The 71,791-nt window shown below is 43.9% G+C and overlaps 2 protein-coding genes across 4 annotated transcripts in view; one reads left to right on the forward strand and one right to left on the reverse strand.

The window, feature by feature from the left end:
* The window catches only part of SLC47A2 (solute carrier family 47 member 2), a 31,279-nt gene extending 27,268 nt beyond the window's left edge, over positions 1-4,011 (forward strand). Inside the window, exons 14-17 of the mRNA XM_043962900.1 lie at positions 1,233-1,365; positions 1,450-1,544; positions 2,021-2,105; positions 3,794-4,011. Coding sequence (XP_043818835.1) covers positions 1,233-1,365; positions 1,450-1,544; positions 2,021-2,105; positions 3,794-4,011 — 531 coding nt within the window. The remainder of the gene's footprint in view (positions 1-1,232; positions 1,366-1,449; positions 1,545-2,020; positions 2,106-3,793) is intronic.
* A 2,252-nt stretch (positions 4,012-6,263) lies between these two features.
* On the reverse strand, positions 6,264-60,164 carry ALDH3A2 (aldehyde dehydrogenase 3 family member A2). Of its 3 annotated transcripts, none has more exons than XM_044001908.1 (12): positions 60,049-60,164; positions 56,745-57,151; positions 55,363-55,594; positions 53,935-54,020; positions 49,976-50,184; positions 35,110-35,227; positions 31,013-31,154; positions 27,541-27,707; positions 16,330-16,429; positions 11,860-12,095; positions 10,013-10,136; positions 6,264-8,182 (listed from the first exon to the last, which is right to left on the reverse strand). In XM_044001908.1, exons 2-11 carry the CDS (start codon positions 56,895-56,897, stop codon positions 10,056-10,058), a joined length of 1,524 nt encoding a protein of 507 aa, XP_043857843.1. In that variant the 5' UTR covers positions 56,898-57,151; positions 60,049-60,164; the 3' UTR covers positions 6,264-8,182; positions 10,013-10,055. The 3 variants fall into 3 exon arrangements, with proteins under 3 accessions (XP_043857843.1, XP_043857844.1, XP_043857845.1); XM_044001909.1 differs by having other exon boundaries at positions 56,745-56,919; positions 60,049-60,135; XM_044001910.1 differs by lacking the exon at positions 10,013-10,136 and having other exon boundaries at positions 60,049-60,162.
* Between the last annotated feature and the right edge of the window lie 11,627 nt (positions 60,165-71,791).

Here is a 71,791-nt window from a genome sequence, read left to right on the forward strand (position 1 = left end):
CCTTGCTGAGGACCAATAACTCAAAACCAGGGCCAGCCCTCTGGTCAATGGCTGAGGGAAGAATCAACCCATTCTAAGAGAGGCATGATATCATCAGGGACCCTAGAGCTTACCTACTCTATTCCTGTCACGATGAGGACAGATCAGGAAACACTTGACGCATATTATTTTACTGGATCCTCACAACAAGCCTGTGATAATAACAGCTAACACTGATAGTGCTTTAAGCTTTGCCAAGCATTTTATATAAACTCTCTCATTTGATCCACCTGTGAGGAAAGTGCTATTTAATGCCCCCATTTTGCAGATGAGGGAACTGAGACAGTGACATGAAGTGACTGGGCCCAGGGCCCCAGAGCGAGTGTCTAAGGTAGGATTTGAACTCAGATCTGCCCGATTCTAAGTCCCAAGTCCAATCCACTATGCTCCCTAGCTACCTAATATCAGCTAATCAGAATCGGAATTTGAAGTCAGGTCTTCTGGCTCCAGAGCTAGTCAATGTGCTCTCTTCTACCTTATCACAGTGGAGGAGGAGACTTGGATGACAGAGGAGTCTGACCCTAGGTCTGAGTTCAGGTCCTGCAGCTGACTCCAAGTTCAGCCCTCGAAGTTTGGCATTCTTTGCTTTATATCATGTCCCCTCTCTGCCAGGGACCACAGATTATGGGGTATGCTCAGAGCCAGGGGGGGGAAGCTGTGTGACACAGCCGCCTGAAGGTAGGCTTGTCTCAAGGTCAGGAAGACCTGTGCCCAAAGCCCAGCTCTGACACTAGGCAAAGTGAATATTCTCAGACTGTGGGCACAATCTACCCCTAGCCTCTACCTTAGAGGTTGGGCGTGAGATTCAAAGCCTTACGATGCCTGCCTAATATTGTCCTCCTCACGGGCTGTCTCCTCATTATTATAATGACTTCCCTGGGGCCTCTAAGGCTTCCTGTGTCCTTTTCTGGGGCACTATAGAGCAGACTGGATTTAGAAACAAGACTGCTGTCCAAATTCCAGCTGTTACCTAATACTTGTGTGGCCTTGGGCTTGACCTCACTGGGCCTCAATGACCTCGTCCGTGAGATGATGGGGACGGCTTAGATGGTCTCCGAGCTCCATTCTACCATTTGAGGATCCAAAGACCCCCAAACCTCACCGGGCCTCAGTTTCCCTATCTGTAAAGTGAGGGTTGGATGGCCCCTCTAGGTTGCTAATCCCACAATCCCTTCCTTTTGTTTCCCCAATAGTGTGTCTGTGGAGCTGTGCTGAGGGGAACTGGCAAGCTCGTCTTCGGGGCCACCGTGAATGCCATAGGCTATTACTGCATTGGTCTCCCGATCGGGGCAGTGTTGGTATTTGTGATGAGAATTGGAGTTATCGGTATGAGACGCGTCTGGGGAAGCACATGGGCGGAGGGGTCGGGGCACCCCTGAGGGCCACTGCCCATGACTTTTTCCCTTGCAGGCCTCTGGCTGGGGATGCTGGTCTGTGTTATCCTGGCAACCATTACGTTTATCGTCTACATGGCCAGGATTAACTGGAAGCTGGCTTCAGAGGAGGTAATGGGGAGGGCGCTTCAATGGCACGAATCGTGCCTCCCACTCACTGTGGCATCCTTGAGCTAAAGCTGGAAGGGGCCTCTGAGAGCACTCAGATGAGGAAACTGAGGCCCAGAAAGGTTGAGTCACTCACCCAAGGTCTCCCAGAGCTGGGCTTATTGAGCCTACGAGCTCTGGTGAAGGGGTAGCGGAGGGGACGTGGCCACACAGTTCCAGCCCAACTCCTCTCTCCAAATGCTAAGCCCCGCCTCACTTCCCCGTCGCGTCCCATTCCCCTAAATAAGCTCACCCCACCCCTTCTGGGCCCATTTGTATCTGCCGTATTAACAGCTATGTGATCACAGACCAGTAACCTGATCTGAGCCTCCATCTCCTCGACACCTACCCACACAGACATACTCTTGCGGCTCTTATGGGATGGAACTGGGGCAGCCAGAGGCTCCAGATGACTAACCCTGGTGCAATTAAATCCCTAGGCTCAGAAACGTGCCGGGCTTCACCAACAAAGGCTGCAGAGCACAGGCCCCAGCCAGGGGCCAGGGAACGTGACCTTTTCCTCAGGTAATGCTGTCCCAGCTGCTTTTGCTCAAATAGAACAGAATGTCAGCGTCTTCAATTCTTGCATGCCAAGCCAATTGAGTGGCCACTAACCCTTGACAGTGTGCATGCATGTGTGTTTGTGTGTGTGCGTGTGTATACACCCATGCATACATTTGGGATGGTCAGTATTTAAAACCTTTGCCACTCCCCAAAGGTATTTCTCACAGACTGAATCAAGTCTACGAACCATCCCTTCCTATCATGCTGTCAGGGTCAGGTCTCCCTTATCCCTTGCCCTGGACCTTACTGGTACAGTGGCATCCCTCAACAGTAGGTATCAGTGAGTGTGTCAGAGTGTTTGGGTCCAGGGCAACAGACAGTAAATTGGCAGAAGATCTCACTGGGTGTGGCAGCGTGTTGTCCCAATAAACCATAGGTCAACATCTCAGGTTACGACAGGATTCAGCTGTGTTCCACTTGGGCAGCAGTTCTGGAAGTTCTCAAGAGAGCTTGGATAGCACCAACCATAGCAACACAGACTGGTAGGAAAATTACTAAGTTTCCATGGCAACATGTATAAAGTTAAAAGTGCACATACAGAGGGGTACCATGGTTTAGTGGATACAAGTGTGCGATGTAGAGCCAGGAAATCCTGGGTTCAAATCCTGATCTCTTAGACCTTTGGTAAATCTTTTTTTTTGGGGGGGGGCAGGGGCAATGAGGGTTAAGTGACTTGCCCAGGGTCACACAGCTAGTAAGTGTCTAGTGTCTGAGGCCAGATTTGAACTTAGGTCCTCTTGAATCCGGGGCTGGTGCTTTATCCAGTGTGCCACCTAGATGCCCTGGTAAATCTTTTAAACTCTGTGTTCTCAAATAGTTCCCTAGAATTTATCTACCAATTCGAACTTGGACTGAGATGGTGGAGGGAGTTCAGTGATGAAACCAAGGACCCGTTACCTCTTCAGGTGTATTCACGCCAATCCCATTTCAGGGCCGCATTCAGACACAACAACACATACTCTCTGTAACTTTGGGCAGGTCAGCTTACCTAACTGGGCCTCAGTTTTCTCAACTGTAAAGCGAGTGGGCTGGACCAGGAGCCTCCATCATCCTTTTTGGCACTAAAAGTCTGAAACTCGGAGCCTTTCCATTTGCAGACTGCTTTGCCTTTCAAAGCAATCCTGGATGGCCACCTGAAGTGCCCATCTTCCAGGGCAGTCCTCCTTCCATGGCTCATGGGCATAGAGAGCTGGCTCTGAGCTCTTGACAACTATGTCAACTAAATGCAAGTTCCCATGGGTCCTAGCCAGGCTGGAAAGCTTTGGGGCATGGATGACTGTATCTGTCTCCCAATGACCAATGTAGCTGAGCGCATAGAAGCTCGGGATAGAGACGCTGGCTATCAAGGTCAGACCTTTTTCAGTTATAATAACTAACCATCAAAGCATAGAAGGAACCAGGATCTTCAGTGGTTAGAAAAAAAGTGAAGCCGCCACACTGGTAAAGCCATGGATTCTTGTACTTATCATTTCCTCTACCTTTTAGGCGAGGAGGCTGAGGCCCAGAGGTGAATTCACTTGCCCAAGGTCACACAGCTCTTAGACAGAAGAGCTAGGATTCAAACCCAGGTGTTCCAACTCTAGGTTCTAGGCCTTTTCCATTTTACCTTGTTACTAATGACCCTCTCTTTGGGTTCTTGACTTCCCCAGTGGCTACAGGCAACAGCCCTGGAATTACTTTGATGAGGTACTCAAAAACGGAGAGCCAGGCAGACCTCTTACCACCTCTGGAAGCAACGTCCACCCTCTCTGCAGCCAATGTGCTGTCCTGGAAGCAACTGATTGTCCGCCGGGGGATCTCTCTTCTGGTGGCTCTCATGGTGCTGATTCTAGGGGTCATGGTCAAGATCATGACTACCAAACACTAGCAGGAAGGTCTACCCTTACTGGACATCCTGGGAGCATGGCCCTGGGACAGCACCAACATGGGCCCATTCTACGGGATACGGGTGGTGTCCCAAGTTCCTGGAAACCACTTCTTCACAAACACTGACATCCGTTAGTGCCTCACGGGACCCCAACACAACTTCACCTCTGCCTTGCAGGAGGCTGGACTTCCAGTAGGTATGAGGGAAGATCAAGGCCCCTCAAACTTGCACTGCTCATTTGAAACACTTGACAAACTTATGATCTGAGTACGCTGGAGCATAAATTACTGGAGCTCCTTAGCACAGACTCAAGACAATACAAAAGTTCCAGGAAGCTCCTGGGACCCACCTGAAGATTGGGAGACTGTGCTGTAGGGAACTCCTAACACCTGGGACAAAGGATCAGAGTTTGTACTGTTGTAGAAGCCAGGGTTAGTCCTTTGGGGTTTCCAGAGATGAACTACAACTCCAGATGTTGAGAGATAGCAAGTCTAAAGTTGACGTATTAACCATTAAGTGTAGCTATGGGGACCTCTGAACGTGCTAATTCTGATCCCCCTACTCTTGTGTATGCAATTAGTTTTAAACCTCACAATGAGTTAACTTCAGGAACAGTTATTCTCTAAAGGGAAATGTGAATTATAGCAGAATGAAGCACAATATTTTAATGTAGTTCATATCTAAGATTAGCCTTAAAAAAACCCCAGCAACTAGGGAGTGTAATGGATGGAGTGTCAGGCCTGGAGTCCAGAAGACCCAAATTTAAATCCAGCCTTAGAAACTTACTAGCTGTGTGACCCTGGATAAGTCCCTTTCCCTCTTTGCCACAGTTTTCTCCTATCTTGCAAGGCTTATGTGAGGATCAAATGAGATAATATTTGTAAAAACTTAGCACAGGGCTTGGCATATAGCACTATGCAGACATTAGCTATCACTGTTATTATGAACAGTTTCTGCTGTTTAATTTGGGATTATAGTCCTCTTCTATTTATATGCACATCTAGCCAAGAAATTTAAAAAAATACTTCCTGAACTTGAACTGAAATGCTGAGGGCTGCCAAGGCTATTTCTTTCTTTCTTTCTTTTTTTTTGGCGGGGCAATGAGGGTTAAGTAACTTGCCCAGGGACACACAGCTAGTAAGTGCCAAGTGTCTGAGGCCACATTTGAACTCAGGTCCTCCTGAAATGAGGGCCAATGCTTTCTCCACTGCGCCGCCTAGCTGCCCCCTGCCAAGCCTATTTCCAAGTATGAATGGGTTCAATTTGTACCAGATCACACTAGCCACCACAGCTCTGCTGCCTGGCTTCATCCTCAGCCTTCTGCAGGCTGTTTGCATGCATCTGGGCCACACTTTCCAGGGCAGGAAGGCGGATGCTCATGAGCCTTTGTTCCATACAACCACTCTCTTGGGGGGACGGACAGGTGTTGGGAAAGCTCTCTTTGGAAATCCCATTCGGAAGTATTCTAATCATATGGTCCATCAGAAATTCCCCCAAGCCTTTGCCACCATCTTTTTCTCCTCGTAGCAATTATGCACCCAAGGGCAGCAAGGACATGTCAGTCCCCTGCTCTCAGCCCCAAGAGTCCTGCTTCAGGGCTGGCTTAAATTCACATTGCTGGTGTGCTTAAGGCCCTGGGTTTATTCAGTGTCTTGGAACACAAAGGACACAATGAAAGATAGACACTGTCTTTCAGTGGTATCTAGAGAAGAATTTAGGGCAGCTTGGAGAACTCAAGGCCCCCGTGCCCCTCTCCCCCAAAAAGCTCCTGATGAGGCCCAGAGAAGTGCTGTTATATGTCCAAGGTTAAGGAGAAAGCCGCCCAGCTTTAAGTCAGAGCTGCTGCAGGATTTCTCCCCAGGCTTCAGCTAGAAGCACGTCCAAACAAGCAGAATAAATGAAAAGGGCCTTGGTGCAGCTTTAAGCTTTAACAGCAGAGACTCCTGGGACACGTCGTAGAGTATATAACTTATGAGAAAATTTTTTTTGTCACAAGTTAAACAATGTCCCCCGTGTCCACGGCCTTACCGAGTCTTAAAAGATACTGCTTCTCCTTGCCCTCTGACAGAAATGGTACGGTCATGTCCTACCTTACAACGGCCAGTAACTGCTGAAAACAGAAATACTCAGGTTAGGGGTGTCAAATAAAGGAACCTGCATCCAGGGGATGTCTGTGACCAAATTCTCATCATATTCTCATGGCTCCCAAGGTTCCCAGCTAAGAGAGGAAAACAAAGATCTCGAGTACTAGGTAAAACTCATCTCAATTTTATTAATCATCATAATAAAGATTTTTCATAATAACGATTTTTGGCTAGTAGCCAGGCAGCTGTGTAGTTTTTACCAAAAAGGCAAATGCGATACAGGATTCTGATATGCTAAGTCAAAGCAGGTTTAAAGTCCAGGTCTAACATTGTAAGGTCACCATTGAGTTCACCAGTTCCATTCCCTAGAGCAAGCTAATGATTACTTGTAGTATGTGAAGCTTTACCAGCAGATTATAACTGTGCCTCAATAGATCCAATCCAGCAAAGCTGTCAATGAAGTAAGCCTCCAAGGGAAATTTCATTCCTCTCCTGAGACCACCATTGATTTCATAAATTTGAAGACGTATTTGGATGGAGAGAAACTTTTCCATAAATTCAGTTGAAATTTTTTAAGCATGCAAGGGCTAACATGGGTGACCGGGGTTGCCAGATCCCACCTACAGAATCTGGTATGCCGGCAGTCTTGGTGCCACTGCATACCCACACAGCCTGGTACATCAGGAGATGGTGAGGTGTCTGGTGGTTCCCTTCTCCTTCTTGCTCCTTTTGTTGACCCCTGGCTCTCCTTTCATCTCTTGACCACACCTACACAGAACCACCCATACCCACCTACACCGCCCCCCCCCCCCCAACCTGGGCCTACACTTTCACCTGGGGATTCAGCCTTTCTGCTCCTGGCTTCTGGAATTCTTTCCTCCTCATTGATCGGGCTGGTTATTGATGGTGTCTGGCAAAGCCGGGACAATATTACACTAAACACATCTCTGACTTGGGCTGTCATCCACCACGTGATGGTCTCCAGCCTGCACATTCCTTCCTCTTAAGGCATCGGTTTCAGTAAGATGATTTGATGCCCTACTTTATTCAAATTCCAAATTCTACATTTTGAGTTTATTTAGAAAGAGGGACATTTGGCTTTAAAATGTATCAGAAAGCACAAGCTGCTTACACTTTGGAGCACATCATTTGAAAATGGAGATTTGTCCTGGTGCCAAACAAACTTCTGTTCACAAATACCAGGTTGGGGGGGTCTGAAGCTGAGGGAAGGAGGGCTTTTAATAGCATAAGAAGCGGCTCGGCTGAGGACTCCACAATGGCAGGATCAATATGTAAAAGCTGCCCTTGGCCGGCAGTGGTGGTGCCTCCTACGCAGCTGGCAGCCCCGGCAAAGGCACATGAATTAACTCGGGCTGCCAAAAGCTCCCCAGTAAAACACAAAACATGACAGGAGACAAATTACGGACACCTGTCCTCTGTGAAGCCCTTAATTGGGAAATAAACTTAGTTGTTTGCTTTGAAAAGGATCCCTGTATTCACAAACAGGACAGTGACTGAGTTCTTGGTAAGGGCCAAGTTTAACAGCTACCTGCATCCCACTGGGCCTCTCTGAGTGCTGCCATTCTAATTCCCTCCAAACTGCAGTGTGGCCAATGGAAAGACTGGGTGTCCCTCCTCCGGCCTGGCATTACAAGGCACTGATTTACTACTGCTTATCCAGTCTCTGTGCCCACCCTAAAGGCCTCTGGGCTGTGAGGGGCTCTAAGAAACCGAGGAAACCTTTCCAAAGCTCTGCCCACACCCTGCCCCCTCTCATGTTCTGAGGGTTGAAGGGAACCAGAGTCCCACCTAAAGCATCCCTCTCTCCTCCATCCTTTAACAATCTCCATCTATAACAAACTCAATCAGAAACATTCGCCCCGTTGCTAGAAGAGTTTGGAGATGGGAGTGAAATGGCAGGTTTTTAGAAGAGGAAATAGCAGTCTGCTTTGAGGTTAATCTTTGCACTTTTATATTAATATTGTTAACAGGAATCAATTTGCTCACGAATCAGGTAACAAAAGAAGAGATCCAGCAAAGACAACTTGCAAGTGGAACCTGAGCCATCTTTTTTAGTAGGATCGAAACTGTAGGGAGAAAAGAGAGATGGGGGTTAATCCGTGGTTTTGAATATGGGAATCAACTACTTCATTAGTAATCTCCAAACAAGGGTTTCTCAACAACATTCCGTCCTCATAAGAGAATCTCAAAATATTTTTCAAATAAGGCCAAAATGTCTCTAGAAAATGTGTTGGTTTTATGTTTTCAAGTGAAGCCCAAAGCTAAGCTTCCTGCCAGCCATCAGTGGGGAAGTAGCCCCAGGGTCTTGGCCTCCCTGAACTAGTCCATCCCAATAACTGAAAAACTGCCCTTGCCCTCCCAAGTAAAACATTTCAAAAGGAGCAATTTTTGTTTTTAAAATTCAAAACATGGGCCTGGGACTAACTCAACCTAATTCGTGCCTCTGAGGTCCAAAGCAAAGCATTTTTACAATAAAAAAACCCCTCAAATATATCTGTTCTTCAAAGGCTCTCCAGCTTCAGTAGGTTGTATGTTTCTTGTTCAGAGCACCCAAACTTAGTCCATCAATAGGAAGGGAGGGTCTAAAGTTACACAGCAAAGTGTGGGCCTAAATGGGTGAAAATGATGAACTCCAGATAAATAACTATGGAAAAATAAGAAATCACCATAAATGCCACCCTGCAGAAGAGGAAATAAAGTAGATACAATGATTTTGTTCAAAGTGAGTGATGGGAAGAAAAAGATGAAAGTGAAAGAGCCACGGAGAGAAAAAGGCTGGGGCAGCTAGGTGGCGCAGTGGATAGAGCACCGGCCCTGGAGTCAGGAGGACCTGAGTTCAAATCTGGCCTCAGATACTTAACACTTACTAGCTGTGTGACCCTCACCAAAAAAAAAAAAAAAAAAAAGAGAAAAAAGCTGTGAGAAAGCCCAACTCATCAACCAGCTTCCAGACTAGCCCTTAGCAAGCCGTTGGACGGGAGATCAGGTGATTTTAATGTGGGAAGAGACTGCGGAGGGAATCATCCAGGGTCTCACCCATAGTCACAAACCAGGGCAGGAGCTGAGCCAGAATCAGCGTTCAGATTGCCTGCTTCCAGTCTACGGCTTTCCCCACTAAACAGCTCTGCATCTCTTGTGTGAGGAAGAAATGGTTTGGCCAAACCCAGGCCAGGTCTTCTGGCGTCCAACTAGACCAGTGCCAACAATACAGTTGTACTGGATGCAGGCCACTTTGAAGGCAACAGGAATGTGGGAACCCTTATGGCTCCTTTCCTTTGGCCTTCCAGTGGCCGACAAGCTACACATGAGACTGAGAAATGGAGTCTGGAAGAGTAAGACTCAGAAATGGCCCGAAGCCCAAGGGGACAGGACAACAGTCATTCCTACGGGTGCCAAACTCACCCCGGGGCCTTCATATATTTGGCGCCATGTCCCAAATGAACACGCTACTTGGAGATCTTAAGGGATCAGTCCCAAATGCAGTCAGGATCACAGCACAATTCAAAAGGGGACGCGAGATGGAGTTTCAGTGAAAAACAAACAGTAAGCAGGAATGGACATACTGGTGGAAAGGCCAATGGAAGGGCAGCTGAATGCCACTCCAGGGCCAGGGCCAGAGCCTCCCTCCAGGCTGCTGTCCCAGAGCCCTTCTGGCCCCCCGCATTGGGGGGCAGAGTTTCTCCTTCTTTAGCCAATGGTATACCTGCGCACACGTTCTACATTACCCTTACAAATCTAATTTTTGTTTTCTATGCTGTTTAAAAACAAACCAAAAACCAGCCTATATTCAAGTTGAAAATCTAACTAAGGGGCCAAGATCCAATGCAATGAGCCTAGAGCTAAGTTGGAAGCCCCTCCCTGCCCATGATGGGGGAAAAGGAACAAGGGATTCCTACCTCGCCTTCACCGATAGTGCTGCCTGGGGCAATCCGCTGCTCCTCACTGTTTATTGGACCAGTGAAGTCTGTGAATTACCAGAAAAATCAACAGGGCCTTTCTCCTCAGCACAGCTTGGTATTTCTGAGAAGACCCAAAGGATTCAAAATGCATCTTGCACCCCTCACTCCCAAAAAGGTATGATGGGGCGAGGGGAGTCAAAACCCTTTCAGAATTAAAGAAAAAATAAATAACACGCACAGAAATCGCAATCTATCAGACATCTGAGTCATCACTGAAATGGCCGTCTTCATTCTCTCCAGCTTTGTCCTCCACCAGTCGGGTGACAGACATGCTTCTCCCTGCACTCACTGGGCTGAGAACTGTACCCTAGCACAGCACAGGGTCTGCTTCCCTCCAACCACCCTTCCCCGCTAAACCCTCGTGTTCATAGAGTAACATGGATCAGCTGTCCAGGGAGCCTTCTGGCATCCACCACTACAGGCACAAAGAGCAGGATCCAAATCGAGCTTTACTGGGGGAGACGAAGACAGACAGACAAGATAGAGAGACAGAGACAGACAAAGAGAGACAGACAGACAGAGAGGATGTAAATCCAATCAAGTCCCAAGCTTGAGAAGATTAGCTATCTTTCATCAAAGCCACTTGCCAAGCCATTATATCCTCTTTCCCATGAACTCCTGTGCTAATTCTGCCCAGCTGAAAATATACTTCTCTACTTCAAGTGCCGAAATGAAAACTGCCAATGATAGGAGACTCACTACTTACACGGCCAATTCAGATGCACCTCCCCCACCCCACTCAGCTCAGGACTTCACCACATTATTTACCATGGGCTCTCTACTCTCCCTCCCATTGTCTCCCATCCTTCATTCCCATGTGTGATGATGAGGTGGCTCTTCCTGCCAAAGCCAGCCCTTCCCATCAGCAGACTAACCCCAATGGAACCACTCCTTTCTTTCCAGTCTTTTCTTAGTCTCTCCTGGTTCCCCTCCCCCCCCAAACCCTGCCTACAAACCTTCCGGGCCCCTCCCATCCTTACCCCTCACTACAAGTCTCCAGCTCCTGCTGTCACCCAGTGGATTTCCTTCCCTTCTCAGCCAAACTCTGAAATCAGCTGTCCACAATCAGTGACTTGGCTTCCTCTCTTCTGCAGTCTGGCTTCCAACCTCGTCACTCACCAGGAACTGCTCCCTCCAAAGTGACCACCTTGCCAACATGTCACTCCTCTGACACGGCCACTACCTTGGTATAGGCCCTCCTCCCCCACACCCGGGCTTCTTACCGGTCTCCCTACCTTAAGTCGCTCCCTGGTCCTAACCATGTTCTCCCCAACTTTCCCCTAGTTGGGGGGGGCAGAGCAGGTCTGACCACGTCATTGTCCCCCTCCCTCCCACTCATACTCCAGTTGTTCTATTACCTCTAGGAGCAAATAGAAATGTCTCAATCTGGCATTTCTAGCTCGTCACAACCTGGCCCTTTGCTATCTTCCTAGTGTCCTCAGTCCTTCAAGACTCAGCTCAAGTGCTTCTATAGATCTACTCCATCTATCCTGTATAGAATAATAAGCACCTAACAAATGTCTGTTAATTAACTAATGCAGTTTATTCTTTGAGCCTCAACTTGACTCAGATTTCAATCTGTGTAAGAGCAAAATGCTCAGAATTTCAACCTCTGCCCAGTTTTTTTTAAAAAGCTCTCCAAGTTGAATAAGCTTACAAAAAGAAATCATGAGAAAAGAGCAAAAAACCACCCTGAAATAGCAGAAAAAGGAGAGATTCACCAGTCATTTTAAGGACAGAATGAGACTTCCACCATGCTCCTGTAACAAGGGGAGAATACTCACTTTTACAGTTATGGCTACTAGGATACCCAGAAAAGCCAGGAAGAAGAGACCAATTCTGCCTTTGTTGAAGTGTTTCAAGAGGAAGAAGTTTGCCCAGTCTACCTTGGACTGGCTATTTGGTGGGTATCTGAGCTTGTTGGCACTTTCCATCTTTAAACTCTTTATTAGGCATGATCGGCGATGGGAGAAGGTGTCAAAACTGTGTTTTCCATGATATGCACCCATGCCACTGTTACCTAGAACCCAAGGAAAAAACAACCATGAGCTAACAAGCATTTCTCAAGCATCCACTGTGAGTGAAATTCAGTCCTGAGCACAATACATAAGAAAGGGATGTGATCCCTGCCTTCAAGGACCTTAGATTATTATTTTTTCCTTCCCTAATTTATTTAAGTAATAAACATTTTTATTTATAGTTTTGAGTTCCAATTTTTATCCCTCCTTCCCTCTCTCCCCTCCTCAGGTAGTAAGCATATATGGGTTATACATGTGCAATTATGTAAAACATTACTTTATTAGTCATTTTGTACAAGAAAACTTGAATAAAAGAAAAAAATCAAAGAAAGTGAAAAATAGCATGCTTCAGTCTCTGTTCAATCAATATCAGTTCTTTCTTTGGAGGGGGATAGTATATTTCATCAATAGAAGGACCTTAGACTATGACTGGATTGAGTTACAGTGAGGCAACTTGTAGAGAAATCATATGCAAAAGCTTCATATTTTCTTATCTTTAAAATGGGGATAAACCTGAATCTCTTCTACCTACTTCACAAGACACACACACACACACACACACACACACACACACACACACACACACACACACACACACACACACACACACTCACACTCACTCTCTCTCACTCTCTCTTTTTTTCTGGGGCAATGTGGGTTAAGTGACTTGACCAGATCACACAGCTAGTAAGTGTCAAGTGTCTGAGGCCACATTTGAACTCAGGTCCTCCTGAATTCAGGGCCAGTGCTTTATCCACTGCCCCACCTAGCAGCCCCCACAAGACTATATTAAGGACTGAGATAGTCTATGAGATAGCTCTGAAATCTGAAAACAAATGGTAAGTAGAATGATCATTATTCTACAGAAGGGCCCAGAGGAAACTATACTAAAGGAGAAAGTTCATAGCTCTCAGACAATTTGGCTCAGAAGCTGTTTTTCTGTAGATCCATGTGATTCCAATGGGAGCTCATGTTTCAAATGTGATGAAATTCCCAGGAGGTGGCTGGAAACCGGAGTGGCGGAGCCTAAGAGCTGATTGATGACACTGAGAAGATGGACACTATTCAATTTAAAAACACTATTAAGTCCTTGTTGGGTGAAAGGCACTATGCCAGCATGTGGAGATTACATAATGAAAAACAAATCTGTGCTTTCATCTTCACTGCTCTGATTCATTCAAAGCCCCAACCCCATCCCAGATCAAGGCAGATGTGTCATGTGATTGACCCATCCTTTTCTGCCGTGAGGTTGGCAGAAGTACTCAAGTGAGGCTGACTTTGCCAACAGTTATGTTTTATCTGCTCTCCAGGATCAGATGAATTTTTGTTGATATCCTTTGTTTTTCTATCACCTAGGCAGCTAGGGTGGCACAGTGCCTAGTGTGCTGTGTCAGGAAGATCTGAGTTCAAATTCGGCCTCTGACACTTCCTAGCTATGTGACTAGCAAGTCACTTAGCCTTTGCCTCAGTTGAGATAATAACTATAAAGGGTCAAGTACAGTGTGCCTGGCACGTTGTAGACACTACACAACTTTTTTATTTCTTCTCACAGAGGAGGTGAGCTTAGTAAGGCATGACATTGCCTACATTTGCAGACACAGTTACTCTACTGGGCATTTTCATCTAGCTGGGGTTTTTTGTTGTTGTTACAAGGTAGGGCTCAATTTCAGATTGTATGTTGAGGGGCAGCTAGGTGGTGCAGTGGATAAAGCACAGGCCCTGGATTCAGGAGTTCCTGAGTTCAAATCCGGCCTCAGACACTTGACACTTACTGGCTGTGTGACCCTGGGCAAGTCACTTAACCCCATTGCCCCATTAAAAAAAAAAAAAACAGATTGTATGTTGAGGTATTTACAGACATTACTTGGGTACGAAAATGGAAATCAATAAAATTTATTTATTTATTTGTTGTTTTTTGATGAAGGCTATTGGGGTTAAGTGACTTTCCCAGGGTCACACAGCTAGTAGATGTTAAGTGTCTGAAGCTGGATTTGAACTCAGGTCCTCCTGAATCCAGGGCTGATGCAGTGCACCACCTAGCTGCCCCTAAAATTTATTTTAAAAATAAATTAAACAATAAGCAGAAGATAAGCATGAGATTAGTAACAAGGAGCAAAAAGTCCAATCTGTGCTCAGTCTCTCTTGCATGCTCAAATACACCCGTCACCCACAGTGAATAAGGCTGATGAAGGCCTGGGGGGGGGGTGCGCAAAAGGGAGGCAATAAAGAGGGGCTGGGGGAGCAGTCCACTGTTCCTGGGCATAAATTCTCAGATAATCTTCTGGGGTGAAGAGAAGGAACACGAGTTCTTGGCTCTGCCACTTACTAGCTGCCCTATGAGGCTAGGCCAGTCATTTAAAACTAAAACAATGTTTTCGCATCTGTAAAATCAGAGTTAATAATTAAATAAAGCATACACGGCCTACCTTGCCAGGCTGTTACAAGAAAAGCTCTGTAATGGGAAAACCAGGGCTATTTGTATAAAGGAAGTGGGCAGTCTGAGTCTCTCTCATGGATACTCTGTTCCAACCTGGCTCCCCATCCTACCTCTGTGACTGTGACCCAGTCACCTCCCCTCTCTGGGTCTCAGGGGCTTGGGCTGCCCATGAGCATGTTCCAGGACCTACATAGCAGTAAGCAGAGTGAGAAACAAGCCAACAGTGGAGGCAGACTGGACTGCAAGCCTGTTTGATTGCTTGCTTTAGGGTGGAAGGGGAATGGTGGTGGAAATCAGAGGAATAACATACATACACACACACAGACAGACATACAGACACAGAGGTATATATGTCACATCTGGTAGCTAGGCAGGTCTTCCAAGGCTCGTCTTTTCTTCTCACACTTTCCCAATGGCTGATCTCAACAGCTCCCACAGATTAATTGCCATCTCTCTGGCAGAGGATTGCCAGACTCTATGTCTAGCCCTGGTCTCTTTCTTGCGACATGACCAGCTGCCTTTTGGACACCTCTAACTGGATGTCCTGGGGGCACTTCAAACTCAGCATGTCTAGAACCAGGCTCCTTATCTTTCTCCCTAAACTTTGTCCTCTTCCCAACTCTGCTCTTACTGCTGAAGGCGCCACCATGTTCCCAGTCTCCCAAGGCTCAGGGTCACCCTTAACTCTTCACATTCATTCCCTCCACGTGGCATCTCTGTTTTTCTTGACTTGGCCCATCAGGATTATTTCTGCTGTTTCCTTTTTTTTCTTTGCAGGGCAGTGAGGGTTAAGTAACTTGCCCAGGGTCACACAGCTAGTAAGTGTCAAGTATCTGAGGCCAGATTTGAACTCAGGTCCTTCTGAATCTGGGGCTGGTGCTTTATCCACTGCCCCACCCAGCTGCCCCCAGTGCTATGTTTTCTAGATCTCTGTGGAGGAGTTTGGGAGTGGGGTTCATTGCACGTCTTCCTGTTACTCCCCCATTTGACTCCCTTCTCCACTGTAAGCTCTTAATAAATGCCTGATGATTGAACGACTGTAACATACCCATTCACTCTTACAGCCTTGGCAAAAGGAACAGATAAAGTCAGAGTATCAGAGAAATCAGGGAGATAGAGAGGGAGAAGAAGTGACTAATGAGAAAAACGATGAGGAAGACAAGTCATTGTGATGTGAAGCTCGGTTTTAGAGCCAGATCTGCCCCATAATGGTCAGGTGAGGTTGGATGTGCTGGCCCTTCTTGGGGCCTCACTTCCGCCATCTGTCGAAGGAGAAGGCTGGACGACCTATTCATATCCTGGATGGGGAGCTGGAAGGGGCCACCCCCCCCCCTTTTACAGAGGAGAAAATGGAGTCTATGAGTAAGTGAACTGGGGAGCGGATAGACTGAACGACAACAAATGTGAGGCATCCTGCACTGTGGCGGGGCCGGTGGCTGCCAGCGCTCCACCAAGGTCAGGACTCCAGTTTTGACAGCTGGCACCAAGGGATCCTATTTGTGTGTGTGTGTGTGTGGGGGCAATTGGGGTTAAGTGACTTGTCCAGGGTCACACAGCTAATAATTGTTAAGTGTCTGAGGCCGGATTTGAACTCAGGTCCTCCTGACTCCAGGGCCGGTGCTCTAACCACTGTGTCACCTAGCTGCCCTGGGACCCCATTTTAGAAACCCCATATGCAGATGTCCTCTGCATCACTGAGCTTTAGGGGATAAAAACGTTGGAGAATCAAAAACTAGCATGAACCACCTCTGGTGCTTTTAGGATAAATAAGGACACTGTGTAACTGGATTAATACTCACCAACTCCTCCAAAGGGCAGAGAACTGAGAGTGAAATGCATGATGACATCATTGCCAGTGACCCCACCACTGGAGGTTTCCTCTATCATCCTTTTAATCAGCTAGAAGACAAAATAGGACATTCCGGTCTCACTGGCCCTGCCAATCCTCAGACCCCTCCTAGAGGGTAGCGCCCTACCACCTCTGACCAGTTGACATATTGAGGCAGGACAACTCCACAGAAGTCTGTGTGTTTGGCCTTAAGAAAACCTGCTCCCGAAAGCTGGGAAACAATTTTTGAGGCCAGTACTTCTGATAAAGGCCTCATCTCTAAAATATATAGGGAACTAAATCAAATTTATAAGAACCCAAGTCATTCCCCAATTGAGAAATGGTCAAAGGATATGAACAGGCAATTTTCTGATGAAGAAACCAAAGCTATCTGTTCCCATATGAAAAAATGCTCTAAATCACTATTGATTAGAGAGATGCAAATTAAAACAACTCTGAGGTACCACCTGACACCTATCAGATTGGCTAAAATGACAAAAAAGGAAAATAATAAATGTTGGAGAAGCTGTGGGAAAATTGGAACACTAATGCATTGTTGGTGGAGCTGTGAACTGATCCAACCATTCTGGAGAGCAATTTGGAATTATGCCCAAAGGGCTATAAAGCTGTGCATACCCTTTGACCCAGCAATACCACTTTTGGGTCTTTTTCCCAAAGAAATCATGGAAAGGGGAAAGGGACCCACATGTACAAAAATATTTATAGCTGCTCTTTACGTGGTGGCAAGGAATTGGAAGTTGAGGGGGTGCCCATCAATTGGGGAATGGCTGGACAAGTTGTGGTATATGAATACAATAGAATACTATTGTGCTGTAAGAAATGATGAGCAGGAGGAGTTCAGAGAAACCTGGAGGGTCTTGCGTGAGCTGGTGATGAGTGAGATGAGCAGAACCAGAAGAACATTGTACACAGTATCATCAACATTGAGTGTTGATCTACTGTGATGGACTATATTCTTCTCACCAATGCAATGGTACAGAAGAGTTCCAGGGAACTTGTGATGGAAGAGGATCTCCAAATCCAAGAAAAAAAAAAAAAAGAACTGTGGAGTATAGATGCTGATTGAACCATACTATTTCTTTTGTTTTTGATGCTGTTTTTTTCTATTTTGAGGTTTTTCATCATTGCTCTGATTTTTTCTCTTATAACATGACTAATACAGAAATATGTTTAATGTTATTATGTGTATATATATATATATATAAAACCTATATCAGATTACCTGCTGTCTAGGGGAGGGGGGAGGGAGGGAGAAAAATCTGAAATTGTAAAGCTTGTATAAACAAAAGTTGAGAACTGTCTTTACATGTAACGGAAAAAAATAAAATACTTTATTAATTAAAAAAAAAAAAAGAAAACCTGCTCCCTAATGAACCAAGCGAGTGAACTGTTTGCAGGATTCTTCGCCGCACCCTTGTTTTTCCCACTGCAGGGGTTTCTTTAGTAGTGCATTACACCCACGGTAAATTTAAAACAGTCTGGTTTGACACGACCTGGATCTGATATAAAACTTTTCAGAAACATCTATTATCGAAAGTGAAACACGTTTGCTTTAACCAACAGTGGTTTTTGCTCGGTGATTGCCAGCTGGTGGCCCTGCATCTAGTAAGGAATGAATGAAAAGCATGCAGTACGTGCCAAGCACCGTGCTAAGAGCTAGGGATACAAATACGAAATGGAGACATCTCTGCCCTCAGTGAGCTTATACCCTAAGGGGCAGGCAACATATGTAGGGAAGGGAATTACAATCTGCAAAGTCACAAAGATGTTAAATCAAGTGAGAAAATGGTCCACTAACACATGCTTCCCTGAAACAACATTCCTGGAGCATGACGAGGTGGGGGTGGGTGTGGGTGAAAAAGGGGCTGGCAGGGCAGAAGATGGCCAGGGTAAAAACAAGGACACAAGGTTCCAGGAAATACAGAGTTGAGCGGCATAGCTCTGCCCAGGCACGGCCTCCAGTGATCTGGTGATCCAGCGTGGAAGGTGGAGGTGGAGCAGCAGCAGCAGCAGCAGCAGATGGGCAGAACGTTTAGGCCTGGGGTTTTGTTGTTGTTTGTGTTTGCCTGATTGTTTCAGAACCATTTGTCCGCAACTTGTCTGCCAAGTACCACAGCACACATTTAACCAGGGCATATGCTGTGTAAACATGAAGAAACAACCAAAGCAAATGGCTCCCTCAGCTACCACCTCCATAACTTGTGCTTCTGACCTAGGCCACATGTGAAATGAGCATCAGGAGCTCTAAGAAAAGATACAGTGACCAGCACCAGGAATCCCCCCGCCCCAGCTCCCACCATGGGACTTCAGCTGAGCCAGAAATCTCCCTCAACATCCAAGGGAAAATTGAGAGAAATGATTATTAAATAGGCCAATACTGGAGAGAGCCAGGATTTTTCCCTTCCTCATTTGGAGATTAGGTCAAAGCTTAGTTCTTTGAAGGGTGGGGCAGATGATGAGATGAAATCTTGGAATTGTTACCCCACCCAACTAGGGAACCTTTAGAAAGAATTTAATCTAGAGTAAATTCCAGCCCATTGGGTTCCACTCAGGCAGGCTAGGAGTGGTTCAGAAGTGAGTTATCAGCCATGTCCCCCCAGGCCCTCTCATTATAAATATTCATTCTTTCATTCCTTGTTAACCAGAGTTAACAACCCACTCTTCCAAGGGCATATGTGTTAAGTGGGTCCCATGAGGGATCTTTGGCATTCCAGAGTGCCACTGACCCCTTTTATTATACACTAGCATGATTAATAAAATGATTGATTACCTAGAAACTGCATCTCAAAATTTTTATATGTCATAAAAATATAATACATGAAGGTCAAGACTTGATGCGTGTAATTAAATCTGAGATAAAACAAAACAGAACTGTCAGAACTCATCAAATGAACTAGTAACACATATCAACCTCTACTCCCAAACAAAGCCTTTTGTCTTTAAGGAAACATCCAGGTGATTGTCCTGGGGACTGTTGGAAGCCACTCTGCTGCCTGTATAGAGAACTGGTACACAAACACTTTGTAGTGGCTAGCAGATTACCTATATGCATATAGTCTGGTTTCCACCATTTTCCTCTTTTCAATACATTTTTTAAAAATTTCAAGGACTGTCTCCACACAGGTTCATTTCAGCCAAACATCATCCTTCCTGGCTAAACTACCACAGACCTCCTAGGCACAACAGCCTATCTCAATGACTATGAGAGAAAGTTCGGTGATAGCTCTCACAGAATATTGCCCAGGATTCCTGGCCTCCTTCACCCAATGCCAGTCTTGTAACCCTTTTCATTGTACAATTGAGGACCAAGGGGCATTTCTCCTGTCCTGCTGCTAGGGTGGCAAATTCCAGCCTCCTGCTCTCCTAATGCCTATGGCCCCAGACTGGCTGTATTCTGAAGCAGAAAAAATAAAAATCCTTTCTCCTGCTACCACGAGCCATCTTCTTCATCACTATTCAGCTCAAAGAGCCCCCCCCTCTTCCTGCTTCCCCCCTCCCCAGGTCCCTGGAAACTCCACCATCTCCTTAACAAATGCCCCATCATCCATCCAGAGAGCTCTTGCTCTCTTCCTGTGCTTGTGGAAACCCGATTTCCTTGGGATGACCCATCGTCCCTGACCCAACCAGAATGGCACTGGATTCTCCTTCTTTCATGGACCCCAACTCCCAGGGAAGAAGCCTGCCTCCTCTCAGCTCCTCCCTGTCCTTTTCCAGACCTTCATCCCACTGTCACCCATTAGTGACCCTTCTTCCTGACTCCCACAATCTCTATCACCCAGTTCATACCACACTCATTTACTGGTCACTCTCCTTTTCTTTTCTTTTTTTTGGGTGAGGCAATTGGGGTTAAGTGACTTACCCAGGGTCACACAGCCAGTAAGTGTTAAGTGTCTGAGGCCGTCTTTGAACTCAGGTCCACCTGGACTCCAGGGCTGGTGCTCTATCCACTGCGCCACCTAGTTGCCCCTTACTCTCCTTTTCTAAAGGGTTTGGTCTTCTCCTCTACCTCACCCCACCCTGGCAACCTCACCCTGGAGGACATCAATATCCATTATGTTTCTGGGAACACTGTTGACTCTCAGTCCATTAACCTCCTTAACTCCCAAGGCTACTATCGCTCTTCTAACTCTACCACCAACAAGGCTGGTTACATCAGAGACCTTTACCATCATTCAAAATCATGCCACCTTCATGATAAAGAATTTTGAAATTCCCTTCTCTGATCATAACCTTTTCCTTTGTCTCATTCCTCTGAAATCCATCTTTTTCAGGTTTAAATTTTTTGGTTTGCATGTTTTAAAAATTATGCATTATATGCCCTTTGACCCAATAATACCACTACTGGGTCTGTATCCCAAAGAGATCATAAACAAGGGGAAAGGACCCACATGTCCAAAAATATTTCTAGCAGCTCTCTTTGTGGTGGCAAAGAGTTGGGAATTGAGGGAATGCCCATCATTTGGGGAATGGCTAAACAAGTTGTGGTTTATGAATGTAATGGAATACTATTGTGCTGTAAGAAATGATGAGCAAGCAGATTTTGGAAAATCCTGGAAAAACTTAAGTGGATTGATGTTGAGTGAAGTAAGCAGAACCAGGAGAACACTATACACAATAACAGCAACATTTTGTGATGATCAGCTGTGATAGACTTGGCTCTTCTCAGCAGTGCAACAATCCAAGACATTCCAAAGAACTCATGATGGAGAATGCTCTCTACATCCAATAAAAGAACTCTGAAGGCAGAATGCAGATCGAAGCAGACTAGTTTCACTTTTGTTGTTGTATTTTATATCTTCTTTCTCGTGGTTTTCCCCTTTTGTTCTGATTCTTCTCTCACAACATGACTAATATGGAAATATGTTTAATATGATTGTAATGTATAACATATCAGATTGATCGCTGGCTTGGGGAGGTGGGAGGGAGAAACATTTGGAACTCAAAATCTTACAAAAATAAATGTTGAAAACTATCTTCACATGTCATTGGAAAAAAAATACTATTAAAAACAAAAATTATGCATTATAATAATGAAGATCCTTTCAACAACCACCAAAAAGGGTCACTTGAATCCCCTGCATTTTGCAGCTGGCCAGGACTTGGGCAAATTTTTGCCTTTTACTTTGCTCCCTATTTCTGCCCAGGTCTAACCTGAGTGCTTCTTTCACAGAGATAAAAGCCAAGGTGACCCCCATTAGGCAGGCAGGCAGGCAGAGGGAAAGCGATGTAAAACCAGTCGTTCTACTTTCTTTTGATGTTGAAAGGGGAGAACACAGTTATTTAAACTTGATCCAACTCTTTATACCTTACAAGGCTGAAGGCGGTGCTTATGGAATGTACCACGTTGGCACCCTGGAAGGGCAGAACTCATCACCATTCACTGCCTGCTTCTCCTGTCCAGTGGATTTTTATCTCATGTTTCCATCTTCTTCACTTTAGACTTACTGAATTTCTGAGGCTCAGCCATGTCTGGCTTGTCAGATACTCCAGGAAGTCAGACTCCCAGGTGGCTGCTTGGGTCTGTTTTAGAGCTCTCTTCATCTTCATAAAAACCTCTGGGCTCCCTGTCCTGCCCTGCTCTCCCAGTCTACCATCCCATGGCCTGCCTCCCTCTGCTCCCCTCCCACTCCTAGTTAACCAAGTCCACTCCGTACTATTCTCTGCTCTTCAGTCTCTTGCCTTCTTGTCCTTCTGCTGTTCACAGCCCTGGATCACACCCACCACCTGCCCTCAGCTGCTGTATGTTATGGGAGGAAGTCACATAACTGTATTGACCAGGCCCACTAATGAATTCATATTCTCTAATATCACCTGGACCCTCACTGTTGCACTCTCTAGCCCTCCATCTCAGCTGCTATTCATTTAGGAAGCACTGATTAAGCATCTACAACATACTACGTACTCATTGTACCTAGCACTGGAAATTTAATTCCATTCATTGAATTCTACTACTGAAGACCTGGGAAATAAAGTTCTTACCACCAAGTCTTTGGCACCAATATTAGAAATGGATGTGGGGCAGCTAGGTGGCGCAGTGGATAAGCACTGGCCCTGGATTCAGGAGGACCTGAGTTCAAATCCGGCCTCAGACACTTGACACTTACTAGCTATGTGACCCTGGGCAAGTCACTTAACCCCCATTGCCCTGCCAAAAAACCACCAAAAAAAAAAAAAAAAGAAATGAATGTGATTATCAGCAGAAATAACTGATGGATCTGGGCTTCCTTGGTGTCGCCACCATTCTTCCATGTCCCTGTACCAAGCATTTCCCCCTCCCCTGCCCTTTCAGCTTTCTTTTGTGTGTCTTTCTCCATTTAACTGTGAGCTTTGAAGGCAAAGACTGCCCTTTTTTTCCCCTGTCTTCTCAGTGATCAGCTCAGTTCCTGGCCCCTGGGAGGCATTTTATGAATGCTTATTGACTGACTGACCATCTGACTCACAACTGAATCCTCTATGTGTTTTCTCTCCCACTGGAGCAAGAACTTGCTGAGCAGAGGAAGTCCTGACCCTCCTTTTGCATCCTTGGCACTTAGCATGGTGCTTTCTACAGTGTGTTTTCATTCATTCTATTGGAGGAAAATACTAAATCCAGCAGTTTCTGGGGAGACGGGAGGAATCAGGGCAGGCTTGTCGAAGAGGAAGGAAGGGAACCCTGGGGGAGGCGAGGTCATCCACAAGGCCAAGGGAAGGAGGGAATAGATTCCAGGCAGGAGAGACAACTGGGGAAGAGGCACAGAGCCGGCAAACGGGCTGCCATGCATGAGAAATGACAGGCAGAGCAGTGTGGCTGCAATGCCGAGTGTGTGCAGGAGAGGGAGGCTGGTGCCTGACTGTGAAGGGCTTTGAACACCAGAGTCTGGATCTGATCTCAGGGTAAAGAGGGGGTAACATCTGGAACTTCCTGAGTGTGGAACGCCACAGGGAGACCTGGCCTTTAGGAACCTCACGCTTGGGGAGCCCTACTGAGGATAGATTAGGGAGGGGAGAGAGCTGGAGGACAGACGGAGGGGCCTGAACCAGGGTGGTGGCGGTAGGATGTATCCCAGAGGAGAAATGACCTGATTTGGCTGCCAACTGCAGGTGAGGATAAAGGAAGTGAAAGATGACTCCCACCTGAATGAATAGAGGTAACCTCAATAGAAACAGGGAAGTTAGAAGGGGCGGGGCAGCAAGAGGAAGGGTTTAAAGATAAGAAATCGTACATTTTGAGATGGAGATGCCTGCAGGATATCCACTTAGAGATTTAAATAGGCAGCTGGCAATGTAACTGGGAGTCACCTGCCTAAGTAGGACAGGTGAACCCATGGAAGCAGAGGAGATCATCAAGGAAGAGAAGGTAAAAAGGGGATTTCAGGGGCAGAGGTGGCAGGACACTCCCTTCCTCCAATCTTCTTTCCACGTAGCTGCCTTCCTTATGCACAGGTTGGAGGCATCCCTCTTTGACTCAATAGCAATCTATGGCTCCCTATTACCTCCAGGAGAAAATGCAGAACTCTAGGACTAGCATCTAAGACCTCACAATATGGGTCTAACCTACCTTTCTGGCCTCATTTCACATCACTCTCCTTCAAAGCACCTTTGTTCCAGCCCAGCCATCCCTCAGGGTACGTTCCATCTCTGGCTTCATGCATTCACATAGGCTGCCCCCACATGCTTTATCTCTGCCTTTTAAAATTCTTATCTTCCTTAAAAGGCTCAGGAGGATACAAGTGAGCTCTAGAAAGCTCTCTGGGGTCTTCCTCTCCTGATTGTTAGTGCTTCCTCTCACCTCAACTCATCCTGAATTATGCTCATCACCTCTGCTCCCAGGAAGAGGTAAACTTGTTGAGGCCAATGATGGTTCTGTTTTTGTCTTGCTGCTTCCCAAGTGCCCAATTCCTTGTAAATAGTAGGCACTTAATAAATGCTGGTTGATGCAAATAGTAAGTGGTTAATAAATGCTGGTTGAGTTGACAATTGTGTTTTCTCTGTTGGACCTGGCTCATGTTTATGCCTAACTCTGGTCTCTGGGCAGCCTGAAAACCCTTCCCTTTCAATTCCTAGCATCCCTCCACAGTTAGCTCAGTGTTCCTTCTACTCTCTCATGAGATATGGAGGAGTCCCTAGCCTTCAGACTTGGGACGGAGGGGCTTTCCTAAACTAAGGTCATATGGTAAATGTAAACACCTGATCTCTGCTCCACGACTAGTTCCTCATTCAAGCATCCCACTGCTGGTGCTTCTTGAGCAGATGCTAGAGATACTTGCAGAGGAGATCCTACAAAGCATTTCTGAATATGAGAGGCTTGTGAGAAAACAGGAGGCGAGACAGGAAAGGGGATCACCTCCATCTGGCCAGCTGAAGCCACCTCTGGGAATCAGTCCTCTTGGGCTTCTTTTGACTCACTCCCCTTCCTCAACATTTTCTTTCCAGCAAGGCCTCCTGGGCCTCTCTACCATTGCCATCAGGCCCTGCTGAGGTCCCGTGGACACTGGCTTAGCTTGCCCCAAGGGAGAGGCTGGGCTCTCTTCAGAATGGGTTTATTTTCTAAAGTTAAATACATAAAGATGTAAAATAATCCATCAAAAAGCATTTATTAAATGCCTCCTCTGTGCCAGGAACTCTGTTAAGCACTAAAGATACAAAGAAAACCGAGAACTGTGCCTGACCTCGAGGAGCTCACAATCTAATGGTGACGTGGACCTAACTGGGCACGTTGTACGCCGTGTGTAGCTGGCAGCTCACCTCGGAGGAGAAGGGAGGTGAGGGTGGGAGGTGATGGTGAAAGGCCTCTGGCAGAAGGTGAGAACCAGGGAAGCGAAGAGGCAGAGACTGATTGGGGTAGGGGATGGGAGGAGATCCAGCATCCCAAGCATGCAGGAGGCCAGGGCCACAAAGGAACAACACTGGCCAGGGGAACTGGATCCTGAGTGAGAGGAGAAGAATAAACTGAAGACTGACACGGTAGGAAAGGAGCGGGTAGTGAAGAGCTTGAAATGTCAGGGGACTCTGTCCTTGATGTGGAAGGTGATGGGGCAGTGGGGGGTGGGGGTGGGGGGGTGCCTGGAGCTCACTGGTTAGACCACTGAGGGGCAGTGAGTGGAGGAGGGCCCAGAGTGGGGAGATCACTTAGAAGGCTCCTACTGCAGTAGCCCAGGCAAGAGTGGGTGAGGGGCTGCAGCAGCAGGGTGGCCATGAGCTGAGAGAGAAGGGGGCGTGTGGGAGAGATGTCGTCTCTTCTAGAAAAGATGGGATCTGGCAAAGGGAGGACACAGGGTGAGTGAGGAGCTGGGCACAGCACAGAGTAGGGAAGTTTCCAAGTGATGGAGCGTGACACCCCACGTCTGGCCCGAGGGGCGGGCACTTGCCTTGTGGATGGACTCGCTGTCTGGCTTTACCACCTTAACTCAAAAAGAAACCACCACATCCAAATGAGATGTGCTGGCACTCAACTCCCAGGCTCTAATCTCCATTCAGAGCTGGCACTGTTCCTGACTGCTCCCCCCCCCAAACATCTGGAACAAATACTTCTGGCCAGTGTGATAAGAAAAGCCAAGAGAACACACGTGCTAACTACAACATGAACAAAAATATCACTCAAAAGAAATCTACTTTCAACTAAGGAACAAGCCAGTGAAGGCCTCAGAAGGCGATAATGAAACAGTTTCTGTGCCACAGCAGAGGCTGAGACACGGAGGGACTGATATTTCATGATGTGTTGTTTTTTTAGTTGTACCCAACTCCCCATGACCCTATTTGGGGTTTTCTTGGCAGACATACTGGGATGGTTCACCATTTCCCTTTCCAGCTCATTTTATAGATGAGGGACTGAGGCAAGCAGGGTTAAGTGACTTGCCCAGGGTCACACAGCTATTTAATGTCTGAGGCCAGATTTTTACTCAGGCGCTCCAACCACTTAGCTGCTCAGACATTTCACATACTCAACAACTTTTCTTTAGCACAAGGGAAGAGTTCATTTTGCGGGTGGGAAATAACTCTGATATAAAGAAAATAAAACCTTTTTTCCTAAAAAAGAAAGTCTATTTCATTAACTGATCAAACCTGAGCTGCCCCTTTCTTTGCAAGGGCATAACCCTATTGGGGCTCCACTTTTTTCTAAGTTTTTAGTCCTAGCAACAGAGGGTGCAACAATTCTTCCTAGCAAGGAGGTGCTTTCTTGGCCCGCTGGTCATTTTGGCTACCTCAGGCTGGCAGTCTCCTTTTATTTTATTTATTTATTTTTGTGTGAGGCAATGAGGATTAAGTGACTTGCCAAGGGCCACAGAGCTAGTAAGTGTCAAGGGTCTGAGGCAAGAACTCAGGTCCTCCTGAATCCAGGGCCGGTGCTTTATCCACTGAACCACCTAGCTGTCCCCTGGCAGTCTCCTTTTAACTGCCTCCACTTGCTCTCTTCCCAATTAGCGCCCTGGCAAGCCACAAAACCACATGGACTGGGAACACCATTGCAGAAGCAACACGGCTCCTGTTGTGAAGTCAGAACAATGACAGGAGCTGAGGCTGGCTAATTTCCTCTTCCTACGCCTAAGACAGGGCTCTGAAAGATGAGGAGGGGGGCAGCTAGGTGGCGCAGTGGATAAAGCACCGGCCCTGGATTCAGGAGTACTTGAGTTCAAATCCGGCCCCAGACACTTACCACTTGCTAGCTGTGTGACTCTGGGCAAGTCACTTAACCCCAATTGCCTCACAAAAAAAAAAAAAAAAAGATGATGAGGAGGAAGCCATCATTGACAAAAGCTCTTTGCTTCTCACAAATGGCCAGAAGAACTATTTAGGCAACAGAGGAATCAGAACTCATACTTCACACCTCCCCTCCCCTCCCTGCCCCTGCGTGCCCCCATCTACCACCCAGCCCGAGATGCTGTACGGATTAGGGACAGAAAGGCAGGCTGCACTTGAAATAATGTCTCCCCATGACACCTCCAGGTTGTTTGTGAGCCACACGCCTTGGGACACTCACCCCTTAGGACTCAACTATCAGTCAGAGAAGTTTGGGAAAGGGTAAGAACATTCTGTATGCTCAGTAACATCCCATGGGCCCCATTAACCCAAAGAGAAAGTCATGGAATATAGTCCTACTTAGTGAAGTCTAGTCTTGCACAAGATAAACACCTTCTGACTTACTGACAGAGAAGACTTTCTGTGAGCATGCACTGACACTCACCTTGTTGTTATTTGAAAACACATACAGGGCCAGGGGTTTTTCTCGCTCATTTATGAACCGTATTGCTTCATCTGCATTTTTCACAGGCACTATTGGAAGCACAGGCCCAAAAATCTCTTCTTGCATCACCCTGGAGTTGGGGTTAACGTCAGTAAGGATAGTTGGGGCTGAAATGAAAAAAGAAACCAACATAATAATGCAGGAATTGGGTAACCTCCTCTCTTCCTTCCACCTGACCACATCTCTGCATGTGATCACCGGGCCCTACTCCTCCTCATCTACCCGTCTGCTCACTCTCTGAGCAGACGATTGTACATAGGAAGAATCAGAAGTTATCTGCATCCAAGCCTGTATGCTTGGCAGGGAACCTACACCGGCAGATGAGCAGCCTGGTGCACAAAGCATGATGGGAGATATGTCTTCACACCTTTTTATGTATATGTGCCTTCCTTTCCAGGAAATCAAGAGTAATCCTCCTTTATTGCTCTCACCTTTATTATCTCATTTGATCTCCATCCAGGTAAGTAGGGAAGATGGGCAGGACTAGTCTTGATATTCCTATTTAATGGGTGCAGAAGTAGAGGGACTCGATCAAGGTTGCACTGCTAGTTAAGGACAGAGAAGAACAGATCTTCTGGCACCGAGTTCAGGGCTCTGCCTTCTTTCCCCTGCAGAACCTGGCACACCCTGCAGTAAGCCAGTTAGTGGTGACCCAGTTCCTCCATACCAGGACCATCAAATTCTACTTAAAGCAAATGCCCACATGCCACATAAGAAGGAAGCAGGGCTTACTTTATTTAGCCTGGTTTTTATTTTAAACCTGAACACAATGGAATCTAATTCAATTCTGCTGAGCTCTGACACCAGGTGATACTGAGGCTATATGACCTGTGAGAGCTGCTTCTTCTTCTTCTTTGCAGGGCAATTGGGGTTAAGTGACTAGCCCAGGGTCACACAGCTAGTTAAGTGTTAAGTGTCTGAGGTCGGATTTGAACTCAGGTCCTCCTGAATCCAGGGCCAGTGCTCTATCCACTGTGCCACCTAGCTGCTCCAACCTGTGAAAGGTTCAACAGCCCTGAAGAGGCTCTGCAAGGAGTCACAACAGCAATGTCAGCATCTGGGTTCCCAGACCAACACCAGTTGGAATGAGGAAACCTGAAAGTTACAGCAGGTCCTCACAATGCAGAGGGGACTCCAAGTTATAGTTCTTGCTGCCTTGGTCAGACCATCTCGGTAGTGGATCTGATGCCTCCACTCAACAAGGCCGAGCGTTGCAGCTAGCTCAGGTCTTTTTTTTTTTAATTTCCTTTTTTTTCTTTTTTCTTTTGAACTTAAGAAATAAAGCAAGCATTTCCATAACAAAGTAGAACAGAAAAAGAAGATTGCACACGGAACTGCAAATCTATTAAGTACAACTGGCTTTTTCTTTTAAATATATAATAGTTACAATGTAGCTTCCCCCCTCATTCCATCCACCCACCCCCACCCAAGAGATGGCTACCATTAAACACAATATCTATCTATCTATCGATCGATCGATCAATCTATCGATCTATGACCATACTATAAATTCTTCTATTTACCAGTTCTTTCTCTGGATGCAGAGAGCATATTCCTCCATAGGTCCTTTTTCATTAATCTGGGCAGTCAAATATAGTCAAAATGACTTGATTGCCCAAAGTTATTCTTAAAACAATATTGCTGTCATTGTATACAATATTCTCTTGATTCTGCTCAATTTGCTCATTATTTCATGCAAATCTTCCCATGTTTTTCTAAAATCATCAAGCTAATCAATTTCTTATAGCCCAGTAGTATTATATCACAATCGTATAACCACAACTTGTTTAGCCATTCTTCAATTGATGGACATCCCCAGAATTTCCAGTTCTTTGCCACCACAAAGAGAGTTGCTAAAAATATGTTAGAACATATAGGTTCTTTCTCTTTCTCCCTAATCATCCCAAGAAACAGACCTAATAGTGGCATTGCTGGGTCAAAGGGTTATAAGATATAATTCTTTGGGCATAATTCCAAATTGCTTTCCAAAAAGATTGGATTAGTTCACAATTCTGCCAACAATGAAGTAGTGTCCCAATTTTTCTACATCCCCTCCAACATTTGTCGCTTTCCCCTTCTATCATTTTTAGTCAATCTGATAGGCGTAATATGATATTTCAAGGTTGTTTTAATTTGCATTTCTCTAATCAATAATGATTTAGAGCATATGTATTTAGAGTACATAGATTCATATGACTATAAATTGTTTTGATTTCTTCATCAGAAAACTGCCTATTCATATTCTTTGACCATTTATCAATTGGGGAATGACTTGTAGTCTTACAGATCTGACAAAGTTCTTTATATAATTGAAACACGAGACCTTTATCTGAGAAACTGCTGATAAAAGTTTGCCCCAACTTTTCTGCTTTCCTTCTGATCTTGGCTACACTGGTTTTATTTGTACAAAACCTTTTTAATTTAATGGAATTGAAATCATTCATTTTATACCTCCCAATACTCTACCTCTTGTTTATTCATACATTGTTCACCTATCCGTAAGTCTGATAAGTAATGCACTCCATGCTCTTCAAATTCTCTTGTAATATCACCCTTTATGTCTAGGCCATGAATCCACTTTGACCTTGTCTTGTGAAGTGGTGTCAGATATTGCTCTATGCCCAAGTTCTGCTTTTCAGCATTTCTGACAATTTTTACCAAATAATGGATTCCTAAACCCAAACTTAAGTCTTTCTACTTGTCAAACACAAGGTCACTAGAGTCACTTGCTGCTGTCAGAAGGCCTTCCCAGAGTGAATAAGAAACGACATTTGGCAGCCTCTTGGCCAAACAGAAGCACCACCTGGCTCTTCAAAGGTAAAAACAAAGCTAGCAACAAGGAATCAGGAAACTGATTCTGGGACACTTCTGCCAGTCCCGGCCAGGGGCCGCCAGCCCTTCTCTGTGTTCCTGTCTCCCCATGTGCCAGATTAGAGCAGCTCTACTTCTCCTCCTTCTTGCCAGGGTTGTTGTAAAGCCAACACCAGGTGACAGGTAAAAATCTACTTTGAAAGGGTGCAATTTATATAAGTTGTAGTCAGTGGTGTGCACAGGTGTCCCAGTGCATGGAGGAAGACCTGAGTTCAAGTCTTGCCTTTGATACATACTGGCTGTATGACCATGAAGAAGTTTCAAACTCTCAGGGCTGTAGGAAACTATCCAAGGCCAAGACAAGTGCCAGACTCCACCAGTAAGGACAGTGTCTACACCAGGAGCTTCCTACCTAGCTAAAACCACAGACCCAGACCATACCACTCTCACACAAACTGAGTAACTCACTTATACCAGTATTTTCAGTCATTATCATCAAGGCCAGACACTGCCCCACCCCCAACAAGAAATAAATTAAAAATAACATTAACTGGAATATAAACTAATAAACCACCAGTTCCCAATAAAAAAAGTAAAATACCTATGTATCGTGTAGCCTCATCCGTCTCCCCTCCAAAAGCTATCTTTTGTCCGTCAAGTAAATTTATGACCCTTTTAAAATGACGAAGGTTGATGATCCTTTCATAATCAGGAGACTTTTTAATTTCTTCACCATAGAATTCCTATGTAAAATAATTAAATATACTTAGTTGTAATGCCCAGACTCATAGTTCCATCAGTTTGAAGAACCCAGTACATCCTCAGGTCAAAAACCTACCTTGTGAGATAGCTAGGTGGCGCAGGTGATAGAGCACTGGCTCTGAATTCAGGAGGACCTGAGTTCAAATTAAACCTCAGACACTTGACACTTACTAGCTGTGTGACCCTGGGCAAGTCACTTAACCCTCATTGCCCTGCTCCCCCCACAAAAAAAGTTAAAAAACCCAATCCTACCTTGTTTCCCAAATCATCACCGTGTTTCCACCCGTAGCTTCATACTGCTTAATTGTATAGTCTCTAGCTAAGTGATTATTAGGGGTGGGTTTTGAAAGACCATTGTTTTGGATCAAGTGCCATAGATGGAAAAGGAAAAGCCCAGAGATGGTAAAAATTCCCCAGCTATTACAGATTGTCTTTGTTCAGGGTGCCCAAGAGAAGACTGGCACTTAAGACAGGCCAGCCAAGAGACAGTCCTAGTTGTTAGGACTTCCTCTCTCCCTACACAACCATATACACAATCACAGCCCAAAGGAATCAATCAAGCCCCTACCCTCACTGCTTATATCATACAGTTAGGACGCTCCACTGATCAAGGTCCATGAGCATCACTGATGCTAAAGAGCTGCAGCCATCACGTACCTATCTTCTGCCTTCACACATCTCCATGAAGACAGAAAAGGCTCTCCCAATTTTGTTGTCTACTTTGTGAGAACTTATGGACCCCGAAGCATGGAAAAAGAGGTTCCCAAGGAACCCTCCCTGCTTATAAGCACAGGGGAACTACAACCCCCAATAATGCTACGTGACTGTCATGAAATGATGACTCAAGCCTTCACATGGCCTGCAGACCCCAACTTCCCCAACTTCTCATTTCTGTAAAGTCTGCAATCACCCTGGGAAGAGCCTGAAGCCACTCACAGTGTGACAGTCACCCCCACCCCCAAGAAGAGGAAATAGAAACAGATCAAGCTAATAAAGCATAATAAATGGAATCACAACAAATTCGACTCATTTTCTGCCTTCAAAATGGCATCTCTCCTCAAGTTCCCCATACTTCAGAAAGAGACAGGAAAGGACAGACAGGGATGGAGGGAACACAGATGCCAAGAACTCTTTTGCAAGGGAAATGGTGAGACGTGCCAAGGTGAGGTCAAGGCCAAGTGTTAAGAGAAAGCTGATGGAAAGAACATTTTGAGTTGTGGGGAGAGAGTAGGTGTATGGGAGAAGGCTCAGTGGAGAAGGTAGCACCGAAGTTGGGTTTTAAAGCAAAGGAGAGACTTCCACAGATGGAGACCCAACTCCAAGAATGTGGACGCCCCAAAGAGAGAAGGGCAGAACAAGTGTGTGTGTTGGGGGGGAGGGGGAGTTGAGACCGCTGCAGTTTGACTGAGATGCAGAGAATGTGAAAGCTGGAATGAATGAGGTAAAGGCCGAAAAGGGAGCTTGGAGCCAGACTGTAGGAGGTCTTAACTGCCAGGACCAGGAATTTATGCTTTATTTAATAACTAATGGGAAGCCCCTGGAGGTTTTTGAAGAGAGCACTGATGTGAGCAGTCCATTAGGAAGGTCATATGGAAAGCTAGGTGAAGTTTGGCCTAGAGAAGGAAAACAAGAAGCCATGAGCCCAGTCCAGACATGAAGAGATGAGGACCTGAAGTAGGGTCCTAGGAGTGGGGATGGAGAGGAGCCAGATGCAGGGTGTACTGAGGAGACAGAATTGACTGAACAAAGTGACTGATACAGGACAGCCAGAAGCTGGGGAAAGAGAGGAGTCCAAGATGCCTTGGAGGTTAGGAACCCTGGCAAGCTGGGAAGAGGGTGGTCTCATCAACAGAAAGGGAGAAGTTTTGGGGAAGGGTAGATTTTTTTGAAGAGAAGAGTTTTTCTGGACATGCTGAGTTGGAGGTGTTGGTGAGACATCTAGAGAGAGAAAGGAGGCAGTTGTAAAAGGAAACTGAAACTCTGGAGAGATTTTTGGGGTGAAAAATCTAGATTTGGAAGACTCACATAGAAGTGATTCCTGAAGCAGATGAAACTCCTTCAGTGAAGTCATTTGCCCCCTCCTCTCCAGCTCCCCAACCTCCAAGCCCTCAGCCATTTCGGCCTAGATTACTCCACAGCCTCCCACCAGCTTCTGTCTAAGGTCTGTCTTGAACTCTGCTACCAGATCAGATGACTCTTCCTGAAATGCCACTTTCATTCCCTAATCAGGAACCTACAAGCTCCCTGTATCACCTTCTCATCTAAGTCTATCTCCATACGGTCCCCTCTAACACAAGCTCTCCTTTCTAGCTAGGTCAGTCTCCTCAGCGTCCCCTCATCACTGCCTTCACTCACGGTGCCTTTACTGTCAAGGGAATGTCCTCTGCTTTCCTCAGTGGCAAGGCAAATTCTAAACATCTCCTGACTAATTAATAAATGAACTCTCCAAAGTGACAGGTACCATCTTCTGCAAACAGTGGAAGATGCTGAGACAGACTGTGTTTACATCTGTGGTTCCCAACCCCAGGTTCATGACATGTCAGTGTCTCTCAAATGACCTTAAGAGTTGTCATCAAACTTCTCTAGTATTTCTAGTTCACTTTAATAAATTAATGACACACAGCAGAGTGTAGATTACACCTCTGTGTCATGTGGGAAACAAGGAGTCAGTTCTCCAGCAGGGTGGGCCCACACACCCCAGGAAGGCCTCTCTATGATGAGAGGCTAAGTCAGCCATCAACGGTTCAGTGTGAAGAAGCTTAGCCCCAGGCTGGCTGCAGGGCAAGGAACGTTTCAGCTGCAGCAACTCACTAAGACTTTCTGCTCAGGTGTGGAGGGCTGTGCTCTGAGCCTCTGGGGAAGTATCCACAGCCGCAAAACCACCAACCCTTGGAGTACTGTATTACGTGCGATTTGTTACTCAGTGAGGGACCACTGTCAGCAATGGGGATCAGTTCCAAAGGGTTTGGTAATTGCTGGTTCACATGTAAATCAGTCTGACAGTTTGCTAATACTAATATGTCTACAAAATACCATGCACTCACCAGTCACCTGCTCCATAATATTACTAAGAAGAGAATTAGAATAGACTGAGCACTAATGGACTGATCTTAATTCAGCCCCCTGCTCCACCCCCCACCTCCCATGGTTAAACTGTTAGGTTGTTTCTTTTAGCTAGATGGCAACGATTGATCTTTTTTTTTTTTTGGCGAGGCAATGAGGGTTAAGTGACTTGCCCAGGGTCACACAGCTAGTAAGTGTCAAGTGTCTGAGGCCAGATTTGAACTCAGGTCCTCCTGAATCCAGGGCCGGTGCTCTATCCACTGTGCCACCTAGCTGCCCCTACAATCAATCTTTGACAATCTTTCGTTGGAATTGTTCAAATTGAATGAGTAATCATTGAGATAAAGACAGGAAAGCACAACATGAGGATAACCCTTTCTCATCATCCTAACCTATCCCCCCATTCTGTCCAACAGACTGATGTGACAGAAGTCACCCAAGAATTTGTTGATGGGCTTTGCTGTCAATTATTCTTATCTACACACCGACATGCAAAAATTGATTTATTACACACACATACATGTATATGTCATAAAATCATAGCACAGACCTAACACATATAAAAACCAGTGCGCCCTGAGTTTTAAGCTACATCCTCTAGGTTTTGGTTACATATGCCAGATGGAAATAATAGAATTTTACAGAGGACAGAAGAGGAAGGGAATGATTTATACATCAAAGAACAGACAGTAGAAGGGGAAGATACACACCAGGCAAAATAATAAATGGGTAAATAAAAATTGAGGATGTATCTGAAAATTATAGATGAACCCTTAACACCCAAGCTGTATCATGTGACGTTAATCTCATGCAAATGTCAATTTTAATAAAGCCAGGTGAGAAATTCTCGGGTGACACTGAGTCTTCACTCACCTTTACAGTTTCCTTTATCTTCTCCACAATCTCATTCTGGAGGGAGGGCTCACAGAGAATGTAGTCTGGAGCAATGCAGGTCTGACCACAGTTCATATACTTCCCCCAGGTGATACGTCTGAAGAAAGCAAGGCGCAAGATGAGATCACTATATTAAACTCATTCTCTATTAATTTCTTGTTGTTATTCAAGGAATCCATTCATAAACTGCCAGAAGGAAGACATCAAGTAGTGTTGAACAAATCATCTCTCCAGTGCCTTAACACGGAATGGAGATCATTCTCAATTATCCCTGTTAATGGAAACAGCTGCCAGGAATTGCCACATCATTTCGATGTGCCTTTAGAATAGGTTTGCATTGAAAATGGTGGCATAAGGCAAGAACTCGCCCAAATTCCCTTCCAAACAACTTTAAAATAACAACTCAAAATGAATTCTGGAGTTCCAGAACCAACAAAAGGATGGAGTCAAACCATTTTTGAGTCCAAGACAACTTAGAGGGTCAACAGGAAAGTAAGAGTGAAGTACATTGCAACAGAGGCCTTACTGGGTACCAGCAGCAGGCCTTGCCTCTCAGCAAACCTGTGCAGGCCTTGGGGCCAAATGAATCAGCAGCAGGGACTCCTGGAGCTCTTAACCCACAGACAGTTAGGGGGCTGGAGATGATAAGCGACAAATTGGCTGGTGCTGGGTGCAGATCTGGATCACAGACCTGGGCTGCAGGCTCAGGGTTCGGGGAAACACTAGTATACCAGAGCATTGAAAGCAGGGATCTTAGTCACAGGTCCAGGGTAGAAATGAGTGCTTGTGGTTGCTCACAGACCACAGGACAGAAGAGCAGTGACCACATCTCTCCTTAGATCATACCACCTTGGAAGAACTGAAAACTTACAGGTCCCCAGAATTAGTTTTGAAAACAGTAGCACGCCCTGGGCAAGTCACTTAAACCTCATTGTCCTGTTAAAAAAAAAAAAAAAGAGAATGGGGGCAGCTAGATGGCGCAGTGGATAAAGCACTGGCCCTGGATTCAGGAGTACCTGAGTTCAAATCCAGCCTCAGACACTTGACACTAGCTGTGTGACCCTGGTCAAGTCACTTAACCCTCATTGCCCTGTTAAAAAAAAAAAAAGAAAAAAAGAAAACAGTAGCACGAAAAACCGGAAGTTTAAGAGAGTGTCCCCTCCATGCCAAGAACAGAACCCAACTTTAACATAAAGAGTTAAGTAAAGAAATAAGATGAAAAAAAGAACCTGACCAAAGAAGGTAACTATGGTGATAGGGCGGATCAAAACACAAACTCATAAAAGGACAACAATGCAAAACACCCACATGCAAAGTCATAAAGAAAAATGTAAATTGGTCTCAGGTCTAAAAAAGAATTTCTGGGAGAGCTCAAAAAGGATTTAAGAAATCTAATAAGAGGGGCAGCTAGGTGGCACAGTGGATAGAGTACTGGCCCTGGATTTAGAAGGACCTGAGTTCAAATCCGGCCTCAAACACTTGACACTAGCTGTGTGATCCTGGGCAAGTCACTTAACCCCATTTGCCCCACAAAAAAAAAAATCAAATAAGAGAGGTAGAAGAAAAATTGGGAAAAGAAATTAGTGTGATGCAAGAGAATTATGAGAAAAAGAGTCAACAGCTTGATAAAGGAAGCACAAAAATTCACTGAAGAAAACAACTCCTTAAAAAACTGAATTGGCCAAATAGAAAAGTAGGTACAAAAGCTCGCTGGAAATTAGAATTGGGCAAGTGGAAACTAATGACTCCATGAGACAATAAGAAACAATAAAACAAAATTAAAAGAATGAAAAAAAAACACCAGAAAATGTGAAATATCTCATTAGAAAAACAACTGACCTGGAAAATAGATCAAGAGATAATTTAAGCATTATTGGGCTACCTGTAAGCCACGATTAAAAAAAAAAAAAACAAGCCTGGGTGGCATCTTTCAATAAATTATTAAGGAAAACAGAATAAAATGGAAGTGGAAAGAATCCACCTATACTAGGATGGAACCTCAACTTTCTCTTCTCCGAGCTAGATAAATCTAACCAAAAAATAAAGAAAGATTTTAAGAAGGTGAATAGAATTTTAGAAAAGTTAGACATGATAGACCTCTGAAGAAAACTGAATGGAAATAGAAAAGAATATATACTTTTTTCTCAGTCATACATGGCACCTACACAAAAATTGACCATGTATTAGGGCATAGAAACCTCACAACCAAATGCAGAAAAGCAAAAATATTACAAATAAGCATCCTTTTTAGATCATAATATGATAAAAATTATGTTCAATAAAGGGCCATGAAAGGATAGATTAAAAATTTATTGGAAACTAAACAATCTAATTCTAAAGAATTGAGTGGGTCAAAAAACAAATTATAGAAACAATAATTTCATTAAAGAGAATGACAATAATGAGGCAAAGTATCAGAATTTATGGGATGTAGCCAAAGTAGTACTTAGGGGAAAATATATATTTCTAAATGCTTAATAATGTTCAATAAAATCATACCCTTATCTTTAGGCACATTGCCCAAAGGAATATGAATTTGTCTGCATCTCATAAAATTTCTTGAGGTTTACCTGAAAGATGTCTAAGGACCACTCCTTAAACCTAAAGAACTCTGGCCCTCATTGATTGGCCAACAAAAGGTCCAAGCCTAGGCCTCAATTTGCCATTGTTTGTCCTCTAGCTCAGAGTGGGCCTAAATAGCAAAAGTATCTCTTTTGGCCAGAAACCCTGAGGGTTTTCCTCCCCCATACACAACCTTTTTATCTATTTTTTCTTTCTTTTAACTAGGTAAAAGAAGCCTTTCTTTGCTGCTTTTCTGATCTAGCCTTAATCACTGAATGGGCATTGCCTCAGGCAGACTTGAGAAAGGCCTTAATTTTTTTTTTCCGTATTTTTTTTTCTTTTTTTGTAGGGCAATGGGGGTTAAGTGACTTGCCCCAGGTCACACAGCTAGTAAGTGTCAAGTGTCTGAGGCAGGATTTGAACTCAGGTCCTCCTGAATCCAGGGCTGGTGCTTTATCTACTGTGCCACCTGAAGGCCCTGAATCTCTAGTTATGCCGTAACTATCTTGCTACTGGACCTGATAGAGGAGGCCAAAAGGGTTAACAGATAACCTATCAACAGTACTTAGAAGGGGTTAACAGAAAACCTTAAGAGCCAAGCTCTAATATAGATCTGAGCTCCAAGAGGGACTATAACTTACAGGTCCCAGTTCTGAAAGGGATTCAGACCCCAGTTAATGGATAACTTAAGACTTGAGTCTTCATTAATACAAGTAAAGGCCTAGGTTCTTGCTACCCACATTAATCAGCACCCATAACAAGAACATACAGAGGCAGGTCATAGAGACCTTACCTATAACAATGATACAGTGACAGGGTATAGAAATTCAAACTGATAAATGAAAATATTTTAAAAGAGTGTGAGATTTAAAATTGGATATTAGATCATAAATCTCCCCTCTTTAACCTTTCCCTTAATTCATGCCCCTCCTTACGACAGTAACAACACACCTTAGTGCCCTTGTTCTGGTGTTCACATGGCTGACTAGGAATCGCTGGTGCCAGAATGCTCTGTTTAGGGTGATCTGGACCTTCCTCACGTCAGTCAAAGACATAATTTGCAAGTTCCTTAAGTCTGTTAAGCTCCTCCAATCTGGACATTGAGTCAGAAAATATTTGCGTACTTCTGGGAGTGAATTACAAATAAACATGTTGAGAATAATATAAGAATCTTTTAAATCAATTGGATCCAATCTGGTGTATTGCCTGGCGGTCTCACAAAGCCTATCATAAAATCTGCTTGGTCTTTCATTAGCCTCCTGAAATGTGCTCATAAATTTCGTACAGTTTTCGGGTTTTCTAGAGCATAATTCCATTCCCTTCAGAAGTGTTTCCCTAGCGTCTTTTAATCTTTGGAAATCCCTGTCGTTATTATAATTCCACTCTGGATCCTTTAGAGGCCATTCCACATCGGCCTTACCCTTCGAAACAAGGGCATTTCCTGCTGAGATAATATCTGGAATCTCAGTTGGGGACAGTAAAGTTTCCATAAGACAAGTAACATCAGCCCAAGTGGGTTGATATATATTAAATATAGTCCTTAACTGTGAAACTACACCGTTTGGATGTTTCTCAAAACTAGGGAAGATTGCTTTCCATGAGCTCAAGTCAGTTGGTGTAAAGGGGTGATATTTTCTAACCTGAAGTGACACTCCCTTTTTAAAAAAACTGGCGTTTCTCCATTATCGCTAACCGACTGTTAAAACTTTTTACCACAAGAGAGACATGGGAATCAAAAAATGACATGCCCAGAAAAGGCCAAATTTGTCCCCAGATTCACCTTATGACGTGTAAACCCCCAAAACACCTCCATGTAAAAAGGTACCTGCCTCAGGGGTTGGCTCAAGCCCCCAGGAACTCCAAATTAGGTTAAGCCCAGCCCTGTGCCTCCCTAGGGTGGATATTATTATAATGAGACTGATAAACAATTTATCCATAGTGTGAGAGTTGGAATAATGCCCCCTGCTGGGAGGAACATTGTGAGCTCTGGCCTGAGGACAAACCATGTGGCTTTAGCATCCGGAAGTGACCTTTTCTGGGATTTTGAAGGTCAGTCCAGCATTGGGAAGTTACTTCTGTAGAACCACCTGTGGGGCTTGTCAATCAGGGATGCCGACCAATTAGCTTGGGGCTGTGTTTGTGTGGATGGCCCTGTCTCCAGTTTTGCAGGAGGAGAGCTCTCTTGTGCCCAGGACTTCATGTGGAGTGGAACAGAGAAGCTGGCTCCCTTAGACAGATAGATGAAGACATCTTGGCCTCTTTCTGATCACTAGATTCTAATGCACCTTAATAAAATGCTTAAAAGTCTAAACTCTTGCTAAAGCTTCTAATTTGGAGCAACCTCTCATTAGATTTTAGACATTCTAGATAGAATTTTAGCCCCTTACAATACTATAAATATAACTGTCTTCCTTTCTCTAAATCGAGAGATGCCTTTCTACTTTTCTGGTTCTCTCCCTGTGTTCACTCACAATATTGCAATAAAACTTGGGAAACTGAGTCACTGAGTCTTGTAATTCTTTTGGGATGACCCATGATCAATCTGACCCTAAATCCATCCTACATCAGACCCACATGGCTCAAAAGGAGTAAGGTTGGTGACTTTGCATAGTCCTTCCTCACTGAAATCCAATTCATTAAGTTATGACATCATCTCCCTGATGTCAAGAACAAAGGACAAACAACAACAATAAATAAAATAGAGAAAGAGCAGATCAATGAAACTGTCAGGAGGGAGCTGTAAAGGTTTACACTCTTGCACACAGTCCGATTAGAATAAAATGGTCTTTTGTTTGGGTGCTAGAGAAAGTAACCAAGAGGAAAGGAGATAGCTTACAGACATCTTTCTCTCCCCAACAGAAGAAAGGTGAAAGCTATTATAAAGGATAGATGGGGTGATCACCTGGCAATGGAAAGTTTTTGGGGGGTGGGGTGGGAAAAGCTTGATTGAGGGGTAGTGGTCCTGACTTCTGGAGTCATCTCTGTCCCTGTGGCTCAAGTAGTAGCCGTGCCTAACTGACTTTCCTGCTACAGAATTTTATCTTCCCTACTTTTCAGGTGTGTCCATCCTGATATCTAGTTAGCCAGTTTAAATTTTAATAGTCCCTTTACTTCTTGATATGTCTGTCCTGCCCTAAGCCCCATGTCAAAAAAAAAAAAAAAGAACAAATTAAAAATGCCTAATTAAACAGCAAATTGGAAAGAGTGAAAATCAAAGAAGAGATTAATAAAATTAAAAGTAAGAAAACCATTAAATAAATCAAACAAGGGGCTGGTTTTATGGGGGAAAAACAATAAAATAGACAATTGGTTAATTTGATTTTAAAAAGAAATAAGAAAATCAATTACCAGTATAAAAAATGAAAAGGGTGAATTTACCATAAATAAAGAGGACATTAAAGCAATTATTAGAAGCTATTTTGCCCAATTATATGCCAATAAATCTGACAATCTAAGTGAAATGAATGAATATTTACAAAAATACAAATTGTTCAGATTAACAGAAGAGCGGACAGAATACTTAATTCCATTTTAGAAAAAGAAATTGAATAAGTCATCAATGAACTTCCTAAGAAAAAATACCCAGGGCCAGATGAATTCCACAAAACATTTAAAGAACAATCAATTTCAATACTATATAAACTATTTGGAAAAGTAGACAAAGAAGGAGTCCTGACAAATTCCTCTTTATGACAGATACATGGTGCTGATACCTAAACCAGGAAGAGTAAAAACAGTAAGAAAACTACAATATAGACCAATTTCCCTAATGAATATTGATACAAAAATTTTAATTAGAATACTTGCAAGAAGATTAACACTGTATCACAAGGATCATTCACTATGAACCAATGGGATTTATGCCAGGAATGTAGGGCTGGTTCAATATTAGAAAACTGTCAGTATAATTGGCCATATCAATAACAAAACCAACAGAAATCATATGATTATCTCAACAGATGCAGAAAAAGCTCTTGACAAAATACAACACTCATTCCTATTAAAAACACTAGAGAGCACAGGAATAACTGAAGCTTTCCTTAAAACGGTAAGCCTTATCTATTTAAAACTATAAGCAAGTATTATTTGTAATGGGGATAAGTTAGAAGCATTCCCAATAAGATCAGAGGTGAAGCAAGGATGTCCATTATTACCTTTATTATTCAATATTGTACTAGAAATGCTAGCTATAGCAATTAGACAAGAAAAGATATGGAAGGAATTAGAATAGGCAATGAAGAAACAAAACTATCACTCTTTGGAGATAATATGATGGTATATTTAGAGAATCCTAGAGAATCAACTAAAACTCTAGTAAAATTTTTTAACAACTTTAGCAAGGTTGTAGGATATAAAATAAGTCCATATAAATCATCAGCATTTCTATATATTACCAACAAAGTCCAGCAGCAAGGGATTGAGAAATTCTATTTAAAACAACTATAGACAATATAAAATTATTAGGGTTTTACCTATAAAGACAAATCCAGGAACTATATGAAAATATTTATAAAATACTTTCCACACAAAGTCAGATCTAAACAACTGGAAAAATATCAATTGCTCATGGGTAGGTCAAGCCATTCTAATAAAAATGACAATTTTACCAAAATCAGTTTACATAGTACTGTACCAAACTACCAAGATTTTTTATAGAGCTAGAAAAAATTTTTTAAAATGCATCTGGAAGAACAAAAAGTGAAGAATATCAAAGGAATCAATTAAAAAATGTGAAGGAAGGTGACTTAGCAGTATCAGATCACAAACTGTATTATAAAGTGGCAATCATGAAAACAATATGCTACTGACTTAAGAAACTGACTGGTGGATCAGTAGAATAGATCAAGTAGACAATACACAGTAGTAAATGACCCATAGTAATTTAGTGTTTGATAAACCCAAAGATCCAAGTTTTGGGGACAAGAAGTCCCCATTTGACAAAAACTACTGGGAAAACTGGAAAGCATTTTGGCAGAAACTAGATATAGACCAACATCTCACACCATATTGCAAGGTAAGGTCAAAATGGGTACATAATTTAGACATAAAAAGTGATGCCTTAGGCAAATTAGAGGAGCATGGAATAACAGTTTACCTGTTAGGTCTATGGGTAAGGGAAGAATTTATAACCAAACAAGAGATAATGAAAATCACAGGAATCAAAATTAATAATTTTGATTACATTAAATTTAAAAGGTTTTGTAGAAACAAAAATAATGCAGTCAAGATTAGAAGGAAAGCAGGAATCTGGGGAAAATTTGTTTTACAGCAAGTGTCTCTAATAAAGACCTCATTTCTCAAATTTATAAGACTATTAGTCATTTTATGTCATATTTATAGACTCTGTCATTCCCCAATTGATAAATGATCAAAGAAGATGAAAATGCAGTTTTCAGAAGAAGTCAAAGCTATCTGTAGTCATATGAAAAAATGCTCTAAATCACTGTTGATTAGAGAAATGCAATTTTAAACAACTCTGAGGTACTACCTCATAGCTCGTAGATTGGCTAGTATGACAGAATAGAAAAATGACAAATGTTGGAGGGAATGTGGGAAAACTGGGACACTAATGCATTACTGGTTGAACTGTGAACTGATCCAACCATTCTAGAGAGCAATTTGGAACTATGCCCAAAAGGTTATAAAACTGTGCATAGCCTGTGACCCAGCAATACCACTACTACTAGGTCTGTATCCAAAAGAGATTTTTTTTTTTTAAAAGGAGGGGGGAAGACATATATGTACAAAAATATTTATTGCTATAAATTGCTCTTTTTGTGGTGGTAAGGAACTGGAAATTAAAAGGATGTTCATCAATTAGAAAATGGCCAAGTGAATTATGGTATATGATTGTGATGGAATACTAATGTAGTATAAGAAATGATGAGCAGGATAGTTTCAGAAAAACCTGGACTTACATGAACTGATACAAAGTCGTGAGCAGAACCAGAACATTGCACACAGTAATAGCAATCTTATATGATGATCAACTATGAATGACTTAGCTATACTCAGCAATACAATGATCTAAGACAATTCCAAAGGACTCATGATTAAAAATGCTATCCACCTTAAGAGAAAGAACTAATGGCATGTGAATACAGATCAAAGTATATGATTTTCCCACTTAATTTTGCTCATTTTGTGGGAAGGGGGTTATGTTTTCAGCAGGTTTCTTTTTCTCAGATAAGTCTGTATTTTTCCTTAACATGCCAAGTAAAACAGCTAAAATAACAGCTTTTTTAGCTGCCAAGTCATCTAGGCAATATACAAAGGAAGAGTCAATTGACATAATAATCATGATGTCAACAGAGATGAGGAGACAGAGAAGGTGATAATATAAAACGCCAATGAAAGCAAACAATGTATCTCGTATCCCAAGGAAGGAGCTGAGATACCCATGGGACAGAAAGAGCACCAACTAGAGAACCTCCAGGCATATAAGAATGTTAAATACATTCCTGTGTAAAGGTCACCCAGAGTAGTCAGAGGAGCACACCTGTGTCAAATGCCTCTCACACAGAGCAGGCAAACAATCTTTTACAAGAAGAGTCATAGTCTGTCAAGTCTGAAGTCCTAACAAAGCCATTACCTTCTCCATGGTATCAAGGCACTTTGTGAGGTAGAACAATTCTCTCAGATATCAACCTCAAGAAGGTTAGGACTATACCTCCTTCCCAACTCTAACCCTTCCCACATGGCATCTCTAGCTTCCCTCAACTAAGAAGGATGATCAAATCTGTAACAGAATGGTCTATAAAGTCCTCCTGTGGACACAGTCAGCTGCTACCCCTCTTGAAAATGTAAACAGGTGCTACACCAGGCCTCCAAGATACACCTGTCTGTGACTAGCCATCATTGCCAAAGTCGACAGGGAATCTTACACAATATCTGTAAAAATACAAAAAAGGCAAACATGGAGAGGTAAGGCAACTTTGATCAACTAATGGTGGTGTCCGTTTGAGGGATTCTTGACAATGTGATAAAATAATGGGATTTAGCAGATACTCAAAGACCCACCTGGAAATTAATCTAAACTGATTGAATCAAGTGAGAGTGATTGACTGCTGATTAGCCTACTTCAAAGTTAACTAGATTGTAATCACACCTGGCTAGCCCTTAATGGTTTGGAGGATGTCAACCAATCAGTTTGAAGCAGTGTGTAAGGACTGCCTCTATTCCAGATCTATAAAAAGCTTCCACAATCAGTTTGCTAAAGAGTTCCTGATTAAAGCAGGCTTGTGGAGGAGGACTTGAGGAAGAACCCAACCAGGCTAGAACTCTATTGGAGATAGGCCTTTTCTTAACTTTCTGAACTTCATGTTAATACCTGTATGCTTTAATAAATGTTTAATGCCCAAAGACTGGTGCTGAAGCTTATAATTTAATGTGACCACAACATAGATTTTAAACATCACAACAATGATCCAAAGGATACAAACTAAAAATTCTTCAATGGCTCATTAAGCAATACATAAGTGTAAAGAATATTTAGGCGTGGCATATTAAATAACCCTGGGAATTCACAGTTTTTTGTTGTTAAAAGGGGTTTAGGGAACAAAAAAAAAACAACAAAACTCTGAGAACTCCCAGGATAATATGCCACTCCTAATGTTCTTTACACTACTGAAGTTGAAAGGATATTTCTATCTCCATTTAAAATTAATCATTTAATTTTTTTCGGAAAATATACTTTGTAGGGATTTGGCAGAAAATGTCTGTTGTCTAAGAAGAAGATCTATTAATAAAGTGATAAAGTATAAAAGAGAATGAGGATGGGGAGATGGAGAAGAAAAGGTAGGGAAATAATACAGTATGTGGATAAAGAGGTGACCCTAGAATCTGGAAGACCCAGGTTCAAATCCTACCTATCTGTGTCATTATGGGCAGATCATTTAACCTCTGAGTATTGCAGGCAACTTTCTGAGGTTCCTAAGCTAAAGATGAACTGCCAGTTTACACCAATGATTTCAGGATAAGTATACTTTTATTAATTTATGATGAAATCTTAGGTCTCGACACCAAGCTACATTCCCCTTCACCCCGCTCCCCCCCCAAAACCCAAACAAACAAAAAACCTCAACTACAGAAAGTTAACAGCTTGTCTGGGTGGATCAAGTTATATTGCTAAAATGAAGGCTCAAGTAACTAGCTACTGGGAAGCCTATATCATCTCTTTGCATATGAATTCTTCTAAGAAAAATTTCAGGTTTTTGGCCACGGAGCATAGAGCATTCTCTGTAATCTGTAGTTGCCCATTGTATTGAAAAGTTAAGAGATTTTCTCAGGGTCACACAGCCACTAGGTGTGGGAAGTGAAATTTAAACCCAGGTCTTCCTAGCTTAGGAGCTAGTTCCACTGTACCAGAAGTATCAAACATGGGAGCTGTGTGGACAGCAGTCTTGAGTCTGATTTTAATGTGGTTTTCTAAATTAATCTGGCCCGCAAGGAACCTTATGTACAGCTTGGTGGCCCCCATTTCTATTTGAGATTGATACCTCTTCTCTCCACCATGCTGCTTCTTGTTAGCAAGTGCTATTTTTTTGGGGGGGGGGTGAGGCAATTGGGGTTAAGTGACTTGCCCAGGGTCACACAGCTAGTAAGTGTCAAGTGTCTGAGGTCATATTTGAACTCAGGTCCTCCTGACGTCAGGGCTGTTGCTCTATCCACTGCACCACCGAGTTGCCCCTAAATTATTATTTTTTTATTTTTTTGGAGGGGGCTGGGAAATGAGTGTTAAGTGACTTTCCCAGGGCCACACAGCTAGTGTCTGAGACCGGATTTGAACTCAGGTCCTCCTGAATACAGGATTGGTGCTTTATCCACTGTGAGCAAGTGCTATTTTTAATTGGATAACTAGAATCAGAGAGATGGCTTAGAGAGCTGGCTTTAGTCAGGTCAGCCATGGGGAAATTCACAAAGTGATGCACAGGCTGCTTACTTACATGGGGCCCAATGTGGCCACTGGATACCCTACCCAGTCTGAGGATGGTCCAAAACCTGTGTTTTACTATGAGCCAGTTAATTCACATTTGGACATGTAAATCATACACAGAGACTCACACACTCCAGATCTGCCAGTAATGGTTTTCTTTTTTAAAAACCCTAGAGGTAACTTCCCTGTTTACTCTTTTCATGCAAACTTCCTGCCCTGTTGCCCGGAAAAGGAGCTCCTGCTTTTCCCTGGGTTTTCCCTTCATTCCCTCCAAAGTATCACAAGCTGCAGCTCTACTTTGTCGGGTGCACAGAGCATGACATGAAGTCCTAGAGAAATGGTGTTTCTAGCCGCCTAGGAGAGCAACGAGACAACAGGACAATACTGCCGCGATGTCACCTTGTTCTCTCCCAGGCCCCTTCAAAGGCAGTTGGGCCAGTGTCACCCTCACTGGGCCCCACGGATCAGGCTGATATTCTGGGGGTGTGGTCTGTTCTTTCTTAATCCAATCTTCTGTAGAAACGGACCTGAGAAGTCAGACACTTCTGAGAGTTTGGAGAGACAAAAGTGATGCTTTTTGTGGTGAGGAGGAAGCAAAAACACAATTCCAGATCAGACAGTGAAACCACACCCCAAAGGGCACAATTACTGGCCTGGAAAAAAGGCCACAGGAAAACAAAAGAATCTGCATTCTAAGTTAGCATTTTGTAAGAGGATTTTCATCCTTATGTAATCAGTAAGAGGCCCCTTTCTACCTTTAAGAAATGCCCTCAGGAAACAGGTTAAAGCAGGAAAATTTTCCAATGAAGAATCCAGAACAGTAGAAAACAATAATCCAAATGCTACACATTAAAGGGCCCCTTGTTTTCCCTGTTCCAAGTACTTGACTCTATTCCAGACCAAACAGAGAAGAGAGTGATTATTTAAAAGAAAAATCAAGAGGAAAGAGAGTGCACCAGAGAAGAGTATTTATTCAATCAGGAATTGTGGTTTCTGTACCTTCATTTAAAAGATGTAGGGATATGCCCAATGACTCAGGCATGGCTAGATTAGGGTTTTCAGCATTACGGAACATTATTGTGTGCCAGAAGAAATGACAAATACAAAGACATCATGAAACAAGTAGTGAGAAAAGCATGATCAGAATAATATTACTGTGAGAATCAGAGCTCTGCCCTAAGGAGAAAGCATGGGACTTGGCTCTGGAAGTTACGTCTATAGAAATACCTGTAGTCATGTCGTGTGTGTGTGTGTGTGTGTGTGTGTGTGTGTGTGTGTGTGTGTGTGTGTGTGTGTAGACGGCCCTGCTTCCTGTTTCACAGAAAGCTTCTGGGAGAAGCAGTGGAAGATTGTCCTTTTAGTTCAGGAACTGGCGTGTGGCAGCAGAGACAGAGAAAAAGAGAGGGCCTCTTTTCGTTCAGGACTTCAGCTTGCTGGGAGACAGAGAAAAGGGGGACAGAGAAAGAGAGGAAAGTAGATAGCAAGTAGATAGACCTTTCTGGCGTTACAGAATCCCATGTTTTGTCTTGACTCTTTAATAAATCCTTAAGAGCCTAAACTCTTGCTGAATTTATCAGTGATTTTAGCCAGCTTCCCTCCCCAAGACTGGGGGGGGGGGGCAGATTAGAATCCACAATTTAGATTTTAAACAACACACTAGGACACTGCCTATGACTACAGAAAGGTAACAAGTGTAACAAAACCCAATCAAGTACATAAAAGAAAAAGAACTAAGAAGGGGCCATAGAATTTGACAGGATTTTATTATTATTTTATTCAATGATCATGGGAACAGAAATACCATAGGAAAGAGGACATAACCGGGGCTCCTAAATTGATTAGATCAGTCTAAGAATCCCACCAATCACTGACCTTGCCTCACAGTAAGACTCAAGATGGCCCTATCAAAGTGGTGATCATGAAAACAATCTGCTACCAGCAAACTGCATGGGGGCTCAGTGGAATGGATTAAGTAGACAATACACAGTAGTACTCTAGTGTTTGATAAACCCAAAGATCCAAGCTTTTGGAACAAGAACTCACTATCTGACAAAAATTGCTGGGAAAACTGGAAAGCATTTTGGCAGATTCTAGGTATAGACCAACATCTATCTCATACCATATACCAAGAAAAGGTCAAAATGGGTATACAATCTAGACATAATTAGAGGAACATGGAAAAATTTACTTGTCCCATCTATGGATAAAGAATTTATAATTGGGGCAGCTAGGTGGCGCAGTGGATAGAGCACCGGCCCTGGATTTGGGAGGACCTGAGTTCAAATTCCGCCTCAGACACTTGACACTTACTAGCTGTGTGACCCTGGGCAAGTCACTTAACCCTCATTGCCCTGCCCCTGCCCCAATTTATTATCAAAAGGAGAGAATCATAGGAATCAAAATGGATAATTTTGATTACATTAAATGAAAAAGGGTTTGCAGGAACAAAAACAATGCAGCCAAGATTAGAACACAAGCATGTTCCGTCAAGGAAACATTTTGTTTCTTGAGGAACAACAGGGGGGACTGTAACGATTAGAATGACGCCACCTGCTGGAGAGTTACTGTAGAAGAGTTCTGCCCATGAAGCAAAGGTCTTTGAGGGCAAGACCAGGAATCAGGAAGTGACGTGGACTAGTGGAGGAGGAAGGAAGAGACTGGCGCTCAGTCTCACGCTCTTTCCTCTGGACTCTGGTGGAGAAGGGAGCTAGAAATGTGCTCTCCCTTTAATAGATAGGAATCTAGGCCTTTCTCTCTCTCTTTACCAAATTCTTATTCTCCTTAATAAATGCTTAAAAGTCTAACTCTTGCTAAAGCTTATAATTTATTGGCGACCACTCATTAGATATTTTAGACAGTTTAGCTAGAATTTTAGCCCTTAACAAGCAGAAAGCTGGGAAAAATTTTTTACATTAAGTGTCTCTGATAAAGGCCTCATTTCTTAAAATATATAGAGGATGGAGTCGAATTTATAAGCATATGAATCGTTCCTGAATTGATAAATGGTCAATGAAGATGAACAGGCAGTTTTCAGAAGAAGTCAATGCCATGAGATTGACTAAACCCTAAAGAACAGATTCTTTTTCAGGTATAGGGTGGGACCATATAACATCTGTCGTCCCTTCTGAATGAATATCTGAATGATACATCATCTTTTTAAAAGAACAAAACATTTAAAAGACATTGCCATAGGCAACTTTTCTGAACTCTGGACACCGTTCACATAGTGAAATATTCAAAGCTAAGCAGTGACATTCCAAGCCCATCAGGGGTCCTAGGGTCAAAGTTTATAGTGCATAGAAAGTAGCAAACTTTGCTTGATGGAAAACAAGCTGACGGCGCCCTCACCTGCAAGCAACATCAAGATTACAATCTTTATCGATGTAACATGGACTCTTCCCTCCGAGCTCCAGGGTAACAGGGGTCAAATGCTTGGCAGCTGCTTCCATAACAATCTTCCCTACTCCAGTACTTCCAGTATAGAGAATATGGTCAAATCTCTGCGTCAGAAGTTCTGTGGTTTCCTTAACGCCACCATTAATTACACAGTACAGCTCCTAGGAGGAAGAGATGAGCCAGAACAAGCTTGGTTACCAAAAGATCCTAAGCTTCCCACATCCATTCTTTTTTAGTCATAAAAGTATTTTATTCTTTTCCAGTTACATGTAAAGATAGTTTTCAACATCTCTTTTCATAAGATTTTAGGTCCAAATTTTTCTCCCTCCCCCCTCCCCAAGACAGAAAACAATCTGATATAGGTTATATAGGTACCATCACATTCAACATATTTCTGCATTAGTCATGTTGTGAAAGAAGAACCAGAGCAAAAGGGGAAAACCTCAAAAAAGAGAAAAAACCAACAATCAAAAAGCAGAAACAGTCTGCTTCAATCTGCATCCAGAATCCACAGTTCTTTTTTCTGGATTTTCCACATCCATTCATAAAGACATCTTCCTATTCTCCTAAGCTTCAAAAATATTTAACACTTAACTGTTTCAAAGGAAATTCTAAGGAGAGAGACTGTGCTATCCCTTGTGTCACTGAAGGACAAAGACTTAGGACCCAGTCCAGGTGGGTAGGAAACACTCTGGACCCAAATCCTAAGATCTGAGTCTGACTGTCCTTGACCACAGGAGGCACAAGTGCCACATTTAGACAAGAACAAGATGTAGCCCCTGACACGAGAGGAGATCTAGGCCTTATTCCAGATACTCTTAAAATATTCTGTTGCTTATGCACCTATCTGATGGCACTGACTGTTTCTGGCTCAGTAAAAACTGAGTCTACTATGTCAGAAGATTCTTAAGTTGGCAGCAATCCTTGCCAGGGCTCAGAGGCTGGTGTTTCTGATGACCTGCTTTAAGAAATTCACTGAGATCCAGAAATCTAGTCATCACAGCACTGGATTACCTGGGGCCTTATGCAAAGGCATGGATTAAAGAAGTCATTCTTAGAAGGGAACCAGGTTTTAAAACCTGGCCTGGGTCAAAGCACAGAAAATGCCACTCTGGTTCAGGGGCTACTGATCTATCCCATGGCAGATGGCCTTTGGAGTTTTGGGGAGGCAGGACTGGCAAAAGTGGATCCCATGGCAATTGTGATGTCCCCAAGCTGAGCTTGGGAGGGAGAGAAAATAGATACTTGTTAACTGGGGAAAAAATTTAATACAAAAACAAAAGCTTGGATTCTGGAAATCTGAGTTAATTTTTTTTTAAGCACTAGAGAATAGCACTAATTCAGTGTATGATTAAAAAAAAAAAGTTATTTCCAAAAAAGTCAGTCTGGGCACCACTGCAGCTCAGAACTATAAGGAGGAAAAAATCTACCCTACAGGTCAATTAGGAACTATCCTTGTGGGAAAACAAAACCAAACAAAATATATTAAGTGATTCCCCAGATGAAGGGGACAAGCAAGGCTATTGTTACTCTAGGCTAGAGATAAGGATTCAGCTTCTTAACATGCTCACCAAAAGCAAAAACATCTCAGTGATGATGCTTTGTACCCTTCAAGAAAGAGACCAGATGTTTAACTTTCCTGCTTTTAAAATAACCAGAAAACTCTTCCAGGTAGCACAATCAACACTAACTTCCTGTTTTATGATTGGTTTAGGGAAAGAGGAGGGAAGAAGTCAAAGATCAAAGCCAGCAAGGATGGCTGCAAAGGACAAGGTGAGATTCAGCAGGCTCTGACCTCCCCGAATCCTAGCACCTGTCTGGTGGACTTTGGAAACTTCCTATCAGTTGGTTATTCCCCTTTGAAATGTTTCTTGTCTATGGCTGCTCTCCAAAAGGCACCAGCTTTGGAGCGCCTGAGATAGCTGGTTCCCTGTAAATGACAGGACCAGAGGGGCTCACCAAGACTGTTCTCTGCATGGCAGCTCTCTCTACCAACGGAAGCAATGGGATTGTTTCTCACAGACACATAATACCAAGCCTTGGCCTGATCAGACTAGGGAAGTCCTCCCCTCCTTTTCCTTTTTTTTTTTTTCAATCCTTAAAACGAATTTTTATTAGTACCTCTTGTTTTTCACATGGCCAGGGTTTCTCCCAGTATCCCTCCTTCTCCCTCTCCCCAGAGAGTCACCCCATATAACATGTTTTTTGCAAGAAAAAAAGAGTAAGTAAAAAAGTCAAGGGCAAATTTGGCCCCAGACACTTGCTAGCTGTGTGACTCTGGGCAAGTCATTTCACCCTGTTTGCCCCAGTTTCTTCATTTGTAAAATAAGCTGAAGCAAAGGGAAAACCATTCTAGTATCTTTGCCAAATGGGGTCTTGGAGAGTCGGACACCACTGAAAGGACTGAACAACAACAACAAAATCAGCAAAGCTGATCAATAAACTGAAGAAGTTTGAAAAAGTCTGCAGTGTTCTGCACAGGTGGATCCCCCTCCCTCAACAAAGGAGGGTGGTGGGGATGTGTGCTCCCATCCCTTCCCTGGGGTCAGGCTTGTTTGTGACTTCACAACAATCCCTAGGGATTGGTCCGGAGTTGCTCTTTCCATTTATACGGTTGTACTCGTCTAGATGCTGCTTACTTCACTCTGCATCAATTTATAGAAATCTTCTCTGCATTCACCACATTATTAATTTTTTATAGCACAGCGGGGTTCTCTCATGTTCCCGTGTCAGTCCCTACTCAATGGGCATCTAATCTACTTTGCGTCTAGTTCTTGGATACCACAAGAAGGGCTGCTAAACATCATTGTCCAGCCCTTTTCAAAATCAGTGTGGATAGGGATGAGGTTAGGCCTAGCATCCGGGATTTCCCCAGTATAAAGAATTCCCGGTCAAATCAATCAGTCATCATTTATGAAGCACTTAATATGTGCCAGGCACTGTGCTAAATGCTGGGAATAGAAAAACAGGCAAACGACAGCTGCAAGGAGCTTTTTGGTTGGGCAATGAGGGTTAAGTGACTTGCCCAGGGTCACACAGCCAGTAAGTGTCAAGTGTCTGAGGCTGGATTTGAACTCGGATCCTCCTGAATCCAGGGCTAGTGCTCTATCCACTGCGCCATCTAGCTGCCCCCAGTGGGGAAACTCTTAACAAGAAAGATCAGCATGTTCTGTGATTTCCATAAAGTATCAGAGGGCAGCTAGGTGGCGCAGTGGATAAAGCACTGGCTCTGGATTCAGGAGGACCTGAGTTTAAATCCGGCCTCAGACACTTGACACTTACTGGCTGTGTGACCCTGGGCAAGTCACTTAACCCTCATTGCCCCACAAAAAAAAAAAAAAAAGAAAGAAAGAAAGAAAAGAAAAGAAAATCCCACTCCATAAAGTATCAGAGAATTGTGGAGAGAAATTAAGCAAAATATCATTAAAAACCAAATTGTATAAATGACTGTTAGAGCTCACAGTATTGATACCTTAAGTTAAAATTATGTCACTTAGAATTTGGACTGTTCTATAATAACTGCTCCACTGAGGAGGGCACTGAGCCCAGATTTCTGGATACAATGAGACCTTGAGGCTGCACTCATCAGCAGGGCTCAGCATCATATTGGCACATATTTACTCATTCTGTTTGTGTATAGTGGCAAAAATCAATCTGCAACTCCCTTAGGCCTCAGCATACATTGAAACAGGGAAACTGCCCAGAACTGTACAAGAGCCAAGGCTGCAGAGGGTACGGCTTCCAGGTCAAGCAGTCTGATATTTACACCTGTTGGTTTGTTTCCATAAGGCTCCTCAAGGAGCCTTACTAGCTTACTAGCTGTGTGACCCTAGGCAATTGCCTCACCAAAAAAACCAGCCAACCAACCAAACAAACAAAAAAACCCCACAAACCAAGGAAGAAATACTCACCTTGTCTAAATACTGAGGGATGATCTTGGCCAAGAGCATGGCTGTCCTTTCACTTAATTCTGATGGCTTGAGTATGACACCATTTCCTGGACAATACAAAGTGTGGAAGAATCATATCTAATAACTCAGTAACTTGAGTAGCTTTCAGTCCAATGTTGAACCGGGGATCCAACTTTTTTTCTGGTAACTGTTACTCCACTTACTAACTCACTTTCTGAACTGGTACAAAATCTTGAGAAAGCCATGATGACTTTCACCTACTTCCATGACCCCTCCCAAGCCCGGGTTGGAGGACAGATCTATAGACTTGGTTAGAGATTCAGGTGTGGGGAAGGGATATGAGAAGGGAGTGTTCTAGTTCCTTCTCCCCTAGCAGCTCAATGGATAAAGTTATAATCCTCCATGCTGCATACTGACTACTGCCTTGAGAGTTACCAGCTTCCTATGCTTTCCTTCAGCTTTGAGTTCCTTAATCCTATTTCAGCTTTTTGGTCTGCCTAATCTGACTGTATAGATAACATTTATAAGAAGATTGCAAAGACAGGTCTCTGGGGCAATAGTGAGCACTTCAGAAATAGGTAATTTAGGTTTCTGCTCCCCAGATCTTTTCATCTTTTTTTTGGGGGGGGGGGAATGGGGCAATGAGGGTTAAGTGACTTGCCCAGATCACACAGCTAGTATCAAGTGTCTGAGGCTAGATTTGAACTCAGGTCCTCCTGAATCCAGGGCTGGTGCTTTATCCACTGCACCACCTAGCTGCCCCCTTTTTTGTTGTTTTGTTTTTAATGCTCACTGAGAACAAATTCTAGTAAATTCCCAATTAAGCCACTTTTTAGAATTAGCCTGTCAGAGACAGAAGGAATGTTAGTGAACATCTTTTGCCTAATCTCCATGATCTTGCACTTTTTCCCTGCCCTGGAATTTTCAAGCAATAGCAAATAGGTTTGGCTGACACTAAGTAGGTAAATTGTTTTATGAAGTATAAAGTTCTTGGCATTCATTAATCAATATTTCTGGAGGATGATGCAATGTCTAATGGAATAACTAGTATACCAAAGACACAAGAATCAACTTGTCCAAGGTCACTGATTCTAGCCAAGTGGCTAGAATCCCATTCTGCTTGTTCCTAATTTGTGGGCCCACCTTTGAGGCCTTTATAAATCCCACTGGTCTAAATCAGTGCATGTATTTCCTAAGTGCTTCCTAAGAAAGTCACTATGTCTAATTAACGTCTCCATCATGATTAAATCATATTTTTATGAAAAGCAAAGACTAAGTGGCTGGCAAACATGAAGAACCATCACTAGAGAGAAATGATTCAACTTGACCTCATCGAAAATGATTCAATTGACTTCTACCTTTAATCTGCAAATTAATTTGAGAGCATAAGTCTCTATAAAAAAAAAAAATTTAAAGATGACACCATACCTGCTGCGATGGCTCCTATTAAAGGCTGGATATTTAGGACAAATGGGTAGTTCCACGCCCCAATAATCAAGACCACTCCAAGAGGCTCTGAGTGGACATAGGCCTCATCCATCATTGTCAGGAGATTCTTCTTAGCTGGCTCTGGGGTAACCCACTCAGGAAGTTTCTCCAGTGCATGGTCAAGCTCCCCAAGAACACTAATAACTTCTTGACTATATGCGTTGAATTCACTCTATCACAATATAGAATCATAGTTAATCTTAAAGTGACAGAGTGAATAGAAGGGCAGCTCCAAGTCTCAGACAAGAAATATACTCTGCTTTGACAATTCATTAACACCCTATTAGTTAATGGCGTTACCTCTGCCACTTTCTTAATGTTCCATAAACCCTTGCTAAATTCCATCCTGGCTCATGCAATTCATCCAACCCTGAAATGCCTCTAATCTCTCTTCTACTCATATACATCACTTAAATTATCTGGCCAAAAATTTAAAGGGGACAAAAGGCCTTCTGAAATCGACTGGAGATGAGCACCCTTGGACTTTTCACAGTGCAGCAGTGGCTGTTTCTTCACTTGCCCATAACTTTTTTTACACCTCTTTTTTTTTTCTCATCATCTACTAAAGTGTAATTGGCCCCAAGGTAGGTTCTTTGTGTAACCCTCCCGTGCCCCACTCCCCCTTGAGAAATCCTAAATGGGAATGAGGACTGATTAGGAAACTCCCTTCTGCAGCTTTTAGTCTTCAAGGCCACGGAAAAGGGGAGGGACTTGCTCTGGGTCACCTGGCAAGGATGCTCAGGCGATGAGACTTGAACCCAGGTCTTCCTGGCCTGCTCTCTATCCAATACAGCACCGAACAACTCTCCAAGGGGCCTTACCATTTATTACCTTGGTCCCTAGCCCCAGCCCGGTGTCCTAATCGAGAAGTGGTGGAAGGGCAGCCCACCCTGGCAGGCCCAAAGATTGGGGGGGGGGGGGTCCACAGCCTTGGGACCGATCAGCCAAACTCCTTTTCCTTGGCCTCCCCTCCATCCTATTTCACCGCAGGAAAGATTTCCTCTCTCCCTTCCCCGGAATGAAGTGAAGTTAACCACTGATTGTCCAAGAAGAGAAGGTTCAGCCTCCACTAGAGCCAAAATAGAGGCGGGGGGAGGGTGGGGGGAGAAACCGAGCCGGAAATCTCTGCACTGCAGAGCCGGGGGCGGGGGGGAGCGGGAGGGGGCGGGGCTTCATCCTTCCTCCAGTCCTGGGGTGTGTGTGTGTGGGGGGGTTACTTAACGCAGGTCCTGGCCCTCACCTCTCTAGTTCCTGCCCCGCCCCCCGTCCCCGGTCCCTCTCTCTCCGCCCCCTCCCTCTCCCCCCGCCCCCGCCCCGCTCACCTTGTGCAGGTCCTGGGCCAGCGCCGCCAGGATCTCCTTCTGGTGCTCCTGGACCATCCTCTGCAGGGCCCGCAGCTGCTGCTGCCGGAAGGCCAGTGGCCGCGAGCGGCCCGTCTGGAAGGCCGCCCGGGCCCGTAGCACCAGCTGTTCCATGGCGCCGCTCTGCACAAGACGACTGCCGGACCGCGGGCGCCCGGCGAGACCGGCGTCAGGCCTGGGGGCGGGCCCTCTCCGCCCCCTTCCCCCTTCTTCCTCCACGCTCCGCCTCAAATCCCTCAGCCACCCCCTGAGGGGCGGGGCCCGGGGGGCCGCAGGTGCGAGGGAAGGGCGGGCTCCGAGGCTCCGGGGCGCCAGTCACCTTCGGGCCCGGTGTCCCGGCACAAGGGGCGGGCCAGAAGTCCGCCTTCCTATTGGTTGAAAGAAGCCACGTGCTCTAGCCCGTCCTCCCCGGCCTCGCTCCGCCCCACGTCCACGCCCACGCCCTCCGGCAATGTCCGAGCGTGGGGAAGCTCTGACGTCACCCAGGCCCCGCCCCATCTTGGTGGGCGGGGGTGAGGAATGCCCGGAGGCTCTGGCCCTGGCGCTCTTTGGACCTCGTGCCCTAGCTCTCTGGTTGCCCCAGCTGCTCCCCCAGGCTGAATGTCCGAGGACCGCGGCACCACCTGCCCCCGGGACGTGTCCACTGGGATTTCCTTCTCCCGGGGGCGACCCCAACTCCCCCTGGGGGAGGGGGCATTCCCTAAGGGCACTGGCTTTGGAAGCAGGAAGATCTGGTTCCAATCCCACCTCTGCCTCTCCCAGCCTCCGTAACCCGGGCAAATCCCCCCTTCTCTGTGCCTCAGTTTCCTCATTTGTAAGAAGGGGCTGGACTGGATGGCCAGGAAGGGCCTTCCAGCTCTAGATCTAAGATCCCAAGTCCAAAGGAGGACTCGTTATCCCCCCCCCCCTCAAAAAACCCCACCCTACCCTCCTCTGAACTTCCCGGACTGCCGACTCCACGTGGCCACACATCCTGCCCGGTCTACCCCTCCCCACACTGTGCCAGCCTCTGTCTCCAGCTGTCCCCTCACCGGAACCCCACCTTAGGTCAGGGTCGGTTTATTGCAGCTGCGTCCTTCCTAATGGAGTCTCCCTGCAGCTAGTCTTTCCCCACCTCCTCCACACAGCCATCTTCTGAAAGAATGGCGCGGAAATACTCCTCCCCTTCTCCTCTGCCTCTGGGAACATTCTAGTCCGTTCTAGTTATCTGAGGACATGCTGTTTACCCCACTAGAATGTAAGCTTCTTGAGGGCAGGGACTGATTCATTTTTGTCTCTGGTCTCCAGTGCTTGGAACAATGCCCGCCATGGGGTAAGCACTTAATCAATGCCCGCCAGATTGATTTGAAGGAAACTTGAGACCCTTCCAGCCTAAACACCTCCTTCACAGAGAAGGAAATTGGGGCCTAGAGAAGGATTTACTTCACTATAGGCAGCAAAGACCCCAGTCCTAAGGTCGGGATATAGGTGCTAATGGGGTTTGCACAAAGGAATGAATGAGATTGAGTTCAGTCTCAGAGGAAATGCCAAATTGGGGTTTAGATCTATACTGGTTCACACACAGGACAAAGTATCCTAGAAAGGAGATGTGAAAAGGGGACCTTGGTAGTAAACAATTTAACCAGACCCAAAAAGATGGGGTGCTTCCATTTCCCTTTCAGGCAATCAGTGGTATAATCTAAGTTCTGCCTCTGAGGTACACCATTCCCTGTCCAGGTGGTCCTTCATAATACACCCCATTCTTACCTTAAGGAATTCTGGACACCAAGTCAAATTTACCAAAATTAGACACATTTGCTGAGGCTTAGAGTCAACATTCCTGTCTCTACAGAGTCATCTTCACCTGCATATTTCCTTCCACAAAATCTATTTCAGTTTCACACAGACCTATTCAACATCAACTCTGTTTAGTAAGTGTGTGATTTATGCTTAATTTCTATGTTCAAGGAATTGACCACAATCATGCAATCCATCTGGAATCTGGAGAACATGAAGGGATGGGTTTCTCCTCGACATTCACCATGTTTCATCTCTCTCAGATGTTCCCTTTGGGTACCATTGCCCTTAACTAGCTCAATGGCCTCTCCAAATTTCACTTCATCTGTCCAAATATACCAGCCAGTCATTTTCTCTTTCCCTCCAAAAGTCAAGGTAACTTCCATGCTCACAAACTTCCCTGGCTTTAAGTTCTAACTAAAACCCCACCTTTTACAGCAAGCCTTTCCTAACCTCTCTTCATTCTAGGGCCTTCCCTCTGTTAATTATTTCCTATTTATCTTGCATGTAGCTTGCTTTGTATATATTTGTTTGCATGCTCCTTGAGAGCAGGGACTGTCTTTTGCCCCTTTTTGTATCCCTGGCACCTAGCACTCTGCCTGGCACATAGTTGGTGCTTAATAAATGCTTATTGAAGGGGCTTATTGAGAAAACTGAAGCCTCAGAGGATGAAATGGCTTCACCAGGAGATCATAGGTAGTAAGTAGCTGGGCCTGGATTCGAAAGCTCGGGTTCTATCCACTGCACCAGGTTACCTCCCTTCCCACAATCCCTTTTCTAGCCAGGAGACAGAAGGATGAAGACAATCATATTTGTTTTCAGCGACATAGACTTGGAATTGATTACAAGACCATAGATTTAGAGCTGGGTCATTAAGTCTAACCCATTTTACAGATGAAGAAACTGAGGCCAAATTAAGTGACTTGCCTAAAGTGACAGATTAACTGTCAGAGGTGGATTTGAACCTAGGTCCTCTTATTTTCAACCTACTACTATCTCCAATGAACCATATTTTACTTGCTGATCAGCCAACTGATTCTGATGCCCATGTTGAAAATCCATTGATCATTTTGAAGGATTTTAGGCATTAGGACACTGCGGCAAAAGAAAGCAATCGTTGGTTTGACTATTTTTTAGCACTCTGTACAGGAAAACAAAAATTCTAAGGGCATCTGGATGCACAGCTGCCATATAATTTGTTACATTATGTTTACAGTCAAATAATAACAAGATAGTGAACATAATTATAGTAAAGCCTCCAACATTTTCCTTATTACAGAAGCTAAAGGCTGTGGGGATGCAGGTGTTTGCTTGAGCATAACCAAGAAAACCTCCTCCTGCTTCATGAACTTTTGATTCAAGGAGGTTAGTTTTAGCCGGGGGATATGAAGAGCTATTATTGCTTTAAGGAAACAGAAACATGAGTGAATTCATTTAAAGGGCTAACAACAATAACGAGTCTTAGAAAAGAATCAGAAAAAGAAATTACCTTCAACAGAATTTCCCCGTCAAGCCCGACAGCCACAAGGAACACAAACAAATTGAAGCTCTTCTGCTTGGCACGAACGTCAAGGCCCTCCCAGGAAAGTTGGACAGGAGCCCGAGGCCTTTGTACCGTATTATTCAGATAAAATGGTAGAGCCTTTTCATCTCGCCTCGCCAATTCACTCCCTCTTCTGTTTGCTTCTCCGGAACCTCAAATCTGCAAGAGTTCACTGAACCTACTATGTGGCAAGGTCCTGTTGGCTTCTAACCCAACCTTCGGCCTTCTTCGCCTCTTTGACGCTTCCTGGGTCTTCTTTCTGTCCTTCTCCTAGCTCCCATTTTAGAGTACAAGCAATTGTAGCTATTTGTGATTCAGGCTTTCTGACGTTTCACCAGCTGCCACCTCATAAATACCTCCAACCCAGCCCTCCGTCTTTCATTAGCACAAACATCCTCCCCGTACCTTGTCAACCAACATTTACTGAGCCTCTCCTAGGAGGAGGCAGTGTGGTTACTCTGGAGACAACCCTGACTCTACAGAGTCATGTGGGTTCCTGTCTCCACTTAGGATCAATGGCTCCTAAAAAGCGCTTAGTTTGTTTACTACTTCTGTGATTTGAAGTGAAGTCCCGTAGCCTCCCAGGGGGAGGCTGATGTTTCCTCTTTGGAAAATGAGGAGGTTGGATGAGATGGTCCTCCTTCCATCCCTAAGTCTCTGATCTTATGATCCTGTGTGTAGGGTATTGAGCTATGCACTATGGATCTAAGGACATTTAGGGTTAGATCTCTGCCCTAAAAGGTCCTTACAGCCTGGTTGGAGAACACACAAATAAAAAAGTAACAATGGGGGGCAGCTAGGGGGTGCAGTGGATAAAGCACTGGCCTTGGATTCAGGAGGACCTGAGTTCAAATCCAGCCTCAGACACTTGACACTTAACTACCTGTGTGACCCTGGGCAAGTCACTTAACCCCCATTGCCCTGCAAAAATTAAAAAAAAAAAAAGAAATGAAAAAGTAACAATGGAAAGCAGTATAAAAGTGACAAATGAGTGGCCTGAAAACGATTTGGAGTTTGGAGGACTGCTCTGAGGTGAACACGGGATGGCTTTGAGGGTTAGGGATCTACAGCCCAAGTGTCTAAGGATAATCTTGAACCTGAAAATCAGTCCTGGTTCTCTGGACTGGAGAGACCTTTTGGAAGACATCAAGCTACAAAGAGAGAACAAGGCAAAAGCTGTCAAGACACTTTTGTTCCTAACTTCTGTGTCCCTCAGGCTCACGTTCCCAAGTCTTTGTAGATCTGGCAGTGTGTGCGATGTTGGGGGAAGAAAGGTATGTTCCTGCTCTCAAGGAGTTTACACTGTAATGTAGAGGAGGGACATGTAGGCAAAGTGTGGATGCCAGGGAGAATGTGCTTAAATGCCATGATAGGATTCCCAGGCTGGAAGCAGATAACGCTGGCAGCAGCTCTTGTCTCCTCTCCTGGTAGCATGAAGTCATCTTGGGGACTCCAAATTGGCCTCTGCTTCTTTAACTGAGTGGATCCAGGGTTCATTCTGAAGTGTAAGATCATCCTGGGAAGATTCCAGTTGAGCAAGGCTCTCTATTCTGGTTCAGCCCGAAGCAGATTAGGGTTCTGAGATCAACCACCTGACTTCTGAGGAATCTTGAGGAGGCCCAGTTTCCTGGCCAGTCCACCACTCGTAATTACAACTTGCACACACAGTAGCATTTAATAAGGGGCACCTGGGTGGCACGGTGGATAGAGCTCTGGGCCTGGAGTCAGGAGGACTTGTCTTTCTGAATTCAAATCCAGTTTACTAGCTGTGTGACCCTAGGCAAGTCACGTAGGACTGTTTGCCTCAGTTTCCTCATTTGTCAAATGGGCTGGAGAAGAAAATGGAAAACCACTCCAGTATCTTTGGCAAGAAACCCACATAGGGGGCCGTGAGGAGTCAGGCACAACTGAAAAATGACTGAACAACAACAAGCATTTAATAAATATTTATTGAATGAACGGGTTATAATCTTTCTGATATTCAGAATATAGGTTTTTAAACAAATACATTTCGGAAAAACCTGGGAATATGAACCTTGACATGGAATTTTAAAAGGAAAGCATAACCCTAAACAGCTTAAGAGTGGGGATGCTGAAATTTATTTCATCTTATCGGCTGGTAGATGTATGATAAACAATCCTAGAATTGGAGGGGACCTCAAAAGCCACTTAGTCTGACTTCTCCCTTCCCATTTGAAGAATGAATTCTCTATACAATATCTAACAAGTAATGATCCAACCTCCACTTGAACATCTTAAATGTCAGGAAACTCACTACCTTTCAAGGTAGCCCATTCCATTTTTTTTTTCAGGGCAATGGGGGTTAAGTGACTTATCCAGGGTTACACAGCTAGTAAGTGTCAAGTGTCTGAGGCCAGATTTGAACTCGAGTCCTGAATCCAGGGCCGGTGCTTTATCCACTGCACCACCTAGCTGTCCCCAGCCCATTCCATTTTTTAACAACTCTGCCAGTTTGGAAGTTCCTCCTAACATTCCCCAGTTGCTTCTTATCTATTCTGTCCTTTGCAGCCAAATGAAGCAAATCTCCTAATCACATCCACCTTTATCTGGGCTTGAAGCAACAAAAACATTTACTAAAGACTGTATATTTTTAAAAACGATAGGCTAGGGGCGGCTAGGTGGCGCAGTGGATAAAGCACCAGCCCTGGATTCAGGAGTACCTGAGTTCAAATCTGGCCTCAGACACTTGACACTTACTAGCTGTGTGACCCTGGGCAAGTCACTTAACCCCCATTGCCCCCCCCCAAAAAAAAACAAAAACAAAAAAAACAATAGTCTAAATATTATGGTGGCTGAGAAGTGCTTAATGAAAAGAATCTCATATGTAAATTATCTACAATTTGGTACCAAGAGGAAGGGGGAAAAAAAAAAAAAAGACAAGATTTCAAGTAAGTGGGCGTTGGGCGCCATCTTGTGGAAAGAGGTGGAAATGAAGTGCTTCTGTTACTGAGTGGTCTGAATTGTTTCATTCTTTGTACTTCTAGCTCCAGCACTCATTACACAGAAGATGCTCGACAGACATGCATGTTGAATGATTTACAACAGCTAAAAGATGAAGAGTCATCCAACATTCCCGTGGTGCCTCAGGGTAGGTATTCCATATATGGGTGGGTGGATTGGCTCCAACTACAATCCTTATATTCTTTTTTTTTTTTTTTTTTAAGAGAGGCAATTGGGGTTAAGTGACTTGCCCAGGGTCACAAGCTACTAAGTGTTAAGTGTCTGAGGCTGGATTTGAACTCAGGTACTCCTGACTCCAGGGCTGGTGCTCTATCCACTGCGCCACCTAGCTGCCTCTCCAACTAGAATTCAATATTGGATCTGGAGGAAGATCAACAAAAGGGCTTCTTAGAACCAGGAGGGCAGGGGCAGATAGATGGCGCAGTGGTTAAAGCACCGGCCCTGGAGTCAGGAGTACCTGAGTTCAAATCCGGCCTCAGACACTTAACACTTACTAGCTGTGTGACCCTGGGCAAGTCACTTAACCCCAATTGCCTCACTAAAAAAAAAAAAAAAAAGAACCAGGAGGGCAGTGTACACAGTAATATCAATACTGTACAAGGATCAACTATGAATGACTTAGCTCTTCTCAGCAATACAAGGATCCAAGGATCCAAGATAATCCCAAAGAATTTAGGATGAAAAATGCCATCCATCTCCAGAGCTGATGGAATCTGAATGCAGATCAAAGCATATTTTCTTTCTTTTCCTTGGGCTTTTTTAGTCTGTTTTCTTTCATAACATGAATAATATATGGAAATAGGTTTTACATAACTGCACATGTATACTTTTTATCAAATTGCTTACCTTCTCAAGGAGGGGGGAGGGGAGAGAGGAAGGGAGAGAATCTAGAACTCCAAATTTTTCCCCCTATATAAATATTTTACTATTTTCCAGTTACATTTAGAGATTGTTTTCAACATTTGTTTTCATAAAGATTTCTAGTTTCAAAATTTTCTCCCTCCCTCCCCCCTCCCCAAGACAGCAAGTAATCTGATATAGATTATATATGTACAATCACATAAAACATATTTCTGCATTAGTCATGTTATGAGAGAAGAATCAGAGCAAAAAGGGAAAAACTCAAAAAAGAAAAACAACAACAAAAACCCCAATAGAAATAGTATGGTTCTATTCGCATCTAGGTTCCACAGTTCTTTTTTTTTTCTGGATTTGGAGAATGTTTTCCATCCTGAGTCCTTTGGAACTATCTTGGACCATTGTATTGCTGAGAAGAATCAAGTCTATCACAGTTGATCAACACATAATGTTGATAGTGTGTACAATGTTCTCCTTGTTCTGCTCATCTCACTCATCATCAGTTCATGCAAGTCCTTCCAGGTTTCTCTGAAATCCGTCTGCTCATCGTTTCTTACAGCACAATAGTATTCCATTATATTCATATACCACAACTTGTTCAGCCATTCCCCAATTGATGGACAACCCCTCAATTTCCAATTCCTTGCCAACACAAAAAGCGCAGCTATAAATATTTTTGTACATGTGGATCCTTCTCCCTTTTCCATGATCTCCCTGGGAAAAAGACCTAATAGTGGTATTGCTGGGTCAAAGGGTATGCACAGCTTTATAGCCCTTTGGCATAGTTCCAGACTGCTCTCCAGAATGGTTGGATCAGTTCACAGCTCCACCAACAATGCATTAGTGTTCCAATTTTTCCAAACTTCTCCAACATTTATTATTTTCCTTTTTTTGTCATATTAGTCAATCTGATAGGTGTCAGGTGGTACCTCAGAGTTGTAGAACTCCAAATTTTCAAAAACAAATGTTAAAAATTGTTTTTACATGTAATTGGAAAAAATGTTTAAAAATAAATTAAAAAATATCTCTTTCTAAAAAACAGGACAAAACCAAAGGGCTCTTGTCCTATTCTTTTCCCAGGTGGGTTGAGCAAAATATTTTTTTTCAATGCATGAATGAACTTGGCCCAGATTAATTTCATACTGAGCCTTTACCCTAGTAATCTAAAGTGTTTCCCATTTATCCTAAGTAGGAGGCCACACCCTAAAATGGAAAAAGCACCCGGTTAAAGCTTAAAACATTTGGGGCTGCATCCTAGAAAACAAGAACCGTGGCAAAGTGTGGGCACACTGCATATGGAGGAGAGATCATCCACTTTCAGCCCTTTTCCTTTAAAGATAAGGAAACCTAGATGAAAATGTTGAACCTCTCCCATGAAATAATCATGCCTTGGGCTAATTCAGCAGAGAAAATGTGGTTGCTATGATTCTCTCTGATAAAACTCCCCAACCTGCTTCATGTAGACGTCTTTGACAAGACCTAGTGCCAAGTATTGCTGGATTTGACATTTGCTTTACATTTCCAATTGGTTCTGGAAGTTGTAGAGGCGCAAATATAGGCTTGATGTCAGGGAAAACTTCCCACGTGTACTTTTCTCTGGGGCTTGAACCCTCAGCTTCCACATCTACGCTGATTCTCATTCAAAAGCCACGTCAAAAATGTTCTGCCTTGAATTCACACTCCACACACACACACACACACACACACACACACACACACACACACACACACACACACACAGCTGGCCCCTGGCAGAACACTCACAAACTCCACAATTGTCGCGGCAGTCTTGTAGGCCTGGGTCCAGTTAGGGACACTCTGACCATGAGAAATAATAGTTGATCAGCTTGCTGGGGTCCGTTAGAGAGTGCTCTTTTCTTGGAAAAGAAAAGCAGTTAATTAACCAGATAGTGGTTAGTCAACCAGATAATAAAGCAGATGTGTCACAGGCACCCAGAAAGTTGGGCGCCTTGAAATTTATAGCAGGAGCCGAATGGGGCCAGATTTGCTTGGTAACGATAATCTCAAGTTAGGAATGTGACATATTTACCATTTCATGTCTCCCATTCCCCAATAACCAGCATCTTCCCTCCCCAAAGAGCTGTAAGTTTTCAGTTTCAAGTCTCCCCCAGTCCTCCTATAAAAGCATTGTCTTTACTCTGGCTGAGAGGGGAACATATCATAAATCAGCTCCTGCCCAGGAGTTGAAGTTCAGACTTCTCCTGGCCATATCTCCTTGTGCCAAATAATAAAAACTTTTTACTTAAACTTTGATTGGATTATGTGTGCAAGGAATTCTTTGATAGAGGCATATTTTCAGATTCAGTTTCTCGGTGTCAACAATCAACCACACCTCTGTGATAAACACGGACCCCAACCTCTGTCTCCACACCATTCCTCCTTCCATACAACCACAACAGTAGCAGCCCAGCCAGACTCTGAAACAGATAAGCCTGGCTTATCTGCTGGCTCCTTCCTGACCCTCCTAAATATTCCTTGCAGAACTGCGTGGAATCCCTCACTTATGCTCACAACCCAATGCCACCGTTTCTATTGAGAAATGGAGATAGAGCCTTTCATAGCATTCTCAGACCAAAGTGTTCCAAACTCCTGACAAAGAAAGCCTAAAACTCAGAACAAGTGGCAGCCTGAGACAAATACTAAGACAGAAAGGTGGGAATCTGGACTAAGGCTCAGGGAGGCTTGGGTCTGAGTATCTCTGAGGAAAGAAAAGAAAGGAAGAGAGAAGCAGCAGCAGCCAAAGCTTTCTTTCTATGTAAGACTTTCTCTTTACCAGTGACTGAAGTCAGTTTCTGGCTGCATTAGGGCTTTTGTATTAGGATTTTGGATCCTTGTGGGTGAAAATGAATAGCCAGCCCAGCTAACTGAGCAAAAGGGCAAGTAGCTTCAAACAGGGGGAAAAGGCCGAGACAAACTCCATGAAAAGGTGAGAAAAGCTTGATATGGATACAGTGTCTTCTCAAGGACCTTAAAACCATCACAAACAGTCCCAGGGAAGGGGCAGTTTGCCACAGGAAGGAACCACAGTGATGTAGAAAATCACATGTAGCCTCTGATCTTGTCTGTCTCAAACAGACTCTGGCCTTGCTGTGTTCCAGCCACAGCTGCAGGCCTGTAATCTCTGCCTTACAACCTCAAACAGGCTCTGGCCTTAAGGTACCCCAGCTGCAACGACAGGCCCACCTTAACTACTGACCTCATTCTTATGTATTCCTGTAATGATGACTAAACCACTAGGTGCCATTATGCATCCTTTGTTCAGTGAATAACTGACCTCATCTTTGTTTGATAAACTTGCCACTATACCATGTCTACTCTTTTTTTTGTATATAACCAGGTAGGCTACAAGACTCGGAGCCCACTGTTGGAGGCTTGAAAACCCCCTTTGGGCCCGTGCATAATAAACTCTCTCCACCTCGAATACCTGGCTGAGTATTTTCTTCTCTCTCTCTCTCTCTTTTTTGGTGAGGCAATTGGGGGTTAAGTGACTTGCCCAGGGTCACACAGCTAGTAAGTGTTAAGTGTCTGAGGTCGGATTTGAACTCAGGTCCTCCTGACTCCAGGACCAGTGCTCTATCCACTGCGTCACCTAGCTGCCCTTGGCTGAGTATTTTCTGTGTCAATCGTGCCGTAACAACAGAATCACACTCCCAGCAAAAGTGACACAGAACTGAGTGTATCAATTCCAGCAAATATACTGGTCAAAGGGAACTTCCTAGTGAGCTGGAGAATGAACTGCATGTATGTTTCTACCAATACCCCAGGAATAGCTCGTTACATGTGTACAAAGAGATCAGCCTTCCTCTTGACAGAGGTGCAGGGGCTGGAGCAATGCTTCTTGGTTCTTCAGGTTCAACAAGAATTTACTTAGAGCCTACTCTGTGCCAAAGACTGTATTATGTCCTAGAGATACAAAGTCAAAACTAAAATAGTCCCTACCCTCAAGGAGCTTCCTTTCTAAGGAGGTGGGGGACATGTACACAAAAATGAAATACACGGGGGCAGCTAGGTGGCACAGCGCATAGAACACCGGCCCTGGATTCAGGAGAACCCGAGTTCAAATCCAGCCTCAGACATTTCACACTTACCAGCTGTATGACCCTGGGCAAGTCACTTAACCCTCATTGCCCTGCAAAAAAAAAAAATTTTAAAAATTAAAAACAAATCTTTATCAAATAGTTTCGGTGGAGGGGGAAGAGGGTGGAGGATTGGGATGGGCTTCCTATAGGAAACTGACCTTGAGCTAAGTTGAACAGAACCACACGGTAAGATAATGTGGACATACAGTGCGCTTCCAGGTCTGGGAGATAGCCCGTGCAAAGGTTCTGCACTGGGAGAAGGAATGTGTGAAGTGTGTGTATGTACATGCCCACATATATTCACATAGAAATAATATAAATGCACGAGGAACAGCAAGCAAGTTGGTTTGGCCGGGCCTGCAGAACTGGCCAGAGTCTAAAAAGCCAGAGACAAGAGGGAGTCACTTTGCTTTAGGAAAATCTGTATAGAGGATGAGTTAAGGAGGAGAGGATGTGGCCTGCAGACAGGAGGGTAACGGGCCAGATGGAGGGCATGACTGTGAGTGTTGAAAAGGGCTTAGTGGGGGCTTGGCAACGGAATGGCCATGGAGAGGGAAGAGAGCAGAGGAAGGCTCCGAGCTTGTGAATCTGGGTGACCCATTGACAGAAAAAGGGAAGTTGGAGAGAAGGTAGGGATTTAGGGGAAAGAGCAGGATTTCTCTTTGGTGCCTATGGGACACCTAGAAAGAATGTTGTCAGAAAGAATAAAAGAAATATGACAAAAGCAAAGAAGAAAAAGAATCTTAAAAAGGAGAGGTGGGAGGGCGTGGGGGTGAGGGGAACATGACAGAAAAGAATGGGCAGAAGGACTGATGTACCTTGGTAAGTTGTACCAGGTGTGAGGCTCTCCCCATAGAGGGTGCAACTGAATTCTCTGGGGTAGAAAGCAGCTTCTTGCACTCCGAGGGGATTTGTAGGTACCACCAAGAGCAAAGCCAACCAGTACTAGTTAAAAGACAAGATGTGGTTTTGGGGCAACTCCATGCAAAGGGGTATGAGATAGCTATTTAATGATCTATAATAAACCACAAAGAAGGAGACGATTTCTCCAGTATGTATATTTGGGGATGGGGGGGGTGACAGTCTCCTGAGACCCAGCAAATTTGATGAGTCATTTCTAGTGATTTATTTAAGCACAATTAATACCACTAGGAGAAACTGAGAAAGCACTGCTATGGAGTATGACACTGTTTGTTTGTTTGTTTTTTAAATCATGCAAAACATTTCCATATTAGGTTGTGAAAGAAAACAGACCCCCCAAAATTAAGAAAAAGTAACTTAAAAATTATGCTTTAATCTGTATTCAGACACCATCACTTCTTTCTCTGGAGATGGATCGTATTTTTCATTAAGTCCTTCAAAGTTGTCTTGGATCATTGTATTGCTGAAAATAGTTAAGTCATTCACAGCTGATCATCTTATAATATTGCTGTTACTTTGTATATAAACATTTCACTTTGCATCAGCTCATGTAAGTCTTTCCAGGTTTTTCTGAGATCATCCTGCTCATCATTTCTTATAGCATGACACCGTTCCATCATAATCTCATCCCACAATTTGTTCAGCCATTCCCCAATTGATGGTCATCTCCTCGATTTTGAATTCAGCATTTTTTTTTTCAACAAACATTTATTTTATTTTTTCCAGTTACATGTAAGGGTAGTGTTCGACATTCATTTTCATAAGATTTAGAGTTCCAAATTTTTCTCCCTCCCTCCCTTTCTTCCCCCCTCCACAAGACAGCAACCAATCTGGTATAAGTTACATATATTCAATCCACGAGTGCTCTTTTTATCATTTCTTTCTCTGGGAGTAGATAGTATGCTTCATCATTAGTTCCTTGAGATTGTCTTGGATCATTGTATTGATGAGAGTAGTTAAGTCATTCACAATTGCTCATCGAACAATACTGCTGTCACTATGCATGATGTCCTCCCAGTTCTGCTCATTTCACTGTACATCAGTTCATATGAGTCTTTCCAGATTTTTCTGGGATCATCTTGTTTGTAATTTCCTATAGCACAATACCATTCCACTACAATCATATACCACAGCTTCTTCAGTCATTCCTCAATTGATGGACCTTCCCTTGATTCCCAATTCTTAGCCACCACAAAGAATTGCTATAAATATTTTTTGTACAATCTCCCCCCGCTTTTCTCTTTTTCACGATTACTATTGTTAACTGTTTTCCTCCATCCTATTCCCTTCCCCATGATATTTACTCTATTATCTATTTTCTTTCATCCCATCCCTCCTCAAAAGTGTTTTGCTTCTGTCTGTCCCCTCCCCCAGTATGTCCTCCCTTCTTTTGCCCCTTTCTCTTTATTCCCTTCCCCATCTATTTTCCTGCAGGGTTAGATAGATTACTCTACCCAATTGAGTGTGTATGTTATTCCCTCCTTGAACCAATTCTGATGAGATTAAGGTCTTTGAGACAATTCTGATTAGTGTTAGGCTCATTTACTGCCCAGATTAAATAGATTACTGTACCCAATTGGGTGTGTATTAATCCCTCCTTGAGCCAATTATGATGAGATTAAGGTCTTTGAGTCTATTCTGATGAGTGTAAAGTTCATTTACTACCCTGCTCCTCCCCCATCTCTTCTACCACTTCATAAACACTTTCCTGTTTCTTTCATGTGGGATTTCACCCTATGCTACTTCTGCGCTTCCCCCTCCCCCATTGCATTCCTCTCACCCCTCAATTTTACCCTAAAGATGTGATCATGGGGTAGCTAGATGACACGGTGGACAGTGCATCCACCCTGGACCCAGGGGGACCCCAGCTAAAACCCGACCTCAAACACAAGACAGTCACCCACTGAACGACCCCAGGTATGTCCACCAGCTCCATTTTTTTATGGTTCTCTAGGGTCTTGTATTTGAAAGTCAAATTTTCCATTCAGTTCGGGTCTTTTCATCACGAATACCTGAAAGTGCTCTTTTTCATTGAAGTCCCATTTTTTCCTCTAAAAGATTATACACAGTGTTGCTGGATAAGTTATTCTTGGTTGTAACAACTTTTTGTTTTTTACCTCTTTTTGGATACTGATACTACCAGGTCAAAGAGTATGTGTGATTTTATAGCCCTTTGGCCATAGTTCCAAATTGCTCTACAGAATTTTTGAATCATTTTTTAACTGCACCAACAAATATCTCATTTTCCCCATATCCCCTACAATATTTGTCATTTTCCTCTGCTGTCCTATTATCCAATCCAATAGGTATGAGGTAGTACCCCAGAATTTCTTTGACTTGCATCTTTCTAATCAATAGTTAGTTAGAGCTTTTTTTTTTTTTCCATATGGCTATAGATAGCTTTATTTCATCTAAAAACTCTTCATATCTTTTGATCATTTATCAATTGGGGAGTGACCCTTATTTTAATAAATTTGTCTCAGTTTTCTATGTTTGAGAAATGAGACAAACTTGCTTCAAAACTTTTTCATAGTTACTATTGCTAACTGTATTTCCCTCCATCATATTCCTTCCCCATGACATTTACTCTATTTCCTATCTCCTTTCACCATGTCCCTCCTCAAAAGTGTTGTGTCTCTGATTGCCCCCCTCCCCCAATCTGCTCTCCCTTCTATCACTCCTCCCTTATCCCCTTCCCCTCCTACTTTCCTGCAGGGTAAGATAGATTTCTATACCCAATTGAGTGTGTATGTTATTCCCTCCTTGAGCCAATTCTGATGAGATTAAGGTTCACGGAGTATGAAATTATAGACAGGACCTTAAGACTA

The sequence above is a fragment of the Dromiciops gliroides genome, chromosome 4 (assembly GCF_019393635.1).
Source record: "Dromiciops gliroides isolate mDroGli1 chromosome 4, mDroGli1.pri, whole genome shotgun sequence".
In the NCBI taxonomy this organism is placed as follows: domain Eukaryota; kingdom Metazoa; phylum Chordata; class Mammalia; order Microbiotheria; family Microbiotheriidae; genus Dromiciops; species Dromiciops gliroides.

What these genes read in the sequence shown, in the direction of transcription:
- ALDH3A2 (XM_044001908.1), bottom strand. Translation starts at nt 56,897, where the DNA reads ATGGAACAGCTGGTGCTACGGGCCCGGGCGGCCTTCCAGACGGGCCGC. An exon ending in AATAGGAGCCATCGCAGCAG is followed by an intron (nt 54,021 to 55,362) that starts GTATGGTGTCAT and finishes TGTATTGTCCAG; the next exon opens with GAAATGGTGTCATACTCAAG. An exon ending in AATCTTGATGTTGCTTGCAG is followed by an intron (nt 35,228 to 49,975) that starts GTGAGGGCGCCG and finishes TGCTTTCTTCAG; the next exon opens with ACGTATCACCTGGGGGAAGT.